Source organism: Amborella trichopoda, chromosome 12 (assembly GCF_054954075.1).
Source record: "Amborella trichopoda isolate Santa Cruz 75 chromosome 12, AtrichopodaSantaCruz75HAP2 v2.0, whole genome shotgun sequence".
Lineage (NCBI taxonomy): Eukaryota > Viridiplantae > Streptophyta > Magnoliopsida > Amborellales > Amborellaceae > Amborella > Amborella trichopoda.
Genome location: NC_142347.1, coordinates 30,592,067 through 30,664,155, shown reverse-complemented (window position 1 = coordinate 30,664,155; position 72,089 = coordinate 30,592,067). Strand labels below are relative to the sequence as shown.

Below are 72,089 nucleotides of genomic sequence, written 5' to 3'. Positions count from 1 at the left end.
ACGCTGCAGAGCATCGCTTTTGGGGAATGCCCTAGCATAAACATATACTATAGGTTCAGGATTCATGATAAGTTTTGATAAAGTTTTACGTTGGCTGCCTACCTAGCACAACCCAGCCCTTTTACCGGGCATGGGATGGGTTAAGGGAATTTTTAGGGTCCTCACCTTGTTAGACCAAGATAGGTTAAGGGACAGCGATCTAACTTATTGTAGAGTGTGCAGCATTGTCGCTTTTTATTAGGATGGCCATGCCTAGGTCTTCTCCCTCAACCAAAGAAGTTGTTCCTTTGTTTTCAACATGTTGTGCAGAGGGAGCTCATGTCTTGCACCAGCAGAATCGATAACCTTCCTTGTCTGTTCATCCCTCAGTAAAAAATTATAAATGGTGCGGACATAAAGTATTTCTCAAGGGAAGGATCGGGGTTCTTACAGTTTCATATTCTTTGTAAAGCCCTGCTAGCAACTCATAGGTGCTTCGCTTGTTGAACTTGGCACCTTGGTTTTTATGCCCGGTAGCACATTCACATTGGGGAAGGTCATAGTGATTTAACTTCCCGCACCTGCAACAGAAGGAAGGTACTGTAATATGCAGCCACTGTAAGATCACCTTGCTTGTACTGGGCTATCTTTTTGAAAAGCTAGAACGCTAACATCGTTATCTACTTGAGAAAATTTTTCCAACATCCCATATTTCTTTTGCTGTACCAAGAAACATGAGTACATCCCCAAATTTGTCTCCATTGAATTTATACGCCACACCATTGCAATAGCAATATTGGTGGGCCATTCATTACATCCTTAGTCTATTGGGATAGGTGATTTGAAGACCTATCAACATGTTCCAACTTATGCCTCCCAAGGAAAAACATTTGGGCTGATCAAGAAGATGGTCTCCCCATTCAACTTGCCTGAAGAAATCACAATACTAGGATTATCAAGTTGTATATTCTCAAGAGCAAACAATTATATTTATCTTCACTTGCCACACTTTATGGGATCTTGCGCAAATCAAGATGAAAACAATAGATGTTTAGTCAGGGGATATAGAGTCAGTTTGAAGTTACCAAAAAATTCAATCAAATGCCCAAATAGTGATGCCTCTCAAGAAATATTAATGAAAACACATCCAACCAAAGCACAATAACCCAAAAATTACCTTTTATCAATTCAATCCTGGAGAAGTGTTGGAAAGAGATAGATCAGATCAGGGCAGTCCAATAAAAATTGGGTCTTTATGAAAGAAATAAAGACCACTTTATTCGTTTAGAATGAAGAGAAAAGAAATATTGAGCACCCAAACTTTCCTATGCAAATTTAAATATGCAACCTATGGCCTACTGTGGCCCAAAACAGATTATAGATCTCGTTTCTTCAATCAAATCCAAAATGATACCCTTGGCTGGAGATTTTCAAGGCTTTATCAAGAGGTATTGTGAGGATAAAAAAACCACGAGAACAATGCTTCAATTTAGTTGAATACCTTCAAAATCATACCTGAACACATTAAATGTGGGTATCAAAATTCTTGGCTTGATGAGCATGTAAAAGCCCTCAAGAAATTTGAGGATTTGACCTGTCCATACATATGATGTCAGTACCTTACGGATGATTATGTCCTTAGATCGTGATGGAAAAGTGCTTGATCTCATTATGTTATTATGTGACAAGGATGAGCAGCTTCTATGGGATCGATCATCACTTTGATACCATGCATAGGGACATTTTATTCTCTAGGGTTTTACAATGCAGAGAAGTAATACTAGAGAACGAAAAATGGACTTGATCAAAATTCACTTGGGTTATCAAATTTCACTAGGGGCTTCATCAGAATATACATTAGAAATGATTACATGTTTGCCCGATGTTCATTTATAGTCATTACATGTGCTGATGTTCATTTATTGTAATTACATGTGTCCTTGGACCATAGTGAGACTGTTATTGCTCGAATTCGCAGTACACTCCACATACTATATACGATACTATCTTGTCCAGTCCTCATAGATGATACTTTAAGGATTGTTGAGGGTCATAGTTGTTGGGATTGGGAGCGAATCCAGAGGGGAATAGGGATCGAGAGCTGGAGGATTGTGAAAACTAGAAGATCCTTATGGTTGGGAGCATTGTCTATATAACAGCTGGGATCCAGATCCCAAAATTTCAAAGGCTAGATGCTTCAAAGGTCCCTTTTCTGAAACGTGGGAGGGAGATTCTGGAGTTGGATCACCACCTAGGTTGGGAGATCCCAGCAACTATGGTTGAGGCCATTCGAAAGTGAAAGATTGGGGTAGTCCAAGCATTTTATGTGTTGAAATGGTTGATTTAGAAGGAGTTGATGGGACATGTTCAAGATGCATTAACGAAGGTTGTGTGTGGTGCAGTATGTTGCTTATTTCTCACATGTGATTGATGCTCGATTGTAGCTATTGAAGTATGAAGTAGGATTTTTTGTCTCAAGGTAACCCTATCTACTTTCTAGTATTTTATGATAGCTAAAACTTTGTGGAATGACATTTTGTAGCTTTCCAAGTGGTTCAGATTTTGTAACTAAGATTATGTGTGGTGCAGTATGTTTCTTATTTCTCACATGTGATTGATGCTTGGTTGTAGCCATTGAAGTATGAAGTAGAATTTTTTGTCTGAAGGTAACTATCTACTTTCTAGTATTTTATGATAGCTAAAAATTTGTGGAATGAGATTTTGTTGCTTTCCAAGTGGTTCAGATTTAATAAGGGTCGGAGGTTGATAGTCCACTATGACCTGAACCCAAGTGTTGCTTGCATGAATCAAAGAATCTTTTGATAAATCAGGAGTTGTTGGCTAAGCAGATGAAGATTTTCTGTGAAGCATGGGATGCTTGTGGTGACCTGTAGGCAAAGAATGCTTTTGTATAGAAAAGGTATTTATGATCATAGGTTTGAGTTATTATCCTACTATTGAACTCGAATGGGTAGGCTACCAGCATATTGGGTGAAGATCATTAAGGTACAACATGTATGTGCCTCGCAATTCCCTTAGCTCAGTTACTTCCCTCTGTCTTAAGAAAGCAACATTCGAGATGTGATACGAAATATGTATTGTAGCTTCTAGTATACAGTATTTTTGGTTGATAGCTTCTAACGCATGCTAGGCACTTCTATTGAGATATTGGTCACAATTATGGCCAAAAGGAGAGGCGAAGATTCACGTTGATGATAAGTCAACTTTTTCTTTAACCGGGATTTAGAGGCACATGGATGGAGCAAACATTATGCTAATCATTATTGGTTTATTTATGATCCATGAGGAAAGCAAGAATAAAATGTTATTTTTTTTTCTGAAGTCAACAGTAAGAATAAAATGTTAATTTGCAATTTTGAAGACCACATAACAGACATTTTTATGAAGCTATTGAAGATAATGACTTTCAAAATTGAAGATTTTGTTGGAACTGAACTTTCAGAATTCAAATTTAAAGGATGTTCATTTCGTATAAAAGTGTCTTTAGGTTATTGGGTTCCCATTTAGTTTTAGTTTAGATGAGATAGGAATTTTTTGAGAGTTGTTAGATTAAAGAACTTTATTGGGGTTGTTTTTTGGGCAGATAGTGTCCATCTCGAATAATGTTAAATATAGAAATTTTTTTGGGAGTTCATTTTGTACCCGTGTCGAGTTCCTTTATTTTCTGTTGAGGATTCTATGGCTTGATATTGTGAGTTGGAACGATGACATTGAGTTTTCTAAGTTGTAATACCACTGTTTCTAAGAGTGTTTATCTTTATGGCACTATTTCCTTGGTGTATTTTCAATTTGAGACTATCAAAAAGGAAATTGTAGCCTGTGACAATCATGATTTAGTATCTCCACTATATCTGGCCCAACATTTCTTATTATTGCAAATGCAAATTTCACAGAACAAATACTATTAAAATGCCACAATGTCTTACTTAGCCTACATAATTTGTACCGGAGGTAATTGATTCACTTATGCATTATAACTTTGATCTCATTGTACAGCAAAGTGCGAGGGAGTTGTCTTTGTGCATTGATATATATGATGAACTGGGGATAGGAGGTGGTGCATCTGGTGTTGCTGGAGGGCTTCTGCATCCTTATTCCCCTAAAGGTTCCCTTTCTGATTTTTATTAGGGGTATGGCAGGCTGTTCTACCTAATCATGCTATGAATGTTGTTAGCAACCTTACTTTTTATGAGAAATTTTGTTTGGTTATTTTGAGAACCATCTTCTATAAGCTGTCTTCCTAATCATGCTATAAATGTTGTTAGCAACCTTACTTTTTATGAGAAATTCTGTTTGGTTGTTTTGAGAACCAAATGTTGCTCTTATATAACAATCTCCCATTAATGTAGGTTTTGTTTGAGTTAGGACATTGACTTCAATTTGGCTTTGTTTATTCAAGTGCATATGATACTTGATTTGCAGCCAAGCTTTTATGGAAGGGGGCGCAGTGTTGGGAAGAGGCCATGGTGATGTTGAGCATTGCAGAAGCCGCTAAGGATGAAGGTTCCTTTGCTCAGGATTTGAAGGATCTTGTTTCACAACACATTTTTGATGGACCCATTGTTTGGAAAAGGTCTACTTTTGACCTCCCAAAAGTCTTATAATTGGGTAACTCTTAGAGTTTCTAGCCATATCTTATTTTGTAAGCTGATACTCTCTACATGTTAAATTCTAGCAATATACACTAAGGCCCTGTTTGGACGGACCACTAAATGGCTAGTGTGATATTTTGTCACCCTATTTGTGCAGGAACGCTTCCGCAATACATCTGTCTCTGTTCCCATATTCAACCTTGCTTGTGGTGTTGAGAAAGCCAAATAGTGGCTAAATGGTAATAGCGGGGGAAAAAGAAACTTCTTTATCCAGTAAATTAATATTGTGCATCGACAAAATCCCGGGGGCTGCTATACAAACAGGACATAAGTTCAGTCCTTGGTGTACTTTACTGAATTCAATGTGCATTATAGTGTTCTTCACTAACCTTTTTTTAGCATTATGGAATGCATCCCATATATTGCTCATTTTCCCTTTGATACATACAATTTTGTGCAAGTCATGAGCTTGGTAGATTCTTGTGTTCCCTTTGATACGTACAATTTTGTGCAAGTCATGAGCTTGGTAGATTCCTTTGTGTGTGTGTGTGCGTGCGTTTAATTCTAATGAGCAATTTCAAAAAAGAAAAATTTGAAAAAGCAACCTAGAAAATTATGTTTTAAGCCCAATTAACATCGGCCGTCCATTTGGTGATGCTTAGATCAAGGCCTTAGAATGATCTTTTTTTCTTTTCAAATTCTTTAGATAACTTTATTATCAATAGATTAACAATATTAAAAAAGAAAAAAATGATTTTAAATTCATAAAGGCCTAGATCTTGAAATTCATCAAATAGACAATCTAGATTGGAGGGGACTCATCTTGACCATATATCGGGTGCAAATTAGTTTTTTTTTTTTAGATTGATTTTTGAGAAGAAAAAAGTGTGTGCAAAATTTTGGCCATACAAATACCACAAACTGGTTTTCTAAAAGTGTGGTTGCATTATAGTATGATGCAACCATTGTATTGATTTTTGAGAAGAAAAAAGTGTGTGCAAAATTTTGGCCATACAAATACCACAAACTGGTTTTCTAAAAGTGTGGTTGCATTATAGTATGATGCAACCATTGTATTAGATCATTTCCCATTGTATTATATATATATATATATATATATATATATATATATATATATATATATATGGAAAAAAGTTTTATAAGGCATCAACCTTATACGGCAGAAGTAAGGCACACCTCAAAAACGCATCAGAAAAGGTTTTTCCGATGCTAGAAAACCCTCCAATTGATCTTGACCTCGCGATGTGTGGTTATGAATAAAAAAAGGATTTCAAATACTAAAATTAGTGCATCTTGTAACTCAATATCTGGACCATTCATTTTCAAAATTTTCAAGTGTGTATAGATATGCTTGATCTTTACATTTTTCGAGCTTCAAATATCATAATTAGGGATGGAAATAGATTTACAGGCCATCGTAAAACTTTGCAACACCAAAACTGCGTCTTTTAGCTAAGTCTAAAAGTGTGCCTTAATCTAATTGTTTAACGTTAACATCTCATGCAAACCGCACCCTGTGTGTGCGTGCATGCGTGTGTGCGTGCATGTGGTATTTCTTGCCAATGCATTACCATTGTTCATTTGTATTACCTATTTAAGGTCTCTTTTTGTCCTTTTGTATTGTCTAAGTTATTTAACTCACAGTTCTCTCCGGATATGTAACAAATGAGGGTGCTCTGTAATCCTCTAATGAAATTCCCCTTACTTCAAGAGGGTTTTATCTTCATGAACGAATGAATACATCTTGATTAGCCAAGCATGGTCCCAAAAGAGAGATTGATGTAGTGCACAAATTGTATTTGACCAGCTTTTACTTAGTTTCTTTTTTGTTCCTCCATACACCATTTATAGTGATCTTTTATTGTTTGGCATTGTAGAGGCAATTTTTTCTGGCTTAGTCATTACATAGGCATTCCTTAAGAGCCCCTTTGGGTCTTTGAGAATTAATTTTTAGGATATGTTTCCTTGTAAATAAGGCATCTCCAATAATTTCTAGCATTTGACCCCCAACTTGGGGCATAAATCTTCCTGTCATCCCCTTATTAACTCATTTTGGGAAAAAGCTCTTCCAACTAAATAACATTTATTCTCTGAGAGTGAATCTTCTTTACCTCCAATCATCTCTCTCCTACAAATGCCGTACCTTCTCTCTCCATACAAACCCTGAAGCATCTCTCTCTCCTTGGAGCATTCAAGAATTTTTTTTCCAGGGACCCAAACAGGCCCTAAGGGGTTTCCACTTAGAACGGTTCATGTTTGAATTTCTTAATGTTGACATTTGATTTTGTGGAAAGGGGCTATCTATTTTGGCCATATCCTTCAGATTTAATCTATTTATAGGGTTTGTAACTGTAATATAAGCAACGAGTCTGGATGCTCACAAATTTGATGGAAGGGAAAGATACCTCAGGGTTGCTTAATGATACCTCAGAGTTGCTTAATGTCTACTACAAGATCGGGAGTGCATGACAACTAAGGTTATTTATTTTCTTAAATGCTTCTTTTCTGGCTCGTAATCATGCAAGGAAACTCTACAATCTTGATTTGATGGGCGCTTCAATTCCTTGAACATAGGTAGATATGTCAGAGTATTCTAGATGTCACTTGCTCTGTTCATATCAGTGTTCCAAAAAGCGGACCTCCTAGTGCTTGGGTGGCTGCTTAGGCGGATCTGGTGGCCTGGGCGCATCGCCTAAGCCTAGGCGGCCGTCCAGCGCCCCACCCAGAAGTGGAAATTACTTTCGGTGGGGGTATTTTTTGTCCATTGTTTTGATACTAAAGGGCCAAAAATGGGGGTTTTAGGTTCATTTGAAACCTAAAATTTATTGGAGCCCATTTTAAAGAGAAAGCTTTCAAAAACTACTTTTTTGGTGATTTCTTTAGGCTCGAAGGGTTTCTCAAAGTTATGAGAAATTGATCAAAACATCACCCATTGATATTAGATTTAATTTTTGATGTTTTATAAATCTATTGGGGGGTTTTTTAAAATATTTTGAGTCCTTAGAAGCATCTTTGAGGTTAAAGTTTCGAGATTGAGCAATCAAACCCAAAGTAAGTGATTTTTTTTATTGCTTGTGTAAATTGCATTATTTTGAAATTTCTTCGGGATCTAATAGGAGTGGTGATCCCCGTTGGAAATATGGCTACATCCCAGATCCTAATGATAAAAATTGCATAAGATGCAATTTTTGTGAGAATGATACAAAAGGGGTCATAAACCGGTTCAAGAAACATCTTGTCGGTATCAGGGGGGATGTTGGCCCATGTAAAAAAACTCTTGATGCTGTTAAAAGAGGAAATAACCAATTTTTTTAATATGGAAAAATGAAAAAAGATGAAAGATTTGCCTCCATAGCAGAGATTAGGTTTGGGGTTTGGGTCAATTATGATGATGATGATAGTGATGAGGATGGGGATTGGGAAGAGATGTCAAGAGGTAGAAGTAGAACAATCCATTATTAGGGGAAAGGGAATGGGCGTTGTAATTGCTTCTGGTTTTAGTTCTCGGAGTAAGAAGCCTCGGGTTAGAGGCCCTATGGATAGTTTTTTGCCTCGGCTTGACCTTGAGGTTGCAGAAGAGAAATCAAAGAAGCAAACTACCATTGAAAATAAAATGAAGAAGGAAGAGAGAGGCAAAGCTGCTTATTATCTTGCTACATGGTTTTATGACTCGAGCATTCCTTTCAATACCGTTTAAGTAACTTCTATCCCACGGTAGAGGCAATTGGCCAATTTGGGCTTGGGATGAAACTCCCAACCCCATATGAGCTTTTAGAGCCTCTTTTGAAAAAGGCGGTGAGTGTCACGAATAAAGCTGTAGAAGTTAAGAAGGATGCATGGGCTCAGTATGGGGTTTCTATTATGACTGATGCTTGGAGTGATAGGAAGAGAATAAGTTAGATGAATTTTTGCTTATGAATTGTCCTTTAGGGACTGGTTTTTTTAGGTTTATTGATGCCTCTGATCATATCCATGATGCCCATTACATGTTCCAATTTTTAGAGATGGAAATCAAGGAGGTTGGGGAGCATCATGTTGTACAGATTGTCATAGACAATGTTGCTGCAGCTAATTTGTTGCACACAACTTATTCAGTTATCCTAGAATCTTTTGGACACCATGTGCAACTATTGTATAGACCTCATGCTTGAGGTTCTTGGCGGTTTACCAGGCAAAGTCAGTTACAAATTTCATTTATAGCCACCATCTCACCCTCAGCATGATGCGTAGATTTACAAAGAAGAAAGAGATTGTGAGGCCTGGGGTCACGAGATTTGCGACCTGGTACTTATGCCTAGATAGCATACATTCGAGGAGAGTGCAGTTGAGGCAGATGTTTACCTCAGATGACTGGAGAGCATGCAAGTGGTCCAAGGATCAAGTTGGGAAGAAGGTGAGAGATATTATCCTTTCTGAGGATTTTAACGAGAGGTGAAGGGCGCTCTTAAGATATTTTTTTCTCTTGTCAAAGTCCTTCGCATGGTTGATAGTGACAGGCCTTCTATGGGCTATATATATGAGGTTATGGAGAAATGCAAAAGTGAGATAGCCCAAAATTTTGATGATGATGAGAATTGCTACAAGCCTGTTTGAGAGATTATTGATGAGAAGTGGGATAGGCAGCTACATCGCCCATTGCATACAACTGGTTATTATTTGAACCCAGCTTTTTTTTATGTTGACAAGGATATACACACAAATGATGTGCCCTAAATACCTAATTCTTATACTTTATACAATATATAACTATAGAATCCTTTTTGGATTCAACGGGGCCGTCCAGGTTCTGGGCGCCTGCCTAGGTGCTGGGCGGCCTGGACCCCCCAGGTCACCTAGGACCCGCCTAGCACTTTTTGAAACAGCAGTTCATATATTTGCATATGTTTATGGAGAAATGGTTATGTTGATAACCTATCATGGTTTGGAGTTGCTAAGTAGGCTTTGAATTTTTTGGATTGCCCTCCATTTGCAATTCAATAATTTGAATGGGGTTGAATCCCACTATTACTTAGGATACAAGGTTAAAATAATGAGGGGGCTGAAATATTTGCGTTCTTGGTTAAATCGTTAGGGATTTGAGGGTGCAATAGGGTATCGCAGTTATCGATTCCACACTAACTTTCCAGATTGTAAAATTTTCCTACTGAATGATAGACTACATCTAGTTTCAGGATCCGAGCCTTTGAGAGAGGCTCCAATTCGGAATGAATTATAGTTTTCCCTAGGTGGAACTAGAAAAGACCTCGTCTTGATGGTCATTGCATTGTATATGGAATATTTGAGGTGGCCTCTGTATGGACATTTAGTACTCTGTGCTTCATGCTTGGTTTGTTCTCTAGTTTCCCTAGCATGACAATTATATGATTAGTGATCCTTGTTACTTTCAACACATAACGAGTGGACTATGTAACTGCTTGATTTCTATGCAAACTTTCAAGCACGGAGTTCATCTCATGCATCTGTTACCTTTTTCAATGTAAAGATGCAGGGCATAGTGATCTCTTTACAAACTTTTGAATCACCTGTAAAATGAAGAATGACTTTTGACATTTTTGTAAGCAGTTGCAAAATAGTCTATAATATTGCTGTAAAATTCTTGGAGTCTTTATTCAAAAAGAAGTAATATGGTCTTTTGAGCACACGTATGCACGAGCTTACAACTCCTGCTTTTAACTTTTCTGAACCATTGAATTACATTGATTATCTTCTCCAGGGGCATCATAAAACCCATCACAGCGATGAAGAGCATTGACATAATGAAGAAGGTACTCATTTTACTCTTATTCGTAATACTAACCGTAGTGCATTTGGGTCATCACTGTACAATCAAATGAATGGGATCACCATTGGGGTCATGTCCTGTTTTGGTGGCTCCAACCATCACCAACTTTCAGTTCATTGGAATGTGATGACCCCAATGGACTACGTTTTCCACAGTTTATTTGAGTAGTGTATTCTTTCCCAAGATGGTAACACTTGAATTAAATTGATCACCTCATAGTTAACTTTCGTAAAAATTATCATGATATCATCATTAATATGTTGGTCATGTAAATTGAATAGAATATTCAGGACTGCCTCCCAAGTTGCCCACTTGAACTTTTAGATAGTTTCGCCATTCAAAAAATTCTACCAGGTCTATCTGCCCCTTCAGGTTTTGCAATCTATATGCCCAAAGCAGTTAATGTCCATCCTGAGCGTTATCTCCAGGTAGATATGTTCTGAAATCAGAGAAATGACCAACATTTTCTTTTATATTGTCTTCCTTTCTTGTTTTCCTGTTTTTGGAATTCACTATTCTACTAATTCTAACATGATATACAATTTTTTCTAGGCTCTCTTTTTGGCATGCAATAAACTAGTGAAGGATTTATCTGCTGTGGGATATTCGGGAAAACAAGTGAACTTCTACAAGCAGACAGTCCACAGTCTCCAAGAAATTTCAGGTTACTTTAAAAACTTTCCTCGCCTTTTTACAGCTAGAATGTCCTTTCTACTTTAAAAACTTTTCTCGCCTTGACCTTCATTTAGAGCTCATGCATTTGTTCATGAGTTCACCCTATAGTAACTTAAGGACATTTGCGTAACTAGATTCTTGTGAATTTAATTGAGGTCTGCCCTTTGTCCCTGATATCATGAGTGAGAGAGAAACTGATCTTCTCTTGCATCCTACTACCTTATTAATATGAACCTCTGCATGAACTTGACTAAAATAAAATGACTTTTAGAGGGTGAACATGCTTGAGGGACAGGATGATCTTTTCTTACTTCTTACAACCCTATATATCCGTGTGTGTGTGCATCTGTGCGTGTGTGTGGCTCATTCCCTTACAACCCTATTCATATGGCTATGCATGAATTTGAGCAAAACAAAATGGTTAAAAGTGTGTGAATGCCCCACAATGCAATACACTAGATAGTCAAACATAATGGAAGGAAAAATCATTGTAGTTCATTTGAAGTTGCATAACTTGGAATGACAAGCTACAGCTAGTGTCACATTTAAACAATAATACTTTGTGAGAAAATTTATGCTATTTGATTTGATTTGAGAAGTTGCTTTTCCACACGTGTGCACACACACACACGCACACACACAGAGTTCCGAAAGGCAGTTAAGCATTGATGACCTCAATTATGGTTCTAAAAATTTTGCAGGTGAATACAGTGCAGTTGTAATCTGTCTGGGTGCGCGATCTGAATCGCTGCCCGAGCTCAAGGGAGTCCTGCCTCTAAGAATGTGCAGAGGTGTCGTTGCCCACCTTGACCTGCCAGGCAATATGAGGTAACATCCCAACTGACTCTTCACAAATGCAAGTAAAAATCTACTATAATATAATGGAGTACGGTGTGCAATGCTCCAAAGGGTGTTCACCATCCATTATTGATGATGGATAGTAGAGATTGGCATTGTGGGGCCCACTGGGAAATTCGCTCAAGTACAGGTTACACTCCACCATTCAACATCATCATCATGGAAATCTTATGGATGCCTTTTCAGAGTACTGTAAACCATACTATGCTGGATTATGGTCATGTTCTCTAAAATATTAAAAAGAAAGTGTCATGCTTCCTCTGAAACTAAATGGAAAGTATACTATATTCCACTAGACTATACCATACTCGATCAGTAACAGGGAAAAAAAATACAATATACTTAAGAGTCCACTTAGGTTACCCCTGTCCGATGAAATGGATGTTGGAGAGTGGGACCCACAGGCATGGCCACAAAGATGGGTTCATCCCACACTATCTTTCATGATTTCATTGGCTATTGTCGAATCCATTGATTATGCTTTCCATGGTTCATTGGATTATAATATGTTTCCCAAAATAAAAAAAAACAAAAAAGAGGGAAACATAATCAAGTATACTATGATCTATATGATAGGTCATAAGGTTCACCTCCATCCCGTCAATAGGTTTGGACAGTGGAAGGAATGTGGCTCCAAAAGGCATTCTATTAAAATTGAGTTGTACGTCTCATTCTCCCCCCAACGCTATCCTACCCGTCAAAGTGGATGGTGGTGACCCTTATGAGATGTTGGTAGTGTTACTATGATATTTGTACTCTCTCTGAAGAAGACAAATATAAAGAGGTTCCATATCAATAATGTTGTATATCATTTTCAGTGGTGGTGAATATAAAGACAGTGACCCCTCCATTTTAGCAGATGCCTGGCTTGCAGTTCGTGGACCCCGCAGCCTAGCTATGGGTTCCACGTGGCAATGGGGTTCGAGAAATTATTCTCGAACCCTTTCTTCAGATGAAGAATCCTCAGCCATGCACGAGCTTCTGTCAAAGGCCTCGATTTTGTACCCAGATATTAGGAATTGGAGTTGTGAGAGTGCGAGTGCTGGGTTGAGAGCCATGCCACCTTTGACTACTCTTGGGTCACTACCATTGTTGGGTTCTGTTGATAATTTAGTAGGGCATAATAGTGGTGGAGGGGGAAGATACTGGTTTATGGGTGGGCTTGGGGCAAGAGGACTTCTCTATCATGGATGGTTGGGCAAGTTAATGGCTCAAGCTGTTTTATCTTGCAGTGCGGCTGAAATACCATTTGAGCTGACTACATGGAAGAATAGAATGTGATGGGTTTGTTGTAACAGTAGTGGTCTGTTTTGTTTTTGGTGACATTGTAGAGGATTTTCAGGCTTTTTGGTTTTGTTGAATTTTTTGGAAAAACCTCGAAATTTTTATGAGATGTATGAAATTGATTAAAATTTATGCTGCCACATTTTGGTAAATTTACAACTCATATTTCTATTGCAAAGTTGCATCTACAATCTTACATTAGGAATTACCAAAGCATAAATTTGTGGACTACAATTAAAAATAGAAGAAGTGAAATGTCATAATAAGTACGAAATGTTTTCTTTTCTAGAAAGGGATTGCATACAATGATACTGTTTATCTTTGATACAAGGAGGTCACAATTACCACAACCATTGGATGTGAAATTTGATAACTTGGGTATGTCACAAAGTTCAAGAAAATTTATTTTCAAGTTTGAGTTTGGTCAATGGAATAATGTGAAATCTGATAACTTGGGTATGTCAATGGAAAATTAATTTTCATCTAATTCACATCTAACGTTCAAGATTAATTGTGATCATCTAATGCTCAAGATTAAATGGTCTTATTGTATGCTTTTCCTTTTTGAAAATGACATATTTTAAAAGGCAATTGGGGAATATATATAGATAATAACTTAGAGAAAAGGGAAATGATTCCTCTTTGCCAACTTCAATTTTAACAGTTGATTGTAGATTTGCCTATTTCATTAAACACTCAACATTGCAACAAAGAGAGAAATCCAAATAGGAAAGCTAAATGTTTTATCAAACACAATTGAACGAATCTAGATTTTCAAAGAGACGAAATAGTAAAACACAGGCAACAACATGAAAACAATAATGTTCAAATCATAGAAATCATAATTTTAAAGGAGTATTTTTAGAAATAGAATTTCAAAACTTTTAGAAAAATGCTATAGAAGAATCAAAAAATATCTAAAAAATTTTAGATCATAGAATAATATTTTTACATATAGTAAGTTTTAAAGTGATTGTATATTGTGAAACCATTTATCATTGTTCCAAGGTCACAAATACCTCTAGCCATCCGATTTCAAATTAGGACAATTCAATGTTATATCATGAAGTTCGAGAAATTTTATTTGAATTTTGAATTTAGTCAGTGACACACAACCACGCGATTTGAAATCTAATGGGCAAGAATGATTGCGACCTCTTTGTACCAAAGGAAGATGGTCTCTTTCTATACTTTTTCAGTTTGAAATAATTGATTCAAGTTTGTTGATTCAAAAACAAGGTAGCTTTCCATTCGTTCTCATTAACAGTAGGGTGCCCTTTTATTTCAACTAATTTAAGTGCAACATGCATGTATAACAAACATAAATACAGATACTTTAAATTATAGCAAAAAGAACCATAGTTATGACTAAGCATTTAACTATGGAAAAGATATATGATAGGGTGGAATGGAGTGTTTTGTTGGAGTTATCAGGGTTATGGGCTTTTGTGAGAAATAGAGATCTTGGATTATGGGTTGTATCTCGAGTGCTCATTTTTTGGTGTTAGTTATGGAAACCCAAAAGGCTTTTTTGGATCTGCCAAGCGTTTGCGATAGGGGGACTCACTATTACTTTTTGTTTATTATGGTAGCAGAGGCTTTTAGTTTGATGATTAATAATGTGGTGTCGTGGGACCGCTTTAATGGCTTTAAGGTTGGAAATGATGCCAATTTGGTTATTTCACACTTATAGTATGCAGATGATACACTTCTTTTTTGTGGTGCAAAGATGGAGGAAGTAGAAATTATAAAGCTTATGCTTCCATGCTGTGAGATGGCTCTGGGTTTAAAAGTTAATTTCCAAAAGACTTCATTAGTTGGTATTGGTTGTTCGCAGGAGTTGGTAGAGGGTTTGGCTGAGGTGATGGAGTGTAGGGTCGAAAGTTTCCCTATCAAGTATTTAGGAGTTCCGATTTCTGATTCGAAACTGCCTAAATCAGTTTGGGACATTGTTGTGCAACGAGCTCATACTACGCTTGATTTATGGAAAATGAAGCATGTCTTTGGGTGGAAGGCTCACTTTCATCCAAGCTTGCTTATCTAATTTGTCTGTGCCAACATTAGTAAGTAGCATTTGGAACAAGTTATGAGGAATTTTCATTTAGAACAACTTATGAGGAATTTTCTTTGAGGGTCTTATGGAGATGAGCATAAATATTATTTGGTAAATTGGGATAGAGTTTATACTCCTAAGAAGGATGGGGGTTTGGGGATTAGGAGAGTGAAGTTAGTTAATCAAGCATTGCTAGCAAAATTGTGGTGGGGCTCTAAATTGTGTTGGTGATCAATTATGGTATGAGGTTTTGGTCACTAAATATAGCTATGATTCTATCCATCTGGTTGCTAGAGGAAGAAGAGCTAATGAACATTCCCCTATGTGGAAAGGTATTGTGGGTACTAGAACTTTGGTATTAGGAAGTTTGAGATGGATATTGGGGATTGGACATTCCATTCTATTTTGGCATAGCAGATGGCTGGGAGAGGTGGCTTTAAAATTTCGGTTTCTGGCTCTATTTTCATTTCTCTTATAGTAGATTGCCAGACATTTTAATACATCAATTTGCAGAGCTCACGAATCTTCTTGCAGGATGCTGCATATCACACTCGATAGGTGATGAGTTGGTGTGGGAAGCTGAACAAGATGGACAGTTCAGTATTCGGTCGGCTTACAGTCTTCTATTCTATAACGGGCTTAGATGGAATGATGTATCTTTGAACAAAATTTGGAAGTGGCCAATACTTTTGAAAGTTCGTTGTTTTTTGTGGATCTTACTTCAAGGAAGGACTCTTAACTATGGATAATCTCATTAAAATGGGGAGAACAATGGTGAATATATGCCTTCTTTGTAAAAATGATGTTGAATGTGGAGACCAGCTCTGCTTACGTTATTCTTTCTCCTATAATATTTGGATTTGGGTCTTTAATATGTTAGGATTATCAATGGTTGTTCCTGAAACTCATATTGATATATTGGAATAGTTGGATAATGTATGCTGCAGTTCTTTGGGAGATATGGAAGGAAAGAAATAATGGACTTTTTGAAGGTAAAATAGTGGAGTTTGATGTGGTGAAGAGAAGGATTATTCATAACATTTGGAGTTGGTTCTCGATCACTGAGGAGGGTTTTGGGATCTCGGAGATAGATGTGTCGGTGAATATTACAAATCTAATAAGCTAAAGGTCAATCAAGGTTCAACCAAGATATATTTGGTGTCCACTGGTGCAGGGTACAATCAAGTTGTGAACTTTGATGGGAGCTCACATGGTAACCTGGGTGCAGCTGGTTTTGGGGGGGTGATTAGAAATCCATAAGAAGTACTTTTATGCTATAGTGGTCCATGTGGGGTGGTGACTGCAAATGTTGCACAAATGGAGGTTTTACTCCAAGGTATGTGTATTCTATTTCAACATTTTATGACCCAATTGTGTGTAATTGGAGGGGATTCTATGAACATTATCAGTTGGTGTTTGAAGGAATCTCGTACACCATGGAATTTAAGAAGTAAATGAATGGAAGTAATGGCGATTACGAGTCAAATGTCAGTATCTTTTCAGCATGTCTACAGGGAAGGAAATACGATGGTTGATGGTCTTGCTAATTTAGGGGTTTTGATGGATGAATTGCTGATTTCGGAAGATCTTTTCCTTTTAAGTTTCTTTTTTCCTTGTTCGTTTTATTATGCACTGTTGTAATAGTGCTGATATATTAATGAAGCAAATATACTCTTTTCAAAAAAAAGAAGAAAAAAAGACTCCGCATCTAATTATCAAAATAAATCATATAGTGAAGTGTAATGATATCTTATTTTAGGAGTAGCCAAAAATGTAATCAAGGAACCAAATAAAATCAACAAAGTACATAAATGAAGATCAAACTTGCAATCGTATCAGGTTCGGGCTTTTCCATTAATAAGCTGGGTTAGAGGTCCAAGACACCTTCCTCTTGTTTCATTTACATTGAAGAACTATTTTCAATACAATTGGAACAGACTTGGTCTGAGTTTTGAAGCTTTACAGAACCGAAGAAAAGAAGCAATGTACAGTTATAAATGCTGTAACTCATTGAAATCTTTATACCTTGCAGAATAGGTCACAAGTACACCTAACTAATTCATCCTCTTCGCAATCAACAAGTTCTTAATCTTGATCTTCTCTGAGGTGATGAATATTGAATCTTTCGGGAAGGCTCTGTGAGTAGTTTTGGCAAAGTCCCCTTCAAGAACGATTTGTTCCTTTCAATTGAAATTACAATCCTTCGACATGGCTTGATTAGTTTGTTCGAAATGATGAGATTGATTTGGATGATGGGGGCATGTCCTACCATCCAAACCTCATCCCTAAGATCAAGATGCAACCATCCAGTATCTATTTTTATCCATTTGAATTCAAATATTTGAATTTTAAACTCAAACGTTGCAATTTAGCCACGGTTAAGTAGAAATCCTCTTCAAAATATCGATTTTCTAAGCTAGATTGCTTCCAAACATGTGGTTTATGGATTGCTTGTAAACATGTAGTTTATGGACCTGATCCTCTGCTAGAAGCATCCGAAGGGCTTCAAGAAAAATCCGTGTAAATGGCAAGTTTTTTAGTTACTAAAAAATTGGTTGCTCTTAGATGGCAGTCTGCAAAAACCTAGCGATTTTCTTCTCAGATGTGAAGCTTTCGAGTTGCAATCCATTGCTAGTGCAGTGGGGCATCCAAAGAGCTTCAAATTGGTTTAAAACCCTTTAGGAAACCCTTCGAGATCGACAGAAATGAGTCATCTCCTTAAACTTGCAGTGGTCACACCAGAATCCATGTTGATCTGTGGGTTGTGGATTTAAATCTCCGAGTCTGTGGGTTTAAAGCCATCCCATGATTAGCCAAAGTTCTAATGTCCTGGAAATCTTCAGTCAATCCTTTTATGTCATATGTTCATGAGGACAACCATGAATCAGTGTGTCGAGACTCGGCCCATTCAACTTGGACTCGACCAAGTTACTCAACCTCAAACTTGTACCAAGGCTAATACCTAGGCAAACTGCTCAACTTAATAAAATGGGCCTATTCGCCCAAGAAATTAATAAAGGAAAATTGTTTCATGTGAGCTGGACCGCATTTCTACATGTGGTCCAGAAAGTGTAAAGCATCCATTTTAAAGATGGATGGAAGTAGGTGTTCCATCAAAAAACAATGGAAACTAACGGTCCAAATGTTTTTTTACAAGAATTATTATTTGTTTTTTGAAAAATATATTTATTTTTTCATATTCACGATCTCCATGTTAGAGATTACATGTTCTTAAAAATTAAGTCTTAAAATTTATCTCAAAAATAAATTTATTAAGAGGCCCGCATTCCACATAGAAACCGGGTCCATCGATAAAAGGGGATATGCACCCCCTTATTCTCTGTCCCTAGTATTGTGTCTCACTCTCTCTGCAACCAGGTAAGCACACTCTCTATGTCCCTCCATCTCTGTCCCTCCTATCTCACTGTCCTTCTCTCCCTCCCTTTCCCTCCATCCCTCACCTTACCTCTCTTCAAAAGGGGTAGAAAATCTGCTCCTTTGTCATGGAGAAATGAAAAGTTAGAAACACAGAGAGTGAAGAGATGTGTGGGGGGAGGGGGGAGAGAGAGATTTGAGAGAGAGAGAGAAAGGTGGGTGTGGGGAGAGAGAGACAGAGGCGGTGGGGAGAGAGAGAAAGAGAGATGCACTATTAGGGTGTGGGGAGAGAGGCAGTAGGTAGGAGCGAGAAAAATAGTGACAGTGTTTGGATCGTAGACTAAGAATTAAGTGTCGAACATGTAACCAAGTACCTAGCCTAAGGTGATTCTAGGTATTGCCATGAACATTCAAATTTCTCCATGAACCGAGGATTCTAAAGTTTTGAATTGGTAACAAAAATGAAAAACCTTTTCCCTGAAAGGATCCTTTAATGATCTCGCAATAGCCGAATTTGGTGGAAGAGTCTTGGAATTTGTAAATCGGCTCCATTTAAGTGGCATGCTGCAAAAACCTGAAATTTTCTACCTCAAACCGCTTAAGAAATGGGACACGGTTTCTATGAGTCTATGTAGAAATGAGTCACATCTTGAAAATCTATTTTTAAGATGGATTTTTTGACTTAATTTTTAAGAATATATAATCTCTAACATGGAGATCATAAATATGAACAAATAAATAATTTTTAAAAATTAAAATAATAATTCTATTAAAAAAACATTTGTTATTTTAGTTTCAATTGTTTTTAGATGGACCACCTATTTCCATCCATCTTCAAGATGCAACTACCTTAGTACTGTATATTGTAGAAATGCGGTCCGGCCAATTTACCTAAGAAATGAGGGTTTATTATGGCACCTTAAAAGCCTCTCTAAAGAGTCAAAATTGAGAGATATGTCACTCTCTAAGCGGCTCTTTCTAAATAGGATCGAGATGAAGTTTGGACGGTATGTGCACCTATTGGATACTTTTTATAAAAAGTATCAAAATATAATTCATAATAAAATAAAATGACCAAACTACATCTCAAAAGTTTTAGAGGCAAAATGGTTATTTAATTTTTTACAAAATAATTTTTTTTTATATATATTTTTATAGGTGCGAGTTATTTAGATGTATAGGCGACACCCAATATTTCAGATCAGTCCAATCTTTACAAAAAAATAAAATTTAAATACTTCAAAATGTTTTGGACCGTCCAATCGAGATATGATGGTTGAGGTCAACCATATTTGAGGCAATCTATAATGTGGAGCTTTAGGGGTATTTTTGGTCATTTTTTTTTTTCTAAAATTATTTTTAGATTTTTGCAATTGCGTGAGGGGAGGGAGAGAGCATAGACGCGCAAAAGTTTAGCTCAATCCAATTTACAAAAAATATAAAAATATTGAAATACTCTGATTTGCTCTTGACAATGTATGAGGGTATTTTGATTGTTATATTTTTCAAATAAATTTTTTATATTTTTTGATGTATGAAAAGCCCAAATTTTTAGATCAATTTGATGTATAAATAAAATAAAAATAATTTAGACACGCCCTCATCTTACCCAAAATATCTTTCTTTTCAGGTTGTGTTGAGCGTCCATTTTGCTAGAACCCTGGATGAGCTATAATTTAAAAATCTCATTCATTTAGCAAACAATTCCATCTCATTAATGAAAACTTTAATGAATGGTCGTAATGACTAATTTCAAATCTCCAAATTTACAAAATTTCACCTTAAACCAAGTATAGTTTCAAAATCCCCATAATTCTAGACTGGTTAACCAAACAGAGTGTTTTTCATTACCAAGTACTCAATTTTTTGCCTTCCTGATGAGTTGATTCTCTTTAATTCTGATTCTAGGTTCCAATTGCCAAACGCCCCTATGTTAAGTGCCAAAATTCATGAAATTCAGAGATTAGGTCCCCAAAACAATCCTCCGATCAAATTTGAGCTCATTCTGAGGTCATTAGAGGGGTCTGCTAAAATTGGTTGCAATTAAAGCCTAATGGCGAGACTGATAAAATAAAGAAAAATTTACGTGTGGACCATATAAGGCAATTATAAAATGAAATCATGTCTGTCTCAAAGTATAACGACACCCCCCAGCTGGCTGTGTTTAAAATATCAGCTATTTCCAAAACCAACATGCCCTCCCTCTCCAAACATCGTGGATCTCTCTTTCTAACCCTTTTTCTTTTTTTGAATATGAGTTAAGAGAGATAAGGGTTTAGTAAGGTGAGACTGAACGTCTTGAGCTGGCCAAAATCGGATGGAAGTGGACCAGAAAGTTTGTTATTGCTCAAGGCTAGGTGCACTAAGGATTGGATCAGGACAATAGGGTCGGAATATGGCTGGTAAATTGATTGTCGGCGAGATTCAACACCCCGAGCCTTGAGAGCTGCCCGATCTCAGCCGAAATTTTGCTAAACAACCGATTTCCGACTAGATAAAGGGTGCGGAAAAAGGGGAGAGAGGTTATGCGGCAGGAATCTCGCTGGAAATGTTTTTCCACTCCACTAAAACCAGTGTAGTGAGGCGATTCAGGGCACAAATTTTAGAGGATAATTTACCTGCCATTAGACCTGGCCTTCCAGCTTTGACAATGATAGGGTCCTCTGATTCGCCTCTCAGGTTTATATCAATGACCCTTCCATCCATTGGATCGCAGCTAACTCCATACTAGTTTTGGCAATAGTTTGAACCAGTCCAGGTGGAGAAGAGCCCGAGATAGGGCTCATTCATGGCGGATTGAAGTTGAGGAGAGCTGTTCTATTTTGGCTGTTTTGCACGGTATAAATGGTGTTCGTATTAGGGGGTAATTTGGAAAAAACAAACCCGCAAGGAAGGATGCTTTCCGTAATTTGGGATAAATGTGATCTCATTTTGTAATTGACCTCTTAATACAGTCTGTACGTAGATTTTTTTAAAACAAAGTTAATTTCGTTTGATGGTATTAAACTAAACATGATTTTAATAATAACTCAATTCATTTCTTTGTCATCCCATAAAATTTGAGCTTAAAATGAGTTCATTAAGAATGGTTTTGATGCGTAGTATTTGGCAGATTTCAGTTAGGTGCATGTAACTGACCTCTTCAATTGGATCCATTATTTGTATCCATATTGCTCGAAATTTACTGTAGATTCTTGAGGGATATATATAGATTGGACATATTATGGGTGTCCAAATTGCATGAAACTTTAAGTGTAGATTCTTGAGGCACATATCTAACTACTTACAAAATTTCAGCTCGAAATGATCTCATTAAGATCTTTTGTCGAACACCAATCGGTGTTCACTCTGCGTCACAATTGAGCTGCTTACTGAGACAAGGAGCCAGATCTCATAAAATCCTCAAATGGTATTCAAATCATACGAAATTTGGTCAGCAAATTTTATAGACATTCCTCCACATGCCCAACAAATTTTGCTAGAAAAAAAATGTCATTAAGGCCTTTATTTGGCTAATTAGATATTGGTTACGGTTAGGTAGCTCATTCTGATATTTGACTAAAGAGTAAGATGGAGAGTTCCTGAGACATTATTCATATTCGCCATATTTCAGCCTTAATGGAGCTATAAAATGGCTGTTTTGATTGTATGCCTCGGTCCGATTATGTTTTGCCTTGGTTTTGTTCTCCTAGTCAGAACCTCGTACTCAATTGAAATTTTGTGCATTTATGTTTGGAGACCTCCCTAAGCTTGTGTATGAAATTTTAGATCATTTGGACACTTGGAAGGTCCTTTTCAAGATTTAGTTGTGGTTGGGCGGTATTTCAACTGCGGCCAGTTTTTTGTTCTCGTAATTAGAGATCTTCAACTTTTCTCATTCCAAGCTTGGATAAAGGAAGTAGGTTGCGTTAAGTAGGCAACGAGCATAAGACGTTGCCACATCTTATCATGTATTCTAAAACTATATTAAATCTATGGCCTTTGATAGGGAAGAATGGAAGAATGGGGAAGACTTAAATTATTGAGATAAGATTTGGATAATAATAATGATAATGATAATTAGAAACCTTAAACTCAAATTTTGTATATTTTCTTTTTGAGACTTTCCTTAACTCTTGCAAAATATTTTCCGACCATTTGGACACTTAGAAGGTCGCTTTCTAGAATTGTGTGCCGTTAGGCTGTATCTTGACATGCTTTAACCTCGACCAATTTTTTGTTCTCATATTAAATGATCTTCAAACACTAAGAAATTTTGTTTCAGGCTCTTCTATGCTCTTTCACCAAGTTTTAGATCAACTGAAGGTCAATAGATCATTTTCTTTCAAGAACTGGCTGGCTGGCCTTTACACGGCCTACCTTGACCACGGGCAACCATGGCTCTTTATGTCTTATACTCGATTTATATATTCATGATGAACCTTTCGGCCGTCCTTCATCGCACTCCAAGGGATAACACCTTAAAACCATTGAATTGACTTCTTGGTCCTTTATCCTAAACGTCTCTTTTGTTTGATTTAGGATATAGTGACTTGAAAACCACTCAACCGTCCCTCCCTCCCTCCCCCAACCGTCCCGGGAAAAAAAAAAATCCACCACAACAACAAAAAAATATAAAAAACATAAAAGAAAAAAAAAAAAGAGTTGCACATGTAGGGAATTCAAACATGTGGCAACAATTAAATTTTGGATGTTATCCGTACTACAAGGCTTTCACGTTATTTATCTTGTGAGCTCTTTGCTTATGAGGACGTATTTGAGATTTAAGGCTATCACTATCCAAATCTTATCTCAATTATATGGGATAAGTTATATGAATTTTATTCTTCCATTATTCTCTATCAATAGTCATACTCTCAGTAAGACTAAAAGTCATCATATATTTTTTCACTCCATATCCTTTTTGGGCTTTCCTTTTGTTTTTTTAGAACCTTCTATTTGAAGCAAATCTCACCTCCTAACCAGTGTTGTATTTTATGTTGCACATAGCCAACCCACCTAAGTCTACTTTGCCTTATCTATTGCCCACTTAAGTTCTCTCGTATGTATTCATTCTAAATTATATCATTTTTTGTCTTTCTACCTATCCATCTCAACATCCTTATTTCAACTATGTTCATCTTATGGATATGTTGTTTTTGACTGTCTAGCATTCTGTCCTATAAAGCATGGGCCATCCTATAGTACTTTCCCTTTACGCTTAATGGTATGCAACGATCACATAGAACTCCAAATGCACGTCTCCCCTTTAACTCTAAGGCTATGTGGATTCCAAATAAGATCATCATATGCCTCTGCAGATGAGAAGCACCTGTCGTAGAGCCTATGAAAGCATTTCTCTCCTTCGGATTTTGATAAAATTCGTCCATGAAGGATGTAATACAACAAAGATCAGCATCAGTCGTCACTAGTAATTTCTATGCATAAGGCCTCCTGGTCTAGATGATCATGGTAGCAAGGAGATCACATTCCACATCATAATTTAGCTCCCTGTCCAATGGTAGGATCCATATTTCCTAGATTTTGATTTGGAACTCAACCTAGCCAATGTATCGGCATGACTATCATATGCAGATGAGAAATGTGTTGCTATTCTTGCTCATAAAAAAGCAGGGAATTAGTTCTGATTTCCTAACTTAGTAAATCCATTTTAGTTGTCTGACTATCAATTGCGAATCGCTGAACACATCCAACTCACATATATGTATTTTATATTCCATTTTGTGCCCTGCATCACACTCATCCTTGTTATTTTAGGGCTTCTCAAGAGATGAGTATATAGGGGGAAAATAATCGCCAATATTTACTCGCTTTGTAAAAATGATCTGGAGATTGGAGATCATTTGCACTCCACTCCAATTATCATTTGGCTCAATAATACATCACTTCCATGCCATTTGCACTAAAAGTGCGGCCAATGACCTTTTCACGGCTTGCCACGTGTAAAATTAGTTGCTTCCCTAGTATTAGTGTCCAAATAGGAGGATTTAGCAAATATACACTGATCTTTTAAGCGGCCTTGACATACCTCATCATGTACAAAAAGGCACAGCTTTCTTCATCAATATTGAGAATAACTGGCATCTTCCTAAAATGATTTGAAACAAACCTTCATATAGTTGTAGATCTGCATTGGAGAGATTTAAGGTCACATAATTTCTGTTTCTTTTCTTCTTTTTTTTTTTCTTGTTTTTTTTTTTTTTGGGGGGGAAAAGGGGGGGTATGGCAGTGCACGTATCCTGGATCCCCCTATTATTAACATGGCCGATCACAATGCCTCAATGTCTAAAAACAAATTGATCGCCCTATTATTAACAAGGTCGATCACAATGCCTTAATGTCTAACAACAAATTGAGAAACTTCCCCAATCTTATATGAAAGGTGCACTTCAGGGGATTCATTTTCAATTTGTGCATTTGAAATTTGTTGAATATAACTCCAAGGTCTTCCAAATAGTTTGACCAGTCTTTTGACTTCACAAACAGGGTATTTGCAACTAGTTTTTTGTAATTATTAAAATTTAGATAAATTTATAAGAAAACTCTTTTTTGTTGGAATTTAAAATTTTCAAAAATTTTAATTGTTTATTGATTTGCTTATTCTACATCATTTTTGCATAGAAAAAATTACATAGGGGCAATATTGGCTGGGGGGTGGTCAATTATAAAATGGGAACATGTTGTTCCCAAATAACGTGTGGCAAACCCCCTCCCCCCCCCCACACCGCGACATATTTTTTCCCAATTTACCCCCTGTCCAGTAAACCAAACACCAGATAGGCGTTTTTGTGCGTTTAAATGAAAAGTTGTCCGGTGTTAGAAATCCCGAGCAACTCTTTGGCTCATTTTAAACGAAAATTGCCCCACTTCGTTTCTATGCCCTATCGGACAGCTATGTTCTTCTCTCTCTTGGCTAAGCCCAACCCCAAGCTTGCACTTTTCTCGCTCGATCTTTGGTCTAGCCGAAGCCCAAGCTTCTCAAATTACAATTGAACCACAATCGAATCATGTATTCCTCATAAATGTTTTTTTGGGGGGAAATTAGATTTGGGGGATTAGATTTTGGGTATAAAATAGCCCCAAAATGTGTGAAATTTATTATTGGAGTCTTTGATTCACTTAGGAATGTTCAAAATTCAATTTGATTGTGATTAAAAATGAGATTTGGGTGATTTAAATCCACAATGAAATTTTTTTTTTATTTATTTATTTATTTATTGGTAAGCTCCCATGGTCACCAAATCTACAAAAAGGATTTTATTTTTTATGTCTTTTTTTTTTTTTTTCTTGATTAAGTTCAAAGAAGATTAATGCTAAATCTACGGAGAGCATTTATATTTGATTTTCATTTTTTCTTCTTTCTTGGTTATGCTCAGATGAGAAAACCCCCAAATGCACAACAAGAGTATTTATTTGGTTATTTAGGTTATGATTTTTTTTTCTTGGTATAATTTTTTTTCTTACCGGTTACATGTTTTTTTTTTTTGCTGGTTTTTTGCTATGTATCATGAAAGGTTTTTGGCTGGTTTTATGCGGTGTTTACCCTGGTTCATTGCTACTTTTTTTTTTTTTTTTTCCTTATTGGTTATTTATTAGAGTAGTGAGAAAGGAAGGCATTTCTTTTCTTCATTGTGGGTCTCTTAACTCTTTTGCACCCATCATTTTCTAACTTCTTGAGAAGTAGAAGGCTGAAAAGATGATCCAGAGGCTCTTGCTCCACCGAATGTCAGAGGCAGTGGAGTACTGATGGGTTCTCTGTAGCTCCTCTTGTTGTGGCCTACCTCACCACAACGTTTACATGCTTAACCCCATGCATAACCCCTGGTGGATTTCTCTTATGTCCGCCTGCGCCACTTCTTTGGCCTTCCTGGATGTTGCTTGGTATTTGGGGGACATACAGTCCTATTAAAAACTCCAGTCAGAGGCACTGAGTCTGGTACAAGATGGAATTCAGTCGCATAGGTGGCCCTTTATGCTTGAACTCTGAAATGTGGCTAGCAAAAGTGGATTGGATGGAGGTGACAGTGATCCATAGCCCCAATTGCATGGGTACACGACAACCCATTGTTCCTCCACACTCTACAAGTACAAGTTCAAGCATCAAAATCTACAACATGGCTATCTCCTCACTGATCTCATATTTTCTGTCTACGACCCATATAACATTATGCCCGAACCTTGACTGTGTAATCCATTCATTAAGAACTTCTTGTGCTTTAGGCACTAGAACACCATCCCACTACTCACCTTCCTACCGACGTTCAGCCCATCTCTTCACTAACTTTATTCTTAAGTTTTCGCACAAAGGGATGAGAGGCATCTCACGCTCCTCTAAAATCCAATTGTTAAATGACTCAGATATGTTGGATGTAAGAAGATCATACGTCTTGCCCTCAAAATAAGCCTTCGCCCAGTATTCTTTACCTTGATTTATTATTCAAATGTAAGCCGCTTCATCTATCTCTTTAATTTTTAACATCTCTTCATCGAACCCTTCATTAGATAATGTGTGTGCGGCTTTCCATCAGTTATTTAGGAGTACTTTGGTCTTCCATTTCCTCTTGAAATTGTCTACAAGACGGCATATGCAATGACTTGGATACAATCCCGGGAAAATAGTTCTAATTGCAATTTGCAAACCCTTCTGACGGTCACAAAGAATTGTCAGATGTGGTAAATTTATTACTTCCTGAAGAAACGACCAATTCAATCTCTCTAAGAACCATATCCAACTTTCAGTGTGCTCATTCTCTACCACTGCAATCGCAACAGGAAACGTGCCACCGTTAGCATCTATGGCTATTGCTACCAATAGGATCCTCATATATGTTCCCTTCAAGAACATCCCATCCCTAACAGTGGCCTAAAACCATGCAGAAATCCATTGAGGACATAAACGAAAGCTAAGAAATAGACACTCAAATCTCCTATCCTTATTGGTTTGTATGACTGATATAGTTCCAGGGTTAGTGACATTTAGTTTCTCAAGATAGAGAGGTAGTTCAGTATATGATTGCACTTTTGAGCCTAGGATCTTTGCCCTTGCACCTTCTTTGCCACACCAAGCTTGCATGTAAAATAATTTGATCCCATGATCCCGCTGAATATCATTTGCAATATCTTTAGGTTTGTGCGTCATCTAGCCTTTTAGTTGAGGTTTAATCCTTTTTGCACACCCATCAGCTTCTTGCCAATGGCTGATGTGCCATGACCATTGGTCCTGCACGTGTTCTCATTTATAAATCCTGCCAACCTGAAGAATTTTGACTGTCCGACTCTAGAGCACCGCACGCGCCAAGTACAATCCAGTACTCCTTTACAGTATGCATGCACTTTTTCTTGATCATTTTTATGGTACTTCATCACAAAATTATGATATATCGCGTAATCAACTAAGTGATTACGTAAATCTACAACTGTCTCGAAATCTTGTCCCATAACTAAGTCAACCCGTAGATGTGTTGTTATGAATGGGGGCTCTAAGGGCATCATGTCGTCTACATCATGTTCCATCACAAGCTCGCCCTCGGGTTCTGACCCCTGCACTGCCGTTGTGTTACTTGTTGTAGGGACATTCACTTGTACAGAAGGGCAGCTATGACAAAAAAATTCACGCATTTAGTAGGTATCGATCCACAAGTAGTTCAAATTCATTAAACTATAAATATTGAAGGTCTTTCATCATACATATCTATCTCTTGTTGATGGAGCAAATGTATGAACAAAGGGCCTATGCTCCACTGGATTTGGTTGTGATGGCTGGTTTGCTACACATAGGAATATGTTGGAGGCCACCATCAGCATACATGACACATTCCCATCATCTATTAAATCAACTAAGTGCTCCTTTTCTTCATACATAATTTTCAAATTGTTTAGGTCAAAGCTCAATATAGACCCTATATGAGCCTTTAATTGTTGTAGTGAGTCACCCCCCTTATATACAGTGGCTTTTAAGTTACCATCTTTATAAATTGTCCGTCTACATACTCATTACACTTAAAATAACCACCATGCCGAACCAATTATTTAATTCCACTAGATGAATCTAGTGAGCAGACTTAATATTATAAGGTCCGCATAATTGGTATAGAACATAAGCTCCAGCAAAACCAAAAAGTATAAAAAGCAAAAATAAAATAGATCTAACATATTCATAAAAAAAATTGTACATCATATGCCATAATTGAGATTGAATGGAAGTAACCTAAAATTTAGATTTAGGGTTTCTTCACACAAGATTGCATAGCCTTAATCTTCTAGATAAAACAAAAAACCCTTCAGTACTGGGGTTTTTTTCTATGATTAACACTATACTCATGCAGGAACATGAAATATTTTTTTATTAACAAAGTAAAATAATATGCCATAACTGAAGCTATCCTACTACATTCAATCAATAAAAATCAATTAAATCCTAAGGTTGAGTTTATTAGTTGATAAAAGAATATATTTAATATAAGGGAACCCATCTCTACATTCAAGGCATTCCCGATCCTCTTTTATTTTTATCAATCAATAAACATTCATTATCGCTTCAATTGAATATTCAACAAGACCTAACAATGCATATTTTCAATCACAATCAAGTAGGAAAATGAGCAATCATAAGTGAACCAAAAACCCTAATCCTCCATTTACAAATTTTGGGGCTATTTTATCCCCAAAACCCTAATCCCCCAAATTCATTTACCCAAAAAATAAATAAAAAAGTCCTAAAACATACCTGATTCGGTTGTGGTTTGAGAAGCTTGCTCGAATATTACATAGAAGGCTTAGATTCAGAAAACACAAATCGAGATAAGTGCTTGATTTGGGCTTGGCCTTCACTAGAGAGCAAATAGAGCAGAACAAAATGGTGGCACTTTTTGCTTAAAAGGAGCCAAAGAATTGCCCGGTATATCGAACACCGGATAGGGGTTTTAATTTGGTAAGTTAAAAAGGCTACGTCTGGTATTTAGAAAATCAGACAACAAACTTTAAAACTTAAAACACTTAAAGATGAGCTATCCAGTACTTCAAAAATTGGACAACTTCTTTTCATTTAAACACACAAAAACACATGTCTGGTATTCGGTTTACCAAACAAGGGGTAACTTGGGAAAAAAGCTCCTCCCCAATATTGCCCGTACGTAATTTTCTCTTTTACATATTGATCTCAACCTCAAGCTATATATATGAAGAAAAAATGATTCCAAGTCATGAAAATAGTGCATCTTGTAATGCATTATCTGGACGATCCATTTTAAAAAATTTCAATTGTTTATTGATATATTCAATCTTCATCAATTTTACATATTTAAATTTCATTATTAGGAGTGACAATGGATTTTTATGCCATCGCATGGCTATCCAGCACTAAAACTGTATCTTTCAAGATAGATTTGAAGTGAGCCTTGCTTCAATAATATAAGGTATAGCAGTATATTTATTATTATTATGAATTAGTAATATTATATACATCATTTAATAAGAACAATTAAATTACTATAATGAATGATACAATTTTTGTGGCATATCATAAAAATTGTCAAACACATGTTCTCATCTATGAGATAAAATTATTAATCAATTAACTATCATGGCTTATTTCTCCATCATGTTACTTATCCAGAAAAAAACATGTATTGTTAAATTAATGTCTAGCCCACTAATTATCTATATTAGTGATATAGATTAATCTGATATACAATTCTATAACTTTTTATGGTCATAAATTGTTTTAGGAGCATTGTTTTCAGGTGTTGTTTATTGTTTGATTCATTGATTGATGCATGCTAATGTTTTGATGTATGCTTAGTTCTACAGATAGTAGATGGTTTTTTATTTTCTTCATCATATGAATATACACAATTTTTGTTTCAATCTACATCATTGATTAAGAAGGTACATGATTTTTGTTTCGATCTTTTCTGTTATTTTTCTTGTTCTTTGATTTTTTTTTTAATTTTTTTTTTTTTTCAATTTCTAAGTATAAAGAGTTCATTGATTGATGCATGCAAATGTTTTGTTATAGGCTTGATTCAACAGATGATAGATGGTTTTTATTTTCTTTATCATATGAATATACACAATTTTTGTTTTAATCTTCTTCATCATTTAAGAAGATACATAGTTTTTGTTTCGATCTTCTTTTGTTATTTTTCCTATTTTGTTATTATTATTTTTCAATTTCTAAGTATAGAGGGTATGATTTTTTGGCTTTTAACTTAGAAAACTTAATCTTTTTGTATTATTATTTTAATTTAATTTTCTCTGCTGATCAGTTTAAAGAGAGAGAAACAACTCCTCCGTTTGTAGAGAAAGTAGAAAAGAAAGAGAATCCAAATTAGTATTCGGGTTTTGGTTATAAAGAGAACTCTCTCACAAAGTTGTAGAGAGAGAGAGTGCAACCAACTGAAATTTTCATGTTTTCTAGAAGAAAAAAGGTATTCACATGAGAGAGAGAGAGAGAAAGAAAGAAAGAGAAATTCAACACAGTTAACAATTCAAAAGCAGCTAGCAGTACCCTTGCACATCCTCTATCTCAACCATCCAATTCAAGGTTATGGGGTGGAATGACGGTAGAGAGGCATAATCTAGAAATGGACAAAAGAGATTTCGTTGGAAGGAGCAGTAAAGAGTACATGTGAGAGGATAATGGGGCTATGTTATTGCTCAAAAAATTAAAATCTTTGAAATTCAGGCTTAACTTTGGGGGAAGGAGAGATTTGACATTTTATTCAAAGAATTTCGCAAGTATTTAATGAGATCATGTCCCAACTTGGAACAGGGGAATAGAGGGTTGAATGCTACACAAAAAGAAATTCATGAAAGGTTAAAAGGTGAAATGGAGGATTTGATGCATTGGAAGAAGTTTTTTTGTTTCAACGATTAATGTTAAAGTGGGTAAAGGAAGGAGATAATGATAATAAATAGTTCCATATCATTCTCAACTTGATAAGAAATCTAATTATTTCAGGGATACTTCCATCTTAGGGATTTCAAAGGATACTTCGCCAAGTAAAGAGAAGACCATTGTGGAGTAATTTTCAAAGAACATTTATAGCATAACCTCTCCTAAAGTTTAACTTGGATCAAGTTCCTTCTAAGAAATTTACAGAAAATAGTATCATAGTATTAGAGAACGAATTCGCTTTATAAAAGATCAAAGAAGCTGCCTACAACTTAGCTAGAAATAAGGCTCTAGGGCTAGATGAGATCCATGTGGTCTTCTTCCAAGAGTTTCAAGATGTAGTTAACAATGACCTATATTCATTTTTCCATAAGTTCCAATAGAGGGGAATTGTCAATAGAGCTCTTAACTTTACATCATAGCTTTGGTCCCCAAAAAGCTTAAAATGGGATAACCTACAAGCCGCTTCTCCTCTAATTTGGCCATTCCTTGCCAACAGATGAAGAGGGTGACACATTAAGTGGTTTTGGATCCACAATTGACCATCAAAAGAGATAAACCAATCATGAAAACATTTTGGTTGCCTTGAAGATGGTTCATTTTGTAAACTTTCAAGGCATCAATGGATTGATATACGAGGTTGATTTTGAGATGGCCTATAATAGGATGGAATGGTTTTTACATGGATGACATTTTAAAACTCATAGGTTTTGGTAATAAATGGCAAACTTGGATCTACAAGTTTGTTTCTGTAACACACCTTTCTATGTTTATTAATGGCAATGTTATGGGCTACTTTAAGGCCTCTAGGGGCTCGAGATAGTGAAACACATTGTCCCCTTTACTTTATACTCACGTTAGGAGTTCTTTAGCATTATGTTGGATGTGGTAGTTAGGCATGATTTTCTTGAGGGTCCGCTAGCTTCCAGGAATGGTCCTATCATCCCCCGCTTACAATATGTGGATGACACGTTATTATCTTTGACAACCTCTTTTGATCAGGTGAAGTACTTGTATATGCTTTTTAAATGCCACCAGTTAATATCCAGGGAAAAACTTAACTTTGAAAAAAACAATATCATTAGAATTAATTACTCTTTGCAAGAAGTTCAGGATTGGGCTTTGTGGATGGGCTGTGTGTTGGGTGATTACCTTGTGGGGTCCAGCCCCATAAGGAGTAAAAAAAAAGGGACCCAATAAAATAAAAAAAGGTTAGAGCGAGAGAGAGAGAACCTAGGGGTGTTTAAAAGGCAAAACCTAAAAATGGTCTTTTCACTACCGTAGAGAGAGAACGGGGAGAGGGCAGCACCTTCCCTCCACCAGCGATGACCTCCATGAGCGACCATCTCCACTAGTGAGCACCTTCCACAGGAACAATTGGTGTACTCTGCGGCTGCATCTTCAAGCCATTGGAAGACCATCTTTGAGGGTTTTTGAGGTGGAAAAGAGATTATCATGTTGTTGCTTGTGAGGTAACCTTGTATTTTCTCCAAGTTATTGATAGTCTCTCATTTGATTGTAAGCCTCAAGTTTTGGGTAAAAACTTGAGAAAAAACTTTATTGTAACCCTAATTTATTTTTAGTAAATTCCTCTTTCAGATTTGCCCCATGGTTTTTCCCTTTACATTGAAAGGTTTTTCCACATTAAATCTTGTGTTGTGATTGTGTCTGGTGGAACTTTCCTTTCCCTTTTTTGTGATTTTTATTTTTCTTGGCACTTAGCAAATTGCCCATTTTCAATACTTGTAAAACATACATTGTGGAATATGTTTTTACCTTTGATTCACACATAGAAGGGAAGGGCATTGCTTCTCAACAACTGGTATCAGAACATTTGCACATTAGGTATTTGTTTTTATTCGTGTGCGAATCAAAGATGGATGTAAATACCTCTGCACGAATGATTAGTTTGAATGGGGGTAATTGGTCAATTTGGAAGGCCAAGATGGAAGACCTTCTCTATTCTAGAAACCTCTATTTGCCAATTGAGGGCATAGAGAAGAAGCCAGAAACCATCACCGATGATCATTGGAAGACGTTAGACCAGAAAGTAATTGCTTGCATTCGACAATAGTTGGATGATACCGTATTTTACCATGTATCGACGAAAACTAGTGCAATTTCCTTGTGAAAGTAATTGCATGATTTGTATGAGAAAAAGACGGCTGGAAATAAGGCATTTTTAATTAGAAAACTTTTAAACTTGAAGTTTAAGGAGAACGGGTTAGTTGCAAAGCACTTGAATGAAATGCAAAGCATTATAAATCAGTTGGCGACTATGAAGATGATGCTAGATAATGAGCTGCAAGCACTGTTGTTGTTGAGCTCATTGCCTGACACTTGGAGACCCTTGTTGTATCCCTTAGCAACTCGGCACCCAATGGGATTCTTACCATGAGCTAAGTTACAAGTAGTTTGTTGAATGAATAAGTGAGAAGAAAATCTTCATATTCCTCCCACTCACACTCATTAGTAACTAAAGAACAGGGGGAGACCGAACAATAGAGAAAATCATAACCGAAGCAAATCAAAAGGAAGATCCAAGTCAAGAAAAGGAGTGACTTGTTACGATTGAAGATGATGAATTTGAGTATAGGTTGTGGGATCCCAAGGCCAAGAAGTTGCATAGAAGCCGAGATGTGATCTTTCGTGAAAACCAAATAATTTTCGATTTTGATAAGGAGAAACCGATAAAGAGGCTTGTAGATGAGCTACCAAAAGCACAAGCTCCTTTACCCATGCATACAACAAGTTCAAGATGAAGATGACCAAGTTTGGGGTGGTGAGACTCCTCAAAATGATGATGTAAATGATGATGTTGAGTAGGGGGAGCAACCTCTTCAAGAAGAACCACCTATGGTAAGAAGGTTACAAAGGGAGCAAAAAGCCTCAACAAAATAGCCATCATCAGAGTATGTCACACTCATTGAAAGTGGTGAACCAAAAAGTTTTAAAGAAGCTATGGTACATGAGCAAAATAAACATTGGAAGAAAGTCATGCAAGAAGAACTTGAATCCTTGCATAAGAATAAAACCTATGAGCTTGTTGAGCTACCAAAAGGACGAAAAGCTTTGAAGAACAAGTGGGTATTTAGGTTGAAAAATGAAGATGACAATAAGAAAATGAGGTACAAGGCAAGGCTGGATGTCAAGGGATTTGGGTAGAAAAATGGTGTTGATTTTGATAAAATATTTATCCCGTTGTGAAGATGACTTCTATTCACACCATCTTAGGTCTAGCTGCTAGTCAAGACTAGGAGATTGAGCAGTTAGATTTCAAGACAATTTTCTTGCAAGGAGATCTAAATGAAGAAATATATATCGAACAACCAGAAGCTTTCCTAGTGAAGGGCAATGAGCACATGGTATGCAAGTTGAAGAAGAGCTTGTATGGATTGAAGCAAGCTCCACGACAATGGTACAAAAAGCTCGACTCTTTTATGATGAGTCATGGTTTTACTAGAACCACTACAGACCACTGTGTTTACCTTAAAAAGTATTCTGAGTCTTCCTTTATTATTCTCATGTTATATGTTGATGATATGCTTATCGTTGGTCAAGATGCAAATTTGATTGACAGGTTGAAGAAAGAACTGAACAAGGTTTTTGACATGAAGGACCTAGGGGTTGAAAAACAAATTTTGGGCATGACAATCAAGCGTTATAGGAAGAACAAAAAGTTATGGCTATCACAATTATAGTACATTGAGAAGGTACTTGAAAGATTCAAAATGAAGAATGCCAAGCCAGTCAATACACCAGTAGCTAGTCACTTTAAGTTGAGTGTCAAGTTATCTCCAACCAGTAGTGAAGAGAAGAAGGAAATGGAAAAGTTCCCTTATGCTTCAGCAGTAGGAAGTTTGATGTATGCTATGGTGTGCACAAGGCCTGATATAGCACATGCCACCGATGTAGTTAGTAGATACTTGGCAAATCCATGCAAACAACATTGGAAAGCTGTAAAATGAATTCTAAAGTATCTAAGAGGCACATTTAAAGTTTGTCTATGTTTTTGGAAACTCATCACCCTTGGTGGAATGCTTTACAAATGCGGATATGGTAGGAGATCTTGATAGAAGAAAGTCTACTTCGGGTTACTTGTTTACGTTTGTAGGAGAAGCCATTTCTTGGCAATCAAAGTTGTAAAAATGTGTCGTACTTTCGACTACATAGGCAGAGTATATTGCTGCCACAAAATCCTGTAAGGAGATGCTATGGTTGAAGCGTTTTCTTATGGAGTTGGGTTTGAAGCAAAAGCAGTATGCAGTTAGATGTGATAGTCAAATCGTCATTGATTTGAGCAAGAATGCTACATTCCACTCTATAACTAAGTACATTGAGGTGTGGTACCATTGGATTCGAGATGTGTTAGAGAATGGGTTGATGAAGATTTGCAAACTCCAGACCTATCGGAATCTGTCAGACATTATGACGAAGACAGTGCCAAAAGAGAAGCATGAGTTATGTAGAGCTTTGGCAGGCATGAGTGCCATGTGAGCATCTAGTATGGGGGAGCCCTCCTCATAGGTCTGGAGGGGGAGTTTGTTGGGTGATTACCTTGTGGGGTCCAGCCCTATAAGGGATGAAAAAAGAAAAGAAAAAAGGGACCCAATAAACTCAAAAGGGGTGTTTAAAAGACAAAACCCAAAAGGGGTTTTTTCACTACCGTAGAGAGAGAATGGGGAGAGGGCAGCATCTTCCATCCACCAGCGATGACTTCCATGAGCCGCCATCTCCACTAACGAGCACACTCCATAGGAGCAGTTGGTGTGCTCTGCAGCTGCTTCTTCAAGCAATTGAAAGACCATCTTTGGGGTTTTTGAGGTGGGAAAGAGATTATCATGTTGATGATGCTTGTGAGGTAACCTTGTATTTTCTCCAAGTTGTTGTTATTCTCTCATTTAATTGTAAGCCTCAAGTTTTAGGCAAAAACTTGATAAGAAATTATATTGTAACCGTCATTTGTTTTAGTGGATTCCTATTTCAGATTTGCCCCATGGTTTTTCTCTTCACATTGAAGGGTTTTCCACGTTAAATCTTGTGTTGTGATTGTGTTTGGTGGAACTTTCCTATCTCTTTTAGTGATTTGTGATTTCTATTTTTTTTAGCATTTAACAAATTGCCCATTTTCAATATTTGTAAACATACATTGTGGAATATGTTTTTACCTTTGATTCACACATAGAAGGGAAGGGCATTGCTGATGTAAGTCTTTTCCAGTTAAATACCTTTATCTTCCTCTCACAGAAAGAAGACTCCCTCGAAAGATTTCAAACTAAGTTGGACGGATAGAAATGTCGTTACCTTTCTCTTGGGGTAGAGTTACCCTTATAAGCGCAAGTCTAGCTAACCTCCTAGTTTACTACTTTTCATTATTTAATTTAAAGCTCCTTCATATATAGTGTCCAAAGTTGAATCGATGATTATGGAAAAACTTTCACTTAAGTAGACTGTGAGGTGTTATTAAGAAAGATGGGGATTTGGGTCTGTGAAGATTTGAAACTTGTAATAAAAATTTGTTAACTCAATGGTGGTGGTGTCTAGCCACGGGCTCACGACATCTTTAGAAGATGGTTGTGTTTCACAAATATGGGACAGATGAGAATAGATTGCTAACCAAAAGATATCAAAGTGGGCCACAACTTCTACAGTTTATAAAAATACAAAGATAGCCAGATATTTTTTCTTAGCCTACTCTGGAATGCTGGTGGGAGATGGAAGTAGGACTAAATTCTCGTCCTCTAAATGGATTGGCCATTGGCCTTTAAGAATTCAATTTCCATATTTATATAAAGAATTCATACATAAAGCCTGCCTTCTAAAGGATGTGGTTGTAGGTGAGGCATAGAATGTGGGGTAAGAGATTAAGCTGAGACGTAGAAAGGTGGATGCAAGTAGTGGTGCAACAATATTTGAACCTCTAAGCATTTTATACCATTCCTATTATCCCAATAAGGGAAATATGCTGGTGTGGGAGACTAACCCAGCAAGGTCCCCAGCCAGGTCCTCAGCAAGGTCCTCCATTACCAAATCACTTTATGATATGAGTAGTCGCTATATGAGTAGTCGCTACCGGTAGACCAAAACGAGTTGCCAAGGTATGGGCCTTTTAAATGCCACACTGCATTAGGGGATTCTTATAGTTGATGGGAAGAGATAACGCTCTGCCATTAATCAATTGAAGGAAAGAGGATTGATCAACAGAAACCAATACACTTTATGTAGGCAGGAAGCTAAAACTAGCAACCATCTATTTCTCCGGTGTCTATTCACTCGTACTCTTTGGGGATGATTTTAAATAAGGTTCATTACAGATATAATTCAGCTTCATATCGGTTTCTAAATATGGTATGTTTATAGAAGATCATAATTGTGGTAATAGCTTGGCAGATCTGGCAGGAGAGAAATAGCACGACTTTTAAAAATAAAGCTAGAAACTTTCCTCTTTGTTCTCATACTTATTATCTATTGGGTGAAAATCATTAAGAGTTTAAAGATGTCCCCAAAGAACAATTCCAAACAAACTTTCAAGATCTACTCTTTCTTAAAAAGTGAAAAGTTAGCAAGTCAACAATTTGGCATCCTCCCACATCACATCACATCACAGTGGGTTAAGTTGAATTTCGATGGCAATATAAGAAATAATGGATCAGTTGCAAGGTATAGGGGTTGCGGAGAGATGATAGGGCCATACCATTTGGACCATTCAGGACCAGTGGCCAGCATGTCTAAGCGAATGAGGCTGAACATATGGCATTTAAATTTGTGTTTTGAAGCTCGAGTAACAACATCAAAGACTAATCCACCAATGTCAATAAATGGTTCTACCATCTCTCGGGTGTGGAATGTAGTTACCAAGGAGATTCTATTTCTACCAAAGCTTGGTGACACGGATTGGCTACCCAAAAAACCGTCAGATCGGCGGATCGGCGATTTGGATTGAAGAATTGGCCGAATCATCCGGTTTCAGCCTAAATTTTTGCAAATAAATACTATAATTTCTCAAAAATCTAGTTTTTTAGGTTTCTAAAAGAAATATGGCAATATGCATTATAGTTTTTGACGCCATTCTTACCAAATGATAGGAGCCCAAATCCCACCGACTTTACCCCCTTTAACTTACCCAAAAAAAAATATTGCATTATAATTTTTTATTATTGTGAAAAAATATGTAAATGTTGAGAACCTGTCTCATGTTGAGTCTTTGTTATCTATTAAATTCATTTTATAATCAAAATAAAGTTTAATATGCAACATGACAATAAAATGAATATTTCTAACTCAATATATTTATTTTATTATTGTATTAACTTAGGAGTTTTAATTTTTAAAAAAAGCTACATGAAACAAATTTAATAGAAGAGGTTGTTAGTAGAGAGAGAATTTTAGTTGAATTATTTATTTGTACTACTTAGTAGAAAGAGAGAGAATTTTAGTGCAATTATTAATAGAACATACTTTGTAAAGAGAGAGAGAGAGAGAGGGGTTGCTAGCATATATATATATATATATATATATATATATATATATATATATATATATATATATATATATATATATATATATATATATATATATAGAGAGAGAGAGAGAGAGCAATGATCCAATACAATGGTTGTATTATAGTATAATGCAACAACACTTCTAAAAAAATATATTTGTGGTATTTGTATGACCTCAAATTTTGCTCATACACTCTTTCATCTCAATAATCAATCCTCAAAAAAAAAAAACGTTCAATTTGAACCATATATATGGTCAAAATCAGTCCCCTCCAAAAATGAATCTAGGCCATTCATTTTGTGAATTTTAAGATCTTAGCCTTTATAAACTCAAAATCATTTGTTTCTTCTTTAACATTGTTCATCTAATGATAATAAAGCCATCCAAAAAATTTAGAAATGAAAAAATTCTTCTAAGGCCTAGATCTAAGCATCTCAAATGAACGGCCTATATTAATTGGGCTAAAAAAATGCTTTCTAGGTTGTGTGATTTTTTTTTTTTTTTTTTTATTGTTCATTAGAATGAAAAGAGTGTATATTTCAAATTTTGGATCAAGCAATGGCCATAAGATGGTGTTTTAAGGTTATTACATTATATTACTACACCACAGTTGCATGAAATCATTGCCTATATATATATATATATATATATATATATATATATATATAGATATGGCATTCTATAAATAAAGTTTGAGGACACTAACTTCTAAAATGTCATTGTACTTTTATTAAAATTTCAAATTTGTTATTGCTTAATGGTAAAATTACCTATTTAAATAATTTTTTAATAAAAAAAGTAATGATTGTTTTGATAAATACACTCATCACAACCTCTTCTAACTAGAACCTTTGTATTTTGAGGGGTTGTTAACTCTAGACAAACTCTATATATATATATATATATATATATATATATATATATATATATATATAGTAATGATCCTATGAGACCCTCTCACACCCATGAGTGTAGGACCCCAAATGATCACCATTAAATTTGGCACAGATCTTTAGAAAAGTTATCACATGGATGTGAGACTTAATTTTCTAGATATCTGTGTCAAATTTAATAATGATCATTTGGAGTCCTACAGACATGAGTGTGAGAGGGTCTCACAAGGTCATTTCCTATATATATATATATATATATATATATATATATATATGAGAAAGAGTTTATTTTGATGCCTAAACAATCAAATTAGAGCCCACCTCAAAAATTTCGTAAGAATACATTAATTGATGCCTAAATATCCTCAAATCGATCATCAAGATGAATGTACGTGAGAAAAAAATAGATTTCAAGTTTTGAAAATAGTGCATCTTGTAACACATTTTTGGTCCGCTAATTTTCATGTGTTCATTAATCTTCTCAATCCATACTATTTTTTAAGCTTTAAATTTTATAATTAAAGATGAGAATATATTTTAGGGAAAGTTTATATAGAGCCAAGGCTTTAAATAATCAAATTAGAGCTTGCCAAAAAATTTCACTAGAAGATGTTGTTTTGTTGCCCAAATATAGTTAAATTGATCATCTCAACATCAAGATGCATGAACATGAGAAAAAAAATGGATTTCAAAATTTGAAAATAATATATTTTGTAACGTATTTTTGGACCGTCCATTTTCAAGATTTTCAAGTTTTCATAGGTTTGTCAATCTACACTATTTTTTAAGCTTGAAACTTATAAATAAAGATGAAAATATATTTCAAGGCTATCACAATGATTTCTAGTATTGAAACCATATTTTTTGATACTATTTGAAGATAGGCTGTAATTTGATCGTTTAAAGCCTAGGCTCTATACAAACCGCACCGTATGTTTAAAGCTATCATAAAGATTTCCAGTATTGAAACCATATTTCTTAATACTATTTGAATGTGCACTTTACTTTGATTGTTTAGAGCCTCATCTCTATACAAATCACATACACACACACACACACACACACACACACACACATATATATATATATATATATATATATATATATATATATATATATATATATATATATATATATATGGGTTATGTAAGGGTACTCACATTATGGAGTAATTTATCAGTGTACTCAATAAATGTTGGATACTTTTATACCATTTTTTTGTACATGGAGCACTTTTTTAAAAGAGTATTTTTAGTAATTAAGAGGGAGAGGGGTATGATATCATCCACATGGGGTGTGATATCATCTACATGAAACACGTTAATGGTATTTAATGATCCAAGTGGGTGACAGCACACCCCATATAGATGATATCACACTCCTCCTATTGATTAAAAATACCCTTACTAAAAAAACTCAATACAAAATAAGGGTATAGAAGTGTCCCAATTTTGTTTAGTACAATGATAAACTACTCCATAGTCTGAGCACCCTAACATAACTATATATATATATATATAGTAATGATCTCTTATGAGACCCTCCCACACCCATGTGTGTAGGACCCCAAAGGATCACCATTAAATTTCACACAGATCTCTGAAAACGTTATCACATAGGTGTGGGACTTGACTTTTCTAGAGATCTGTGTCAAATTTAATGGTGATCTTTTGGGGTCCTACACACATGGGTGTGGGAGGGTCTCATATATATATATATATAACTCTAAAAAACGCTTTTAGACGAAATTGAATAGTGTTCCGTCCCACTACGAACATACTATATCTGTTGCAGTTTTGCCTAAAAAACAACCGCGGATCTATAGGAGTCGTGGTGGTTTCTCGTATTTTTTTGTGTGAAAAAATACCGTCACGGATATAGTAGGTCCATTGTGGTCATTTAATCCATGCCGTCCAAAAAAATTGAACGGCTCGGAGTCTAGAGATGAAAATACTATTCATTTTCGTCTATAAACGTTGCATAGTCGATTCCTCTATATATATATATATATATATATTCATAGAGACATTGGTCAGTAAAGACAACAGTGAGAAAAAGACATGAGCTAATGTATAAAATGGAAGACGTAGACTGGGTGAGAGAGAGAGAGAGTTTAATGTAATCTTAAAGAAAGTTGAGATCGATGGCTTATAGTGTACGGCGTAAATGTTAAGGAAAAGAAAAAAAAAATCCCAGGATTCAAAGAAAAATATTGACTCACAAAGTTTAGCCTTGCGCAGGGTTAGCATTAACATGCGCCAATTGGCTCACATGCCGACACTGCATTGGGAGGCTCAAAGCATTGCCAAATGTGGCGTGAAAGTTCCACTGCTGCAGTGCATGGCTTCCCATATTCTTCAAAAAAAAAAAAATTTAAAATTTGCACCAGCTCCAAGCAAATATTCTTCTTAAAAAAAAATGCCTCCCATATTCTTCTTAAAAAAATTTGAAAATTTACACCACCTCCAAGCAAATATTCTTCTGAAAAAAACTTTAAAAATTTGCATCAGCTCCAAGCAAATTTCAAAAATATCTGTCTCATATTCCTCTTAAAAAAAATTTAAAAATTCTACAAATAAATTTAAAATCTGACACATGGCGCTCATATTCCTCTTAAAAAATACTGACATGTGGCGTCCTACTGATAGTGGTTTAACATGACCAACAAGTACTAACAGAATCAGGATATTGAGCTGGCTATTCCAGAGGGGTGTCGTCCAAATCCCAATATATTGAGAGATCCAAAACGCTGTCAACAATTCCCGATTTAGATCGGAACAACCAATTTTTAAACCTTGATTTTAACTAAGGAAAAAAGAAGTAAGAATTTTGAGCCTACTAGTGTAATTTTCTCTTATTATTTGGGTTTCTTTTTCCGTTTTGAAGACTTTTCTGCCTCCAAGGAAACACCGTACTTTTCATTCTCTCTGTATTAATGAAAAAAAGTTGTTAGCTCTTTATCGTTGTCTTATCAGACATATCTTCTTTTTTCCTTTCGGTGAAGAATTTGTCCAATTCATCAATCCAGTTCTAATTGGTGATTCATAAGTCGTCGTATTGTTGCTTATGGAATCTTTCTTGTAAAGTAAATAATATAGTTGTAGTAATTAGAATAGAATATAGTTGCAGTAATTAGAATAGAATATAGGATTTTCGAATAGAATACAAAATGAAATTAAATAAATGATAAAGACATTCATATTCTATTCTAGAATATGTTTTAGAGATTAAAACAAGAGCAAAAGTTGTTTCAATAACAAGGAAAGTTTTTAAGTGTTTGACTCAGGTAAATTATTTAATCTATCATTCATTTGAACAAGAAAAAAGAATAGCCTGGCCTAGGTACTGCCTACCCGGGGAACAAAAGAACTAAAACAGAAGAGAAAACAAATCTCGGTTTCAAATTGTTATTTGTAATATAAATTTGATTGCTAATACAATTCAAATATACCTCTACCTTACAAGAGAAATATTCTTACGAAATTTTACAATCCAATTTGGAGAGATGGCTAAGTAGATTAAAACGTCGGATTTGCTAATATGTTGTATGATAATTTAATTAATATTAGAAATCTTTTAGTGGAAGGCTGATAAAAGACAAAGGATAAACTAAAAAAGTTATGATTGGAAATAATGAGAAAAGATATAGGGATTTCTGGCCTCACTGAAAACAAGGTTAATGATAGATAAGAATGATAGATAATATTAGAAATATTTCCTATGCATTTGATTGGATAACATTAGAAATATTTCCTATGCATTTGATTGTAGGATTCATGCAATCACTTTTCTTAGATTAAATGTTGCAAGATGCATTATTTATGAGACTCAAAATTATATATATATATATATATTCACTCATCTCAATGTCGAGATAATTATATTCACTCATCTCAATGTCGAGATGATTATATTCACTCATCTCGATGTCGAGATGATCAATTAGAGGGTTTTCAATATTGAAACAACCTTTTCCGATGGATTTTTAAGATGCATCTTGAATTCTACATTTTATAGTTGCAACCTTATATAAACTTTATCCATTATGAAATTTCTACTATTTAATAGGATAGCATTAAAGGAGAAACGTAATTATAATTTCTAATTTCTTACAAAATTTGTTTCAATATTACATTGTCTTACTTTTTAATGAGAACCATGAAGCTGTACATGTCACTCACGTTTGTGTATATAAGAAATAAAACCACCTTCTGAAAATCTTGTTACTATCATTTAATGATTTCAAGCAACATTTGAAAAGGCAGACCAATGGGTTGAACTTACCCACCTGGTTTTAAATCAGATCAGCCGATTTGGCAAGCCCACTCAACTTCGAAAAAAGAAAAAAAAAAACATTGTAATCATTAGATTATAATTATTAAAAAAATTTAGGACTGGTCACCCACATGTTCCGCTTTAAACTGCCAAAACCATCCGATCCAATCCCCTTTTTTACCCCCCCAACTATTTTTATGCAGTATCAACCACTGTCAAACACTGAAATTTTGAAAAAGTCATGATTCAGAGGTGGATAAAAGCCTAGAATCAGAACCCGTACCAGATGGGATCGGAATCATCCATCAAACGCAGCAAGACTTGGAGAACTCTATAACTCAAAATCCACTCTCTCCTTTTTGGAAATCAATCAAGGTAAATAGAAAATGATTCCAAATTTTGAGGAAAAAAAAGTAATAAAAAAACATCCGCAACGTACGTAACCTGGGGGTGACCATAGGCACCTCGTAACGACCATACATACTCCTACAGTTTCAAAACTCACTTCCGCTCTTGGCCTTCCAAAAATCTAGCCCAAATCGATGAGTCTGATCCACATTGGGCAAACCGGAACAATTCTCCTATGTGAGAATCTGTCCCAAAAACTAACAAATAATTTTAATTGTGAAAAATTTAAAAACTAAAAAAAAAAAAAGGTGTTAACCTAATGATTTAGATCGGTTGATTCCTTGACAGACTCACCTGATTCAAGGCCCAAGCGATCTATAGGAATAAGACCAATTCCTAATTCCGACTAGGAATCGAGTCAGCCCCCACCAATTCCTGGTCTTGATCAGCAACACCAGATTCACGATGGCAAATTTCAAACAGTGCGTGCTCACAATAATAAATCCAATGAACCTAAAAAAATTATGATGTCTAAGCGGTCCACAAGCCCACAAAATATAGCCCATCCCAGGGATCACAACGTAGTTTGGAAGAAACAAATTCCCAAAATAATAATTAATCATCCACAAGTTGAAATGACACAACATAATTAACCAAGTACATGCTTCTACAACCAAAACTGCTGAACGCTGGAAGTCGATGAAACAGCGCAATGGAATGAATATGTGTCACCTATATTACCAATCTATATCTAAGTACTTTTGTTTCTGGTAAACAGCATCTTAGGCCCCAACAACTTCTGTCACCCCTTCCAAAGGCACATCCTCTGCTGGTCTATCCACCTTCACGCCCACGTCATCCGAGTAATCACCATGGACCTAGAGGAGAGAGAGAGAGATAATATAATGAATTTTAGATGCACAAAACTCCGATCAAGGTTCAATAATGTAGATGTTAAGACTCATTCGGCAGGGTCAACAAACAGAAAGTTCAGGTTCTCAAATAAATTAAGGCTGAACTCTAATCTCAGAAAATTTATGAAGCTACAGGACAACAGTTATCGCGTGGACATCAACAATTTCAACAAGCATAACTGACACTGTTTCTCTTGTAAATCTGATTTTATAATTATAAACTAAACAACTAAGGTGCACTTACCTCCATGAGCTTCCCAAGATCAAATTTCGGGGCCTTCAAAATCTTCACTTTACGGATGAATACGTTCTGGAGAGGGTAGATACTCATTGTCACCTTTTCAATCTCTTTCCCAATGACCTCAGGGATAAACTTTTGCACTAGCTCCTTGAGATCACAGGATGTAGCCTGGTTGATCATTACCTCTCTCATCTTGCGCCGAATCTGAATGCCAATCACAATCACTCAGAACCTACATGCCATCAAGAGAGGGAGGGAGAGAGTCTACTTGAAAGTTGTTTCTATCATTTGTTAGTGCAGAAAGATAGAGAAACTACTGCTTGATTTTATCAATTTTGTTAAGGGGGGGAAGAGCATACTGACTGATTCCATCACATCTTAGTGAACACAGACATATCTGATTTATTCTATCATTTGTTAAGTGGAGATAAAAAAGAGAGAGTCAGAGAGCTGCTTAATTCTACAATATGTACATGGAGAGAGAGAAAGACAGAGGAGGAAGGGAGGGAGGGAAGAAGGGACGGCGGTAGAGGGGGTAAGAGAAGAGAATGATCTTTTACCTGCCTAATTTGGCTAGTTTGTGCATAGCAAGTTCGCTTGACCTGGTTAGGCCGCCTCTTTGTGAAACCGATACAAAACATACGTAAGGTGTAGTTGTCGGTTGTCTTGACATCCACATGTGCCTCAATTAGTGTCTGCCACTTGCGGACTAGGGACCTTAGCTTGTCTGTAGTAAAATCCATGCCCTAAAAACCATAAATGAATTGCTTATTTTGTAACAAAGTTTCACAATATTACAAAATAAAAAAACTTGGAACCACTTCATACTCATCCTCAAACCTGATGGAGACCAATCCATCATCAAAAGATACGAAAAAAACATAAACCTTTTCTTTTATTATTGTTTGAAACCGACACCAAAATGCATATAGTGTATGTCTCTAAGGAGGTACTGCATATATATGTATATAAAATAAGAAGAAAATGAATAATAAGAAGTTTTCTAAGGAGTAAAATAAATACCCAGAAATTGGTGAGGACATTCCTTCCTTGGATGTCCTCGGCCCGAAGCCTGATCTTTTTGTAGGCCTGATCTTCGTCATTCTGAAGGTCAGCCAAGCAGCATTCAAACACTCGGTGTTTAAGGCCCTCAGAAGCAATCTGCAGAAGAATAGAATTAGAACCAATTAATGGATCAAAGTTAGCATTAAGACATTCTGGATCAAACATGAATTTTAGCAGACGAGAGTATAAAAGGGGCCATTAAAATATTGCATTTGCAATATAACTGGAACAAAATCTAAATTTGAAGAAAGAAAATCATACGATCCCATTGGATTCATCTAATATATTTATTTAAGGAAAGAAGAACTTTGAGCATCCTTCAATACCCTACCAAAGAAAGAACAAAACCATAACCGATGACATGCCATGACCATATCATAACTCTACTCTTGATGAAATCGCATCAAAGGGCTGGCCGGAATGAATTCCATATTTTGACGTTGTACTAGGGACTTTGGGTTATTTTCATATTTTGGAATTGTTTTATTTGTTAAGTACCATTTTTGTCATTTATCATTTAGGGGATACTTTGGGTTTAGTTTAAGTTTAAGATCACGTAGAGAGTGGTGTAGAGTTCCTATGTAGTCAACAAGTCAAAGTAGGGTAATGTTGTTGAGTTCCCATGAGTCAAAGCAATGTTCGCCTACTCGGGCCGAGTTTCAAGGACTCAAGCAGAGTATCCCCGAGTATGTTGTCCCACTAGGGGATCTTAAGAAAAATTCAAAAAAAATAATAAAAAAGGGAATTTATTTGTGATGTGTTTTTTTTATGTTTTCTATCATTTTGGCAAAGATTGGAATGTGTTTTGGCCATGAATACTTATTTTTTGATAAGAGTACTACTCTCGAATATCTAGACGAGACATAAGTTTGAAGTTTTCAAGAGGAACCGCAGAAGGGCAAATTAGTCATTGAGTCTATCCTTTAATGTATTTTATTTATTTCATGTCTTTTAATTCACTTAGAGGAATAAGTAGCAATTTCTAGAGTCTTTTATGTCTTTCTATTCACTGAAAGTCTTTTATAATAAATGGTATCTTAAAATGCGGGAGATGCAGCCCGATACGTTGGGGGGGCCGATGCGGCTCGATGCAGTCCAAATGCGGGTGCATCACTCGGATGCGGTCAATAAATATAAAAAAAATTCTAAAATATCTAAAAAAAAAAGTTAATGCATAGAAAAAAATATAAAGGTGATTTATGTGATGTTAAGTAATTAATTTATTCATTAACTTAAAAAGTATCAACTGTCAGAGATTTTGTATCCACTATCCCTTGATAGATCATAGAATACATTAGAAAGTAAAAACTAGAAACTAGCTTCATAAATCATTCAACAATCATAATCACAAATTTGCAACCACAAACTTCAAAGTTACGAAACACAAACTAAAAATCCATGAAGATTAAAGAGTACAAACAAATTTGTATTCACTATCCCTTGTTAAATCATGAAGATTTGTTGTCAAAACTTCACTAAAAATTCCTCAAATCAACTCCCAAAAGAAATAAATCAACAATCAAAGATCAACCACAAAAATCTAAGAACTTCAAAAATTTCCACCATTTTTTTTTTATTGATTTGATGAAGTAAAGGCCACAGATGTGGCTGTTTTAAGTAGTTTGGGGAGTTTAATCCCCCCCCCTCTCCCCCCTCCTCCCAAAAAAAACCCTTTCCCCTCTTTTTCGGGGCTTAAAGTCGAAATTACCCCTTCTCGAGTAGCTTGTTTTCACATCACTCACTGGCCGCATATGCAAGAGCATCCTCCAAATCGCATATGCAGCCTCATGAGATGCAATTGCCAGCTCATAACACATTATTCCGCCGTAAATATGGCGATGTGGCTGCATATGCGGCAATGAGGCTGCATATGCAGCAGTGCAGCCACATTTTAAAACCATGATAATAAATGGCCATGATTAGATTAGATGGATGGCCAGGATTAAGACTTGTTTAAGGTTTTCTTATATAAGGAATGTACTTACGCATAATGGATTATCAAAAAGCGCTAGGCGGGCCCTAGGCGGCCTGGGGGGTCCAGGCCGCCTAGCGCCTAGGCGGGCACCCAGAACCTGGCGGCTGCCCAGTTGAAAAGAAAAGTAAAAATCCCAATATACCATATTCCAAGTTGAAAAAAACAAAAAAAAAAGATAAGAGTCAAGAAGAGAATTTTGATAATCCATATTGTTAAAACGGGTAAACTGTAAAACCATACAAGTGTAGGGTATAAAAGTCAACACTCAACACAATAGAAATTTAGAAAATATACAGTATAACAAAAGTCAACACTTATGACCCTCCTCTTCTTTTACCTTCCTCTTACTAGTATGTGCAGTCTATGCAGATGAGGCCATCGGAGTCTTGGTTGCTCTACCCTTTTTTTTGTGCTTCTTTGAACTCAAATATTGTATAATTTCCTCCTTGGTAGCCTCAGGAACATTTTTAAACCGGACAACATCCCCCGTCATACCGGCAAGGTGTTTTTTAAACCTGTAAATGCCTCATTTGTATCCTTTCCACAATAATTACATTTAATACGATTTTTATCACTTAGATTCGGGTTATAACCATACTTCCGGATCACCACTCCGACTAGAAACTGGAGAAGATACTTCCATAGAACAAGGCTTATTTTCATCTTTTTTTGGTTATTCAAAAATCAGAAGAAGTCTAATTTCATCTCGAACTGCTTCAGGAACCTTTGTACAAGAAGCAACATTACCTCTAACACCAGCAAGGTGTTTTTTGAATCGGCTAATACCCCCAATGGTATCTTTTTCACAAAAATTACACCTTATACATGTTTTATCATTTGGTTTTGGGTTGTACCCATACTTCCAACCTGGATCACTTTTTCTAAGAGTAGCAGAAATAGATCTATGATAAGGATTTTGTTCTTGTTTTTGTTTTCCATAACTTAAAAATTGCTTAATCTCCTCCTTGATAGCTTCAGAAACATCCCCCTTAATACCGACAAGATGTTTCTTAAACCGGTTTATGCCTCCTTTTGTATCTTTTTCACAAAAATTGCATCTAACGCAATTTTTGTCATTTGGATTCGGGTTGTATCCATATTTCAGACCCCGATCTCCACTCTAACTAATTCCTGAAGAAGACATCTCAAAATAAAACAAGCAATCGAAAAAATGCACCTACTTTGGTTGCTTGAGCTCCAAACTTTGAGAAACATTTCGATGATTCGATCCAATGAAATGTAGTTTTTTAGAAGTTTCTGTTACTCTAAAAGGGGTTCTGGTGGGTTTAGGGTTCAAATGAACCTAAAAGCCATCATTCTTAACTTTTATATCTTTGAAAAAAATGAAAAAAAAAAAAAAAAGCTTTTTCCCCCTGGCCAGGGCTGGCGTTAGGTGGCCGCCTAGGCGGATTCCGTACCGCCTAGGCGGCAGCCCAGGGAAGACCGCCCAGTTTGACCGCCAAAGCCTAGGCAATGCATCCAGGCCTTCTGGAACACCTAGGCGACCCGCCTAGGCGCTGGGTGGTCCGTTTTTTTGAACTATGGCAACAAGTGCTCCTTCTTTTATCTCTGGTTTTGCATCCTTTTCTAATTTTGGATTGTCCTTATTTTCTTCTCTGTTAAACCCTAGCTCCAATAGAACCAGTAGCATTTCAATAACTTGACTCACCTTAAACAAGTAGGGTACTCCTGTCAATTAGTTAGGGCCGCTTAGCTGGATCAAATTACTAAAAATGGCCCCACTTGTTCAAAGTTCCCGACCCCCAAAAAGGAAATTTGAGCATGTTTTAAGATTTTTAACTTGACCTCCTTAATGACTATGTGAAGGGCCATGCCCCTAAAACGATATTTTCACTACTTGTAAACATACTATGAGAACACACATGAGGAATGGCTAGGTGAAAAAGACCAAACAATCCAAGACAAATATGGAATCCTTTTCCCAAACATGGCTCAAAATGGGGGCTGAAGCAAGTCTTAGACCGAGATAATATATTTAGAAAGGAGGAAATGTGGATGAGGACAATGCCTATGATGGCAATGCCAATGAGGAAAATGCGAAAGGCTTTTTTTTTTTTTTTTTGGGATGAAACAATGCAGAAGACAACGTTGTGACAAGGATTATCACAGGGCATGCAATATTAGCCATGCTAATTGCAGTGATGATGGGAGTGTCAAAGATTGGGTCCACCTCAGTGATTTTGGCTTGCTTAGTGCTATAATCATAACAAGGTTTATATCGTAGCATGGATATATTTGTAGTGGTTTAGCTGATGTGCGAAGTTTATGGACATGGCATATAAACCAATAATAATTCTTCTAGCAGAAATTTATGAATGTAGGTATATAGAATAAAACATTGTCTTTTATTTATTTATTTATCTATTTATTTACATAAAAATAAATAAATAAACATAAGATGGACAATGCTTTAGTTTTTATTGGTTGCTATCATATTTCATTTTGTAACCAATTGATAAATTTTTATTTCCCCCCCCATTCATGCTACCTCATGTTTATGATGTAACTGGGATTGGAAATTTATAGGTTTTAGATTTGCACATTTATTAATTTAATACTATAAAAAACCTAGAGCATATTAGTGTGGCTCCTTTTTTTAATTTTTTGTGAGAAAGAATTAGCTTACTTCAGCTTATGTTAAAGTTTTATGGTACTCCCTAGTTGGGATTAAACCACAAATTTTTCAGATGAATCTCATGTGAATGAATGCTTCAAGAATAAAGAGAAAAAATTAATAACAAATAAGGTAAAGACTATGTACTTCAAAATGTTCACAATAGCACCTAAGCTGCAACATATGCCACCTTTAATCCCCAAACACGAGGACACCCATTGGTTATTGAGGATAAATTTTGAAGATAAAAAGGTGAAGGACTATTAGGTATTGGAGGAACTGGGAAGATCGAGGATGAACTAGGCCTTCTATATAGATCGTCATTAAACCAGGTAGGATAAGGGCATCAAGAAAGAGATTCTTAGTGGAGGAAATGTGGTGTTGGATTAGGTTGGTCCTATGAGTGTGATCAATGATAAAGTTCTCAAATAGACAAATGCCCTCAAGGGAAAAGGTTCCTAGACAAGTTGAGGAATTCAGAGGGGGAAATAACACAATAATAGAATTGCAGGCATGAAGAAAAGAGCAAAAAATCATAGGGTAGAGCGGGATTCGAAACCTCAAGTTCCTTCTCAATGAGATCATTATCATTATCATCCAAGCCTTATCCCAATTTTGGGGTCAGCTACATGAATAATAATGTTCCTCCATTCTTTTCTATCAAAGGTCATGCCCTCACTAAGACCAAAAGTCACCATATTTTTTCTCACTACTTTTGTTCATGTCCTTATGGGCCTTTCCCTTGCCCTTTTAGAGCCTTCCACTTGAACCAAATCGCACCTCCTAAGAGGTGTTGTATTAGGTCCCATGTGCAAAGGTCTAAATTGCACATGGCCACCCACCTAAGTCTACTTTTCCTCATAGTATTGCCTATTGAAGCCACACCTAAATTGTTTTATACATATTTATTCTTAATTATATCGTTTCTTGTCTTGCCACTCATCCATCTCAACATCCTCATCTCCACTATGCTCACCTTATAGATATGTTGTTTCTTGTCCACCTAACGTTTTGTCCCATAAAGCACGGCTGGTCTTACAGTCGTCCTATAGAACTTCCCCTTCAATCTCAATAATATATGGCAATCACATCAAACTCTGGATGCACATCTCCACTTTGTCCATCATACTCTAATTCTACGTGTGACATCTTTCTCAATTTCTCCATTCTCATAGATTATCGACCCTAGATATCAAAAACAATCTCTTTTTGGTATTTCTTGACTATTAATTTTAACTTCCTCGTTTCTACTCCTAATATTACAAAACTTGCATTCCATAAAAGCTTGCATTCCTTCTCAATGAGATACATATATGAAATTGCATACAAGGGGAAGGTTGCAAGTTTCTTTCGTCCATAATTTGGTAAAAGAAGCCCATCAAAAGTATTGAGTATTGTAGACACCCCATTTTGAAAACTGACAAATTCAATGGTTTTCTAAACCCTAGACAGCCTTTGGGCCACACTATCCTAGTATACCCCAGACCATAGACCACCATAGTCCATACTGCTGCCGGCCAGAATCTTGTAGACTCACTGTTTTTTGAATAAATCAAGTAAAAATAGAAAAACCGCGTATTTTTACCTGATTTTTGACAGGCAATATCATATAAGCCCATAGATCACCCCAAAATCACAATATGCCGATTCAGGGTAGATTTGGTCAAGGCACGAGGTGTGTCGCCGAACCCAGACTGGCCCAAATCACGAGATTTTTGGCAGGTGATATCTCAAAAGCCTTTGGATCACCCTAAAATCGAAATCTATTGATTCTGCGCAGATTTAAAGCCGACTGGCCCTAATCACGAGATTTTTGGCAGGTGAAATATCAAAAGCCTTTGGATCACCCTGGAATCAAAATTTGCCGATTCTGGGCAGATTTAGTCTAAGCGACACACCTAGTGTCGCCCAACCAAAACTGTCCAGGATCGCGTATCTTTGACCTAGCTTATATTTTTAGCCAGGTTCATTGAACCTATTTTGGCCTGAGCGACACTGGTAGTGTCGCACAAGCCTTGGACCGGCAAAATGACAGTCCAGGCTAGGAAATCTCCTTGTTACAAATTGTTACCCATTCCAGCCGATTTTCACCTTTAAAAACTCATTTTCATGACCCATTTTGAGGTTGGACCATGTGAGCCTATATGCCAAGAAAACCTGAGACTTGAGAGAAGACCCTAAGCAAACCCTTGATCTAGAAAAACCTTAACAAGCTTTAGGTCATTAAACCTACAGCCTTAGATTAAGAAAACCATTCAATCAAACCAATGCCCGCTCAGTATTGAAGAAAAACACAGAGGATCCACGCCAGAAATTACAATCGCGTTCCTGAAACGGGCGAGCCTCGGGTTTGCCGGGCCGACTAGCCCACCCAAGTATTCTTCTTACTTTCCATTTCTTTTATTTTCAGACTTTTATCAAATTTTGAACTTTTATCTGATCTATTCTAGTATTTCAAGCTCTCCAGATCAAAGCTGGTTTTGCCACTAATCTAATAATAGATCTACTCATTTTGAATAGATCTGGCCTCGAACTAGAATTTGATTGATCCCCACTCTCTATCACTTTTAAGAAAAACAAGTTTGTGGTTCTGATCTGGTCGATCTTCATCTCGAGATCGTCCCGATCTGCATCGTGAACAGTTTAAAAAATTAAAAATTAAAAAATATATACAAAGAAAAATATGAAACTATATAAAAATTGTTCATGATGCAGAATGGGATGATCTTGAGATGAAGATCGACCAGATCCGAACCACAAACTTGTTTTTCTTTAAAATAATAGAGTGGCAATCAATCAAATTCTAGTATGAGGCCAGATCTGTTCAAAATGAGCAAATTTGTTCTCATATCAGTCGCAGAGCCAACTTTGATCCGAAGAGCACAAAATATTAGAATAGATCAGATAAAAGTCCAAAATCTGCTAGAAGGCTGAAAATAAAAAAATGGAGAGTAAGAAGAATACCTGGTTGGGAAAGTTAGTGACAAACCCAAAGCTTAAAGGTCTTAACCATATCAGAACCGAGGCTGTAATTTCCGTCGTAGATCCTCCTTGTCTCTCTTCAATATTGACCAGGCCATGGCTTGATTGAATGGTTTTCTTAATCTAAAGAATGTAGGTTTAATGGCCTAAAGCTTGCTAAGGTTTTCTTAGACCTAGGTTTGCTCAGGATCTTCTCTCAAATCTCAAGTTTTCTTAACATACACGCTCACAGGGTTCAACCCTAAAATGGGTCACGAAAATGAGTTTTTAAAGGTGAAAATCGATTGGAATGGATAACAACTCGTAACAAGGAGATTTCCCAGCCTAGATTGCCTTTCTGATGGTCAAAGGCTTGGGCGACACTACCAGTGTTGCCCAGACCAAAATAGTCTAGGTTCAATAAACCTAGCCAAAAATGATCCGGGAGATAAGTTAGGTCAAAGATACGCGATTTTGAACAGTTTTTGTTGGGCGACACTAGGTGTGTTGCCCAGACCAAATCTGCCCAGAATTGGCAAATTCTGACTCCGGGGTGATCCAAAGGCTTTTGATATATTACCTGCCAAAAATCTCGTGATTTGAGCCAATTTGGGCTGGGGGATACTAAGTGTGTCGCCCATACCAAATCTTCCAAGAATCAGTAGATTTCGATTCTGGGGTGATCCAAAGGCTTTTGAGATATTACTTACCAAAAATCTCGTGATTTGGGCCAATCTAGGCTAGACGACACTAGGTGTGTCTCCTAGACGAAATATGCCCAGAATCGACAGATTTCGATTCCAAGGTGATCTATGGGCTTAAATGATATTGTCTGTCAAAAAATCAAATAAAAAAACATGGTTTTGCTATTTTTACTTGATTTATTCCAAAACCAGTGAGTATGCATGATTCTAACAGGTAGTATGGACTATGGTGGTCTATGGTTTAGGGATATATTGGGATAGTGTGGTCCTAAAGCTATCTAGGATTTAGAAAACCATTAAATATGCCAATTTTCAAAATGGGGTGTCTACAAGTTTATTTGTTAATGAACAAGGAAAAAATCCATATGATCGCCTATATTCAACATAAAAAGCTGGTGTTTGAATGGCATCTACCATTTTTGTGTGAGACAAGGCTAAAACTGATGGATAAAAAGGGTATATCGTATGTTTTCTCTAAGTATATAAAGAAACATCCCAACCAATTCGCGTGTATTGGAGATGACTTCTATTCCTAGTTTTGGTGCAATTTGCAATGGAATAAGGTAAAACAAGCAAGAACATCACCTAAGGGGATCAAGTAAACTTATACGTAGGCTATACAAAGGAGAGAAACAAGCAAATTACCACAATCTATACATTAAAAAAAAGAGATAGCCAAAGCTGGAGCAAGACATTTTCCTTAAGGAATGTCTGTGAGCTGATGGGGAAAAGGGCAACAATGACATTCATTTAAAGGTAAACTCAATTGTTGCACTTCATTTTGAGAGGTCTAGAGGCACATCCAACCATGAAGAAACCTTCTTTTGAAAATGGTAGGTACATATTTACCCAGCTTAATTATCAATTTGTGACGATATGGCCATGACAAGAAACCCAATCACGAAAGTGGGTACAACGTTACCTCATTCGCTTCATTCAAATCCAGAGCCAATGTTGCAACTATCAATAAATCAAACTACGAATAAATAAGTACCAATCCTAGTTACTAGGATCTCATGGCCCGCATGGCAATTCCACTTCAAAATCCCGATTCAGCAATTCCAAAAAGTGATCTATATAGGTTACCTGTTTCCTTGAAGTCAAAAATCTCAATTCCAACTCTTCCCCAAGGTTTCAAAAAACGCTAGGCAGCCCCTAGGCAGCCTGCCTGGCACCCGGCGCCTGACACCTAGGCAAGCGCCCAAAACCTCAGGCACCATGTGGTGCAATAAGTTTAGAGATTGAGGGTTTCTTTTTTTTTCACTTTGGGGATTCAAAAATAAACCCCATAACATTTTTATACAAACTTGGGGGTCAAAATGACCATTTTTTCCATTTTGGGCAAATTTAAAAATCGAAAAACGTCTTACGGCCCTGGCCGCTGGGGGCCCTCCCAAGTCCAACCGCCCGTGTAGGGCCGCCTGGGTCGAGGAGTGCAGTTTTTTTGTTCAAGTTGCCTAGGCGCCGAGCGGACCGTTTTTTGAAACCTTGCTTTTCTCGAATCTTGATCCCAACATCTATAGAATCACGATTTCAGCTTTTTCGAATATCGATTCCAACATTTATTGAATCTTGATTCTGCATTTGTTGATTCCCAATTCCACATAAAATGAATCTAAATTGGATTTTTTTTTTTTAATCAAGAGTCCACAACATCAATTATCTCGGTTCATAGGTATGGGAAACTTCAATTCAATGAACATGGAATGTGGCTTTCACCTTCATAGAATTTTGATCCCAATTTTTTGGAATCCTAATTCCACAAAATCAAGTATTGATTTTCGTTGGACATCGAATTTCACCTCAAATATTTATGGGTAATGATTTCAGTTTTTTTTTTTTTTTTTAAATTGTTAACTGTTATGACTTCAGTTATTTGGAAACCCAATTGGAGAACATTGTTTCCCATAGTTTATAGGTGCTCCAAATAATAATCTGATGAAGGCAGTGTTGAAGTATTTGTAAATTGTAACATGAATCAACTTTCAAATGCAAATGTTTAGAGTTAAGAAATACTCAACATGTATGATTCTAATGTCTTTTACAAGTAACAAAGTTAGGTATTCTTCGAAAAAAAAGTAACAAAGGTAGGTATAACTACGGTGTTGGAGCATCAATGAGAGTACAAATGGCACTAGGATTGGCTCAGATCATGAATATAATAATGCTAGAACTGGCTCAGATCATGTTTCTAATAGTGTCAGGATTGATTGCTTTTTTCTAAAACATAATTGGTAAAGAATTTTACATTCAAATAACACCATGGCACAAACAAAGTCCTATTCTAAACGATAATAATGAAATCAAAATCATATTTCAAAAATACATGAGATAATATTTGTATCTTTTGTAGACAATTTCCGAGGTGGACTATGAGTACCTATTATTTGACCTTACTTCTGACATTGTGTTTGAGGCTCATTAGTCAATAACTCAATACATTGACTTCATATCTACGGAACCCTTCTTTAGGGCTTAGCGACCTCTGATCTTGATTGTTGATGAGGTTCTAAGTTGTTAAGGCACGAGATGTGTGGTTCCTCATATAAAATGATTGACTCTAGAGATATGGTAATATGGAGAAGACTAAATTGTTTGAAGCACGAACAGAACCGGAAGCGCCCCTTGTTTCAAAGAGAGGGGGACGGGTTATTCACATTTCATTTGATGGTCAGAGGCAAATTGAAAGCTAAGCAATGGTAATTCTAATAACGAATCGCACGTAGAGATATTGATAACACACACAGAGTTAACGGTATTTCATAACTAATAGATTGAGCTGCAGCTCGTAGACCACCTGAAAAAGAATATTTATTATTTGATGCATATCCTGACATAAGAAGTCCAATAGGAGCAATACTGGAAATTGCGATCCATAGAGAAACACCTATACTTAGATCGGCGAGAACAAGGCGATAACCGAAAGGAATTACCAAATGACTTAGTAAAATTGATATGATATTCCGATTCCAGCCAACGAAGACGCTATAGCTTCAATCCAATTGATTCTTAATAAATTAGTATTGGCAATTCGTGAGGGTCATTATAGCTATCTAGGAAGTCATTGATTAAAAATAAGATAAGTCAATTATAATAAGATAAGTCAATTATTTCGGTAAATCAAGAATTTATTGAATCGGTTACTATTCCTGAATCTGGAAAAAGAGATTCAAATCAATAGTCATGATATCTGATTACTTCTTACTGGGTATCATGTAGGAATCTTGATTACAAAGGGGTTGAAACTCAACCCCATAGAGTTACAAATTTCTATTGCCATGTGGGTCGAAACTCCCCAAACTTATATGAATCTCAATTCCAAACTAGTATGAATCTTGATACCAAATACATCAAAAACTCTATTCCAAAGATGTCAGAATCGTGATTGCACATATTAAGGAACCTCGTTTCCATATGATTGATTCCAAGTAGGTTACAAACTCGATTCCAAAGCGGTCAAAATCTCAATTCTATGACTATAGGGATATTGACTCCATTTGGGTTGAAACTCAATTCCAATAAAGTAAGAAATATTGTTTCTCGCGATTCCCCTAGTACAGTCGTCGATTCCAAAAACATGAATCGTTTAGCCCGCTATGATTACACAATTCTGATTCCTAAAACAATTCGGAATATCAAGCTTTCCAACACCTATGGTACTAATCAAGTAAATTATTTTTAAAAAATTGAGGTAGGCACATGGTTTCCATTCCTAAAGCATGGAATTCCCAGCCTTAAAGGAGAAGCAGGCATCCAAGTTCAAACATCAACCAGTGAACTTTTCACTCAGCTAGTGAGCCAATTATCAACTTAAGATGCAATCAAATCCACATTTTATGGGTCAATGATAATCAACAGTAAAATCCCTCCCATAAACCTAATTTGGCATCAAAACTCATGTAAAAATCAACTAAAGCTTTTAAAAAAAATTATAGCTTTGAAGTAATTCATCACCATTTATGATGACACGACCATGAATATGCAGTAAACGTATTGCCAAAACAATCATGTATTCATATCAGCAATATTATATGCAGAAAATATTCCAGAAACCAACTCCTGGGTTAGTTTTCAAGATTTTATCATAGGAGCCCAGCCTCAACAAGGAATCCTTGCAACTAAGTTCGTGAAAACATCTTTCCAATAAAAAAAGAAAGAAAGAAAAACAAGTATTGTAGAAATGTATGCAGCATTATCCAAAATACAACCACAAGCATGCAAGTTCATCTCAGTGCCATATTGAACTAGACATCATTTCCAAATCTAAAATGCCATTCCGGAAACCAGATGAATCAAATTACAATTTTTGAAGGAAAAATAAATAGACCATTGCCAAATAAAAATACAAAATAAACCACTTCCTTCTAGATTAGAACAGTTATCCTCTCACTTCGGACTTTCATAAACTCCAAAATACACTGATGAAAGATAACAAATATAGAAAGGAAAAAACATCATCGTGATGCATGAAGAAGAAAAATATCAAAAAAATAAAAGAACTATGGTATTCAGCTTACAGAAAAGGTGTTCACATGTAAATGTATTTCCTGATCACCGTGAAAATCTAGAAACAAAGAGAGTCTCACCTTCGTACCCTGAGTCCTTGTGACTAGGGTTTTCCCTACTGTCCTAACATTGAAGATTGATGGCGCTTTAATATCATACCAGTCTTTCTTCGCAAAGGGGTCGACTCTGCACAAAACAAAAATAAATAAAAAAAATCGCAAGAACAGAAATGATTGATGAATAAACTTGCGGTTATTCTTCATTCCTCAAACCTAGAGAACCAAAAAAGGTAAAAGAGGGGCCAACAAAAAGAAAAAAGCTAACTGAGGTTAAGGTGCATGGATAAGATCTCTTACGCCTTTTTCTTCCCTCCCTTCTTTCCTTTCGAAATCCTCTTGTTTTTCCTGAAAAGAAACAATTGAAGCATGAATTAGTAGTATAAGAGATCGAGCGAGAGAGAGAGAGATAGAAAGGTTCCAATACAGAGCCAAAGAGAATGAGCTCCATGAAGAGGATCCCCAAGAGAGAAACAGTTATATGACGAGGAGCCAGAAGACAAAGATTTCCATGAAGAAGCTGAGAGTAAGAGAGAGACGACTAACCCGACCGCCATTGCTGAAGCTCGATACGGGTATGAATGAGACTTGCCAGGAGCTTAGGTCAAGAGAGACACTAACAAGGCGAGCTTTTATACAGGGACATGGTTACCATGTCCCCTCTTAAAAGTGAATTTATGATAGATGTTTTAGACCTAATTTTTAAGGAATCGGTGTAATTTATGTCAAGGTCCAAAAAATCAAAGTAAGGCCCACTTCTAAATCTTTAGAAGAAAAATGTAGTTTTGGTGCTCGAAATCCTTGGGATTAAAATTTTATTATTAGACCATAAAATTTTAAGTCTGAAAAATAATGTAGGTCAAGCATATCTATAAATATTTAAATTTAAAAAAAATAAACAATTTAGATAATATGTGCTTCGATGGATAATTTTTAAAAATTGAAATCATTTTTCTTTGTGTCCCTAGATCTAGAGTTCAAGATAATCAATTTTAAGGTTTTTCTTTTAGAATGAATTTTTGAGACACACCTTATTCCTATAATCTAAGATTCACACCTTATATAACCTATTTCCAAGGAATATGTTTCTTAAAACTAAAATTAGTAATTTATGATGAAAATATTTAGACCATTGATTCTAACCTTTTTGGAGGGACCCCTCATTTGCATCTATTTTTAAGATGGACGTTTTGTGCCTCGGGTGACGCAAATGCAAAAATGTATCCTCCGACACATACAAAAATGTTCCTTTACATGTACACCCCTTTGTCAATTTTGAGATTTGTGGAAACCTTTGGCCTTTGGTTTTGAAGGCATTTTTTTGTTTTTGTTTTGGGTCATTCATTGGGGAAGATAAGCTTCTACCCATTTTTTCAGCTAGATTAAGGAGTTAGCTTTTTGAAAGTGTCATATGTGTTGTCAACAGGATTGAAAACTATAACATAGTAACTAAGTATGGGGGTGCTACCGCCATGACCCAACCTCTTTCCTGTTTTGAAGGCAGTTGGAGCATGACACTTACACTATCAATTGAAATGCTTGGCCACTGAGATGTGTTTTGATCACACTTTTTGTAAATCATGACTGCCAGATCGCAATAGGAAGGGGAAATTTGCTTTTTGCTTGGAACTATTTTGTATCCCATTTTTGAGATATTTAAAAAATTGTCTTGAAAATTTTAGCTTTTACACCTATCTACCTTTTTTATTATTTTACTCTTTTCAAAATGCCCCTAGGTCGAAACTTTAAGATCTATCATGCTATCAAGTCTGAGTTTGGATTTATGACCTAGTTTATTTGGAAAAACACCATGCCGAAACTTGTAATTCTAACCTATTTCAAAGCAAGTCATATCTATGTTCGGTTAGATGATTGAATATCTTTAAAGATGGTAAAAACTCAATGTGCCTAATTTGCTCACTTTCCTTTTCTGTTTTACTCCCACTCTCTCTCTCACTCACCCGCTCTTATTCTCAGACCCCTCGTGGTCCCCTCTCCAATCCATTATTGCTTCTCTCTAATTCGCAAGTCTCTCGCTCTTTCACTCTGTCTCTCGCAATCATTCTATCATTTTGGGTTCCAAGACCGGAAATGCTCCTCCTATGTGTTGTTAAATTGCATTATCTTTTCTATCGTTAACCACTAACTTTAGGGTTTCTGATGATAATTAATTTAAGTTTTTTTGTTTATATTTGATACATTTACCAACAAGGAATTTGCATGTATTTGTTGTTTGTTGTAATGAAATTTATGCCCATTTGGATCCCTAGAAAAAATTGTCTGGAAAACTATTTCTTGTGAAATATATTTTAAAAAATATTATTTCTTATAAAATGAGTTTTAGTTATTTGAATAGTATATAAATGTACCTTGGAAAATATATTTCTACATCAAAAAGGGTTTTCATGCAAATAATTTCAAAAGAGGAAAATATGGTAGAGATAGAGAGAGAAAGAAATGGCTAGAGCAGTTGGAAGTGGAAAGAGATATCTAGAAAAGACGTAAAGAGAGAGATTAGAGCGACATGGAAGTGGAAAGAGATATCTAGAAAAGATGTAAACAAAGAGATGAGATATAAGTATTTTTGAGATTGAGAAAAAAGAAAAAGAGGTGGTCCGAAGAGAGAGAGAGAGAGGGATGGAAAGAGATTGCCTTTTTTCTGTCATGGACCCAACAAGCTATACACTCTTTATTTTTATTTTTATTTTGTTCAGCTCTGTAAGGAAATCTTGCAAGGAAATAAATTGTTTAGCTCGTTGGGAGAGAAATAGTTTCTCTAGGCTCAAAATAGATAAAATAATTTCTAGCGAAAAAATTTCTTTGGATCCAAATGCTGGAAGTGAGGAATCTACCAAGAAAACTATTGCCTAGAAATCTTTTCTCAGGGTTCCAAACAGCCCCTTAGGGTTTTTATATTTCCCTTTGGACGACAATGAATTTGAATGGATATTTTTTATTATAGTGATTTGAGGGTTTTTTTTCTTTTTTTTTGCTCTTGTTGAATTTACCTTAAGGCACTATGTTTGTATGCATTAGTTGTTTATTGGAATAAAATAAAGGTATCTTTACAATTTTATTTTATTTTTATACGTAGTTATGGGAAGACAAGGGAGTACGAAAGAGAGAGGAAGAAAGGGGACTCTTGGATGAGGGGGAAGGGCCAGGAGAGTAGAGGTGGTGGAAAGGGACAAGGAGGAAAGAAATACAAGCTTCTCCTATGCACGTGAAAGTGTCCACATGCCAGGCCTGAAGTAGGATGTAGGATGTTGTGAGCCATACTTTCTAGGGTTGAAGGCCCCATAATATCTGGTCCAAGGTATAAGGATGAGAGAGGCTCCATTGAAGGTTAGGTTAGTCGAAGAGGAAGCCCTGTGGAAACTATCCTTAGAAGGAAACGCAAACAAGAACTGCCCACCATAGAGTTTGCGACATGAGAGCTCAGGTTCAGGCCAAATATCAACTGCCCACTAGAGAATGGTGAAGAGAGTGGGCAATGGAAGTTCAATGCTTTCCATTGATGGAGATGCAATGGGGAGCAAGCCTACGCATGAGGGGTAAAGAAGTAGGGTGGATCTTAGAAGTTAGAGAGGGAGAGAAAACAAGGGGAATGGCATTAAGGAGAGGGCAAGGTGTTGAGAAGGCCAGGAAGGGAGGGACTATGTGGTTTGATAAGCCTGGAGTAGACATCATGTGTGTGTGTGTGGGGGGGGGGGGGAGGGGGGGGAGAAGGTGGGGGTTGGTTAGGGGGTGTACATTCGAGACAGTGGAAGTGCAAGGGGGGATGGGGATAAAGATTGGGGGAGGAGGGGAAGCAGAATGGGTCAGGGGAGGGGTGGTGGAAGCGCCTCTGCCTCATTTTGCTATGAGAGATAGACCTGCCAAATAGAAGTTTTAAGGAAAAAAATTACAAAAACCCCTATTGACAGAACTTTCTTTACATTATCCCCCCACCCACTTTTTTTATCTTAACTTTTACCCTAGAACTAATATTTATAGCAAACCCCCCCCCCCCCCCCCCCCTCCCACCTAAAGTAAAAAATTCATAGTTTGGAGGACAAAAATTTCCTTGCCTGTACATGAAGGCATCACATTCGTGTGGAGATTCAAACATCACAAATGGTCCAGCACATATTACTGCCAAACCGGAACCCATATCACACTAACTGCTGGACCACGCACCGCATGTAGTTTATGCCTGTCCAAGGCATCATAGTGCCAAACCAAGGTATCATAGTGCCAGGCCGACAAAATATATTGCCGGATTGCTTTAGGAATTGGCAGACCATAGGCCTTGCAAGAAACACTCTTGGACCACATGGAAAATATGTCGGACCGTATGGAGCATAATACCAGACTATATGACAAATATACAGCACCATACGACACATGTTGTTGGACACATTTACAAGTGCCGGACTGATGGCATTCAACGACCAACTGCTGAAGAGAGGCAAGGACAATACTAAGGGGAGAGCATTTTGGTCATAAGAACTATGACTTTTTGACTTGGGGGGTAGTTGCTATAAAAGTTTATTTTAGGGTAAAAGGTGTGATAAACAAATTAGTTGGGGGAGGTTGTCTAGAAAGTCCAATTTGGTATATGTAATTTTCCCAAGTTTTAATCTGTATATGCAACTTCAATTGATAGGAGCTGATACCATTAGTCTACGGTACTAGAAGTTGCCTTTCTGTAAAAATAATTAAAATCACTCTGCCCTATTTTTTCTCTCTTCCATACCTAAATAGATAAGAAGTGGTTTCTCAAAAGAATCATCATCATCATAGTAATTTCTCAAGCAATTGGGATCGGCTACACGAATCTTGGTCTGCCATTCTGCTTTATTAAAAGCCATAACATCAGTGAGGCCAGAAGTCCCCATATCTTTTCAGACTATTTCCAACAATGTCCTTTTGACCCACCCCTTGCCTTTTTCAGTCATTCCACTTGAACTAACTCGCACCTCCTAATAGGTACTATACTTGGTCGGTGCCACACATAGCTAGCCCACTTAAGTCTACTCTCTCTTACACATTTTATCTCTTATTGGTACCACACCTAAATTCTCTTTAATGGATTCATTTGTAATTTTATCCATTCTTATCTTGCTACACACCCATGTCCACATCTTCATCTCCGCTACACTCATTCTATGAATATAATGTTTTTATCCACCCAACATTTTTTCTCATAGAGCAAAGTTGGTCTCACAATTGTCCTATAGAACTTACCCTTTAGCTTCATTGATATGCGGAGATCACATAAGATTCTAGTTGCACATCTCCACTTCGCCCACCCAGTTCTAATTATGTGTGTGTTATCTTCCTCAATCTTTATATTTTTTCGGATTATCGATCTAAGATATCGAAAGTGCGACCTTTTTTATTATTCTTGGCCCTTCATCTTAACAACTTCTACATCTCTACTCCTGTTATTACTAAACTTGTGTTCCATAAATTCTATTTTATTCCAGCTAGTTTTAAAACTTTTACATTCTAGAGCATCCATCCAAAGTTCAAACTTTGTGTTGACGTCGTTTAGGGTCTCATCAATCAAAACTGTCATTTATGAATAGCGTGCACCACGGTACCTTATCCTGTAGGTGCCTAGTTAAGTCATTAATAATTAAGACAAAGAGGTACGGGCTCAACTTTCTCACATAACAAACATGGGTAAGTGTTATGCTGCAGGAATGAACTTTTTCGAAGAATACTTTCCAATTAAACAAACATGCCCCTAAATAAGAAAATCGAACAAAGGGGACATGAAAACTTCATAAATATTGTTAGTGGTCCAATACATGAGGCAAGAAACATGGAATTGTCATCCACTACAAGGCTATTTTGCTCAATTCGGGGTAAAGTGGCTTTAGGATAAAGTGTTAAGTTACAGGGAAATTGATTTAGAACTCGATGATTTCTTGTAAGAGTAAGAAACAATTGTAACTTGAACATAAGAACTTAAATTGATTGTGAAATCTCTCCAACCAATACAATGAGGCTTTGAAAGTTTTGACAGTAGACACTATGACACTTGTTTGAAGACGAGCTCCAAAGTACTTATTGGAAGATAATGTTGCCCCTGCAATCTTTGTACTACGTGAAATTAGCTAAAATTTTCATAGATTCTATTGCTTGAGGGGTTACGGATAGTATCATCTCTTATTCTGGGTCATTTTTATCCCATGTCAAAAGTCAAAATCACTCCCATTCATATAGTTTTCCTAGCTAGTAAATTTTTTTTTTTTTTTTGAGAAAGAGTGATATTCATTAAGATAATGAAGGTTACAGAAAGAGAAAAAAGAAAGGGAAAAAATAAAGGAAAAGGAGAACAAGGGAGAGAAGGAGCCCGGAGCCCACCCAAAATCAGAGCTAAGGGGTAGTAACCTGTTTTGCCTAGAGATCTCTTCCAAATTAAAACCCTGATGAATATGGACAAGGAGCGTTCACGGTCCCTAAACGGCAAAAGGATTTCTTCCCTAATCGCCAAAAGGATTTCTTCAATGACCACACTAGGCCTCCACAGAACGAGGGTAGGTCGGCTGCACTTCAAAATAACATTAGCCGAATCTCCTTCAAAAATAACATTCCTATGAGATTAGGTCACTCGAGATACACCTATCTTAACAGCTCAGAGCTCAACTTCGTTAATCTCACAAGAATGGAGACTGCTAGAATAAAAGACCAGATAAGGGCACCATTGTGATCATGAAGTAACCATCATACCCATACCGAGCACCCTAACAGTGCCATCAAAATTCAACTTGAACCATCCTTCCAATGGCGCTTAGTCCAGATTCGATGAGTCATTGGAAGACGTATTCTCAGAAAGAGAAGGTCTTTGAAGCGTGAAAAAAGAAGGAGATTGGGAATAGCCGTGAGAGGAAGGGATGCATACGCCTACATGATAGCAGTGCGTTGTATAACAAAGCGTAAGGTCAGAATGTCTCTAGACAGACCATCAAAAGTTCTCAGGTGTCTCTCTTTCCACAAGGTCAAGAGGGAAGCAGCAACCGTGATCCTCCAGAGGTTCAAGCCCAAGGAAGCAAAAGGAGGACTCCATATTTGTTGAAGAAATGTATGAGTATCTTGAGACCATGGGCCATGCCACTCAGCCAGGTGATTAATCCAGTCCCGAAGCATTGCGGCATAGTTGCACTTAAGGAAGTTATGATCAATTGTCTCCTCATCTTCCTTGCAGAAAAGTCATACATTGGTGATAATCATGCCTCGTCTTCAAAGTTGATCCACAATGAGTAGTTTTCTTTAAGCAAAGAGCCAAAGGAAGGATTTTACTTGAAGAGGCGCCTTGCACTTTTAGAACTTGGCAAGATGTTTTTTATTATCGTAGTACCTATCCCTCTAGATCTCATCATAAAGGGATTTAGTGGAGAACCGACCATTCGGCTCAAGGCTTCAGATCAACCTGTCTTGCTTCACAGGATAGAAATAAAAGCTATACAAAGCTTCTAAACTGGTTTACCGTTTATAAAGGAGATCAAGTCAGCAACCATAACTCTTTTTTGGTTTGCCTTTTTATATAGGTCAGGGTAAGTAAGTTTGAGAGAGTAGTCCCCCAGCCACTTTGCATGCCAAAACCTTGTCAATCGTCCATCCCCTACGATCATCCTAGTATAAACCAAAAAGAGAGGCCTAATCCCATGGATGCCATGCCAGACCATCAAGAGGTTCACAGATCAGGGCATCTCCTATCGTAAGGACCATCTGGATCTTGTCCATATTTACCGAGGATCACCTTAACCCAGAGCTGATCACTATGCATAGAAAGCCTCCACTACCACTTAATCAGCAATGAATCATTGATTACCCTAAGTGAACGGCTGCCCAAGCCCCCGACACCTTTTGGTTGGCAAACAGAGTCCCATTTAACCAAGTGTAATTTCTTATTGTTCTGAGATCCACTCCACAAAAAATTGCGCATTAATCTTAGCAATAACTGTTGCAGGTGCCTGAAAGAGAGATAAATAATAAATACGAATGTTAGACATAGTGACATTAATAAGGGCCGCTCTGCCTCCAAAGGACAAATAACGAGCCTTCCATCCATCCAGTTTCACCTGATACCTCTGAATGAGCAGATCCCTTAGAGATCTAGGTGCACTGGCATTAAGGAGAGGCAACCCCAAATACTTTGTGGGAAACTGTTCAACTCCACAATCCAGCCAAGTGGCCCAGTTTTCAACTTCTTATGAGGAAGGGTTAATTCTGAAAATTTTGGATTTGTCCATATTGATACGGGCGCCGGAAATTAATTCATAAAGCTTGAGGAATATCTAAATATTGTGAACATTAGTATCAATCTCCTCCAAGAAGAATAAAGTTTCATCAACATATTGCAAATGGCTAATCACCAAACTAGTAGGTCGGACTAGCAGACCCCTAATTGTGTTCGTGTCCACCAGGCCCTGTAACATCTTGTTAAATGCTTCAACTATGAGGGTAAAAAAAAAAGGTGATAAAGGCTCACCCTGTCTCAGACCCCTAGTAGCACGAAAAATAGCCATTAGTTTTCCCATTAATCAAGATTAAGAAATGGGTTAAGGATAGACACCCCAAAATCCACTTCCTCGAAAGCCTACAACTGCCATAATCTTGTCTAGATAATCCCACTCCACCTGATCATAGGCTTTGTCAAAATCACTCTTGAGCAAAAGACCTCTCAAACCCAACATGTTAGTGGTATGGATGGTTTCTTGGGCAAGCATAATACCATCCATAATAAAATGATATTTAATGAAGGCCGTTTGAGGGCCCTCCACCACCTCATTGATAACCAAACAAAGACGGTTAGCTAGCACCTTAGCCAAGATCTTATACATGCTCAACAAAAGACTAATAGGATGGATATCCTTAAGAGAGGCAATAAAGCTCTTTTCAAGGATCAAGGAGGTAAATGTAGAGTTGATAGCATGACAGACTATCCCATCATTATGAAATTGGTGTAACCAACGCATAATATCAGCCTGAAGAATTTCCCAAAAGGTTTGGAAAAATGCCAGGGGGAAGCCATCAGGGCCAAGGGCCTTATCTTTAGGTAGGTAAAAGAGCGCCCTTCTGACTTCTTCAGAGGTAAACTGATAATCTAAGCCCAAGGCCAATTCTTGAGACAAAGTCTTAAACGACACATCCCCAAAGTCAAAAGAAAGTCTAGGCTCCGAAGAAAATGTCGTTTTGAAATGATTCACAATGTCATCACTGACAGCCGATGGATTATCCACAAAAATGATCGGTTAACTTGTTATTCAGATGGGATTTTAAAGATGACAAGTTAGGATTATTTTAAGGAATTGTTTATAAAAAGACCATTTACCTTTTGTACATGGATGTTGCAATCATTCCCACTCATTAGATGTCACATTGAATGGCTTAGGGTGAGTCACGAAGTTCGAATTTTTCTTTTTTTTAAAAAAAACTATGTTTATTTAATGACACTCTTACAACCACCCATTTTGAAATTTAAGAGACAAGCATGATTGTGACCACCATGCACAAAAGATTAATGGTCCCTTTGTTGATAACACTATTATAAAGGTGTATATACTACAAAACGCCTATAGGTGAAAATGAACAGTAATTTTGCCTATCTTCATCACTGTCTAAAGTTCATCGTATGGTTATGATTGTCAGATAGTGTTTTATTTTTCATTTTTTTCTACAAATTGGAGTTATATGAAATTTGGAGCGAAAATAAACAGTGATTTCGTCTACCCTCATCACCATCTAAACTTCATCGCATGGTCATAGATGTCTGGTAGTGTTTTAATTTTCATTTTTGTTTTACTAATCGAAATGATATGAAATTTAGAGCATGTGTACATATTAGTGAGGCACGCCTAATAAAAGTTCGAAAAAAAATAATTCGTAAAATATAAATTGACCAAAATACCTCCGTAAAGTTTTGGGGGTATTTTGATTAATTTATATTTTACGAATTATTTTTTTCATAATTTTATTAGGTGTTCCTCACGAACACGCTTCAAATTTCAAGTAATTTGGATTTGTAGAGAAAAAATAAAAAATAAAACACTAACAAACAACTGTGACCGTACGATGAAGTTTGGATGGTGATGAGGGTAGGCGAAATCACTGCTCATTTTCGCCATTAGGCGTTGGGAAGAGTTTTCCATATATATATATATATATATAGGTGATGAGGGTAGGCGAAATCACTGCTCATTTTCGCCATTAGGCGTTGGGAAGAGTTTTCCATATATATATATATATATATATATATATATATATATATATATATATATATATATATATATATATATATATGGTGTAGATTCTTATAGTATAGTAACTTTTTGTTTAAGGGTATTTTAAGTAATTTGTCAAGGGTAAAGTAGAAATTTATAATAGAAACAAAAACATTTATTAACAATAGTGGAAAATGATATCACTGATATGGTGCGTGACATCGCCCACAAGATGTATTGATTATTTTTAAGTACTAATAGAATGCCACTATTTTCTTATAAAAATATCTATTCTACCCTTCTAAATGACCAAAACTGCCCTTACTTGAAAAATTTTGTATTACAATTTAAGGGTATTTTAGTGTCCACAAATGGTAAGCACTTTAAGGGTCATTAATGAGGCCATAAGTCCCTATAGATTTTCTCATTACTTCCATCCATGCCCTTTTGGGCCTACCCCTTGCTCGCCTTCTGCTTAAACCTGCTCAACTTGACCACCAACCTCATTTTTCTTCCTCTTTTTTTCAAAGTCTTCAAGAATTTAAATTCCAAATTCCTTTATTTAAAATAATTATCACATGAATGTTAGGTAGATCCCAAAATTTTAGATCAAATCGTCCTAAGCCACACTTTTACCTGAACGAGCAAGTGTGTCTATACTCTAACAAGAACATTGATATATGTGCACACATGTCCGAGGTTTGACTAGGTGTCAACCTTGGTATACAATGACACGCGGTCAATACTTATAGAAACGCATACTATACATCTACGAAGTATCTACATGTGTATAGCCATGGGGCCCCACATGTACAACATTTTTGTTTTATCTAATTAATATTTTTTAAAAAATATTATGTATTAATTATTATTTATCTTTAAAAGCTTTTTAGATAAAGAATCCTTAACCTCTTAGGTATTGAGACCTACTTCTCAGATATTCTACAAAAAAAACCCAAAAATTGGAGAACAACCTCCTCCCATCTTTCTATAAATTAGGGGTTCATGATCATAGAGATATATCGAAAAACCAAAACTATTCCCAGTTGTTCTGGAAGAGCCCTAGCTTTTTGCGATTTACCGTCAACAACACACCCGTCCCTTTCAATATCTAGGTGTTTTGGCGGGGTTCTTCTCCCCCCTTTTTTTACTAGCATCAACGATTAAAAGTTCACCAAAAAATTTCTCAACGATTACAAGTTCCCCCCAAAAAGAAATTCTCAATGATTACAAGTTCACCATAAAAGAAATTCCTCCTCTCTCCTCCTCCTCTTTCTCTCTATATCCTCTCTCCCTCTACTCGTTTGCCTTAGACTTCAGACTGTTACTCTCTACTTGTAAGTTTAAACCAACAGGAGTGAATAACTATTACGTCTACAAATCGAGTAATGTGCAATTGATTGTGCATTTGAAATTGGAAGCTGCTAGTTGAGTGGAACACAATATTCAAGAAAGAAAGAGTGGTGCTCCACTAACCCAAAAAATGTTTCAAGAACATCTCTCTCTCGGAACACAATGTTCAAGAAAAAAAAAGAGTGGTGCTCCACTAACGCAAAAAATGTTTCAAGAACCCCTCTCTCTCTCTCACTCACTTCTCTCTCTCTGCCTTGCATATAAAACGTGAGGACAATGTTTCTATGAGTTCTAGGACTCCCCTCTTAAAAATTTATTTTTGAATGGATTTAGGACTTAAATTTTATGGTATACGTAATATCAAATGTGGATATCAGGAATATGTAAAAATAAATAAATTTTAAAATGATAATCTCGTGAAGGAAATATGTAGACCATTGGTTTTAACTTTTTTTAAAGGGACCACACGTATGCATCCATCTTTAAAATGGTTGTTTTATGCCTCTGGCACAAATGTACAAATGCATCCCTCGGAGCATACAACACTTTTCCTGAAAAAACCATGGTCTACTAACATAATGACCATGTTCATGATAAAGCCCTACTTATGAAACCATCAACATTTATTTGAGGGTACGGTTTGTATAGAGCCGAAGCTCTAAACAATCAAATTAGAGCCCACCTTCAAATAAGGTCGAGAAATGTGATTTCAATTTTGGAAACCTTTGACTAGCCCTAAAATATATTTTCATCTTTAATTATAAAATTTAAAGCTTAAAAAATATTGTAGATTGAGCAAATAAAAAAAAAAACTTGAATAATTTAAAAATTGACATTCCAAAAATAGATTACAAGATGCTTATTTCCAAAACTTGAAATCCATTTTTTTCTCAAGTCCATGCATCTTG

General features: G+C 36.4%; 2 protein-coding genes and 1 pseudogene across 26 annotated transcripts in view; 1 reads left to right on the top strand and 2 right to left on the bottom strand.

The window, feature by feature from the left end:
* LOC18438510 (FAD-dependent oxidoreductase family protein) overlaps positions 1-16,686 on the top strand; it is a 19,542-nt gene extending 2,856 nt beyond the window's left edge. For 2 of the 25 annotated variants that reach the window (XM_088853525.1, XM_088853527.1), the window contains 7 exons: positions 3,997-4,105; positions 4,423-4,573; positions 10,327-10,378; positions 10,677-10,823; positions 10,948-11,059; positions 11,772-11,898; positions 12,788-13,390. In XM_088853525.1, the coding sequence (XP_088709651.1) occupies positions 3,997-4,105; positions 4,423-4,573; positions 10,327-10,378; positions 10,677-10,823; positions 10,948-11,059; positions 11,772-11,898; positions 12,788-12,884 (795 nt within the window). In that variant the 3' untranslated portion in view covers positions 12,885-13,390. Of the gene's footprint in view, positions 1-3,996; positions 4,131-4,399; positions 4,574-4,749; positions 4,832-4,900; positions 4,924-10,326; positions 10,379-10,676; positions 10,824-10,947; positions 11,060-11,771; positions 11,899-12,746; positions 13,391-15,049 lie in introns of those variants that run through there. The other 23 variants (XM_011626782.3, XM_020670056.2, XM_088853536.1 and 20 more) reach the window with 17 other exon arrangements.
* Positions 16,687-20,780: 4,094 nt separating this feature from the next.
* LOC148779520 (uncharacterized) lies at positions 20,781-27,779 on the bottom strand (annotated as a pseudogene).
* A 17,360-nt stretch (positions 27,780-45,139) lies between these two features.
* On the bottom strand, positions 45,140-60,212 carry LOC18438511 (small ribosomal subunit protein eS1). Its single transcript, XM_006848695.4, has 7 exons — positions 60,158-60,212; positions 59,912-59,959; positions 59,636-59,741; positions 46,733-46,870; positions 46,270-46,455; positions 45,713-45,913; positions 45,140-45,432 (listed from the first exon to the last, which is right to left on the bottom strand). Exons 1-7 carry the CDS (start codon positions 60,166-60,168, stop codon positions 45,337-45,339), a joined length of 786 nt encoding a protein of 261 aa, XP_006848758.1. The 5' UTR covers positions 60,169-60,212; the 3' UTR covers positions 45,140-45,336.
* Between the last annotated feature and the right edge of the window lie 11,877 nt (positions 60,213-72,089).

Bases quoted from the DNA above. Each gene is read 5' to 3' on its own strand.
- LOC18438511 (XM_006848695.4), bottom strand. The intron at 59,742-59,911 runs GTAAGAGATCTT...TGTTTTGTGCAG, and splicing joins AAGGGAGGGAAGAAAAAGGC to AGTCGACCCCTTTGCGAAGA. The intron at 46,456-46,732 runs GTATTTATTTTA...TATGGTTTTTAG, and splicing joins ATGTCCTCACCAATTTCTGG to GGCATGGATTTTACTACAGA.